The 71,252-nt window shown below is 31.6% G+C and overlaps 6 protein-coding genes across 11 annotated transcripts in view; 1 reads left to right on the top strand and 5 right to left on the bottom strand.

Annotated features, from left to right (window-relative positions):
- The window catches only part of LOC145306555 (uncharacterized), a 12,432-nt gene extending 4,694 nt beyond the window's left edge, over positions 1-7,738 (bottom strand). The window contains exons 1-10 of one of the 2 annotated variants that reach the window (XM_080148738.1): positions 7,627-7,738; positions 7,062-7,101; positions 6,806-6,976; positions 4,291-4,395; positions 4,022-4,126; positions 3,488-3,586; positions 2,217-2,327; positions 1,982-2,080; positions 1,514-1,606; positions 1-1,390 (exon numbers count right to left, since the gene is read on the bottom strand). The exon at positions 1-1,390 is cut by the window's left edge and continues 1,048 nt beyond it. In XM_080148738.1, the coding sequence (XP_080004864.1) occupies positions 1-1,390; positions 1,514-1,606; positions 1,982-2,080; positions 2,217-2,327; positions 3,488-3,586; positions 4,022-4,126; positions 4,291-4,395; positions 6,806-6,976; positions 7,062-7,092 (2,204 nt within the window). In that variant the 5' untranslated portion in view covers positions 7,093-7,101; positions 7,627-7,738. Of the gene's footprint in view, positions 1,391-1,513; positions 1,607-1,981; positions 2,081-2,216; positions 2,328-3,487; positions 3,587-4,021; positions 4,127-4,290; positions 4,396-6,805; positions 6,977-7,061; positions 7,149-7,626 lie in introns of those variants that run through there. The other variant, XM_080148737.1, reaches the window with a different exon arrangement.
- A 5,394-nt stretch (positions 7,739-13,132) lies between these two features.
- On the bottom strand, positions 13,133-31,834 carry LOC145305248 (uncharacterized). Of its 2 annotated transcripts, none has more exons than XM_080146843.1 (24): positions 31,725-31,834; positions 31,088-31,171; positions 30,202-30,288; positions 29,823-29,938; positions 29,336-29,409; positions 28,727-28,806; positions 27,819-27,892; positions 26,647-26,727; positions 25,293-25,370; positions 24,668-24,815; positions 24,358-24,402; positions 23,997-24,083; positions 21,917-21,966; positions 21,726-21,831; positions 20,441-20,556; positions 20,087-20,169; positions 19,480-19,564; positions 16,814-16,913; positions 16,311-16,401; positions 16,012-16,065; positions 15,474-15,550; positions 15,066-15,123; positions 13,600-13,669; positions 13,133-13,487 (listed from the first exon to the last, which is right to left on the bottom strand). In XM_080146843.1, the coding sequence occupies exons 1-24, from the start codon at positions 31,744-31,746 to the stop codon at positions 13,383-13,385; spliced, it is 1,971 nt and encodes a 656-aa protein (XP_080002969.1). In that variant the 5' UTR covers positions 31,747-31,834; the 3' UTR covers positions 13,133-13,382. The 2 variants fall into 2 exon arrangements, with proteins under 2 accessions (XP_080002969.1, XP_080002970.1); XM_080146844.1 differs by having other exon boundaries at positions 24,674-24,815; positions 31,725-31,811.
- Positions 31,835-33,977: 2,143 nt separating this feature from the next.
- LOC145305619 (uncharacterized) lies at positions 33,978-36,645 on the bottom strand. Its single transcript, XM_080147304.1, has 3 exons — positions 36,047-36,645; positions 35,616-35,786; positions 33,978-35,529 (listed from the first exon to the last, which is right to left on the bottom strand). Exons 1-3 carry the CDS (start codon positions 36,624-36,626, stop codon positions 34,994-34,996), a joined length of 1,287 nt encoding a protein of 428 aa, XP_080003430.1. The 5' UTR covers positions 36,627-36,645; the 3' UTR covers positions 33,978-34,993.
- A 5,617-nt stretch (positions 36,646-42,262) lies between these two features.
- Positions 42,263-47,912, bottom strand: wbl (endoplasmic reticulum protein 29-like protein wbl). The gene is made up of 10 exons (XM_080146772.1): positions 47,741-47,912; positions 47,038-47,138; positions 46,678-46,750; positions 46,196-46,279; positions 45,848-45,926; positions 45,330-45,382; positions 44,877-44,922; positions 44,316-44,382; positions 43,695-43,791; positions 42,263-42,793 (listed from the first exon to the last, which is right to left on the bottom strand). Exons 1-10 carry the CDS (start codon positions 47,832-47,834, stop codon positions 42,717-42,719), a joined length of 771 nt encoding a protein of 256 aa, XP_080002898.1. The 5' UTR covers positions 47,835-47,912; the 3' UTR covers positions 42,263-42,716.
- A 206-nt stretch (positions 47,913-48,118) lies between these two features.
- Positions 48,119-59,624, bottom strand: LOC145305206 (condensin-2 complex subunit H2-like). Of its 4 annotated transcripts, none has more exons than XR_013874528.1 (20): positions 59,532-59,624; positions 58,882-59,010; positions 58,084-58,218; positions 57,673-57,809; positions 57,409-57,508; positions 57,013-57,067; positions 56,479-56,550; positions 55,948-56,129; positions 55,461-55,532; positions 53,330-53,396; positions 52,758-52,858; positions 52,495-52,547; positions 51,950-52,097; positions 51,426-51,538; positions 51,030-51,159; positions 50,350-50,501; positions 49,936-50,046; positions 49,441-49,522; positions 48,608-48,807; positions 48,119-48,426 (listed from the first exon to the last, which is right to left on the bottom strand). XR_013874528.1 is itself a non-coding variant. In XM_080146770.1 (19 exons), exons 1-19 carry the CDS (start codon positions 59,602-59,604, stop codon positions 48,713-48,715), a joined length of 2,007 nt encoding a protein of 668 aa, XP_080002896.1. In that variant the 5' UTR covers positions 59,605-59,624; the 3' UTR covers positions 48,434-48,712. The 4 variants fall into 4 exon arrangements, 2 of the variants coding, with proteins under 2 accessions (XP_080002896.1, XP_080002897.1); XR_013874529.1 differs by having other exon boundaries at positions 48,645-48,807; XM_080146770.1 differs by lacking the exon at positions 48,119-48,426 and having other exon boundaries at positions 48,434-48,807.
- A 1,157-nt stretch (positions 59,625-60,781) lies between these two features.
- On the top strand, positions 60,782-68,020 carry LOC145305504 (plasminogen receptor (KT)). Its single transcript, XM_080147132.1, has 8 exons — positions 60,782-60,883; positions 61,305-61,368; positions 61,674-61,756; positions 62,285-62,345; positions 63,603-63,641; positions 66,774-66,828; positions 67,414-67,460; positions 67,876-68,020. The coding sequence occupies exons 1-8, from the start codon at positions 60,810-60,812 to the stop codon at positions 67,912-67,914; spliced, it is 462 nt and encodes a 153-aa protein (XP_080003258.1). The 5' UTR covers positions 60,782-60,809; the 3' UTR covers positions 67,915-68,020.
- Positions 68,021-71,252: the final 3,232 nt, after the last annotated feature.

Raw genomic sequence — 71,252 nt, 5'->3', positions numbered from 1 at the left:
GATATTATCCTTGCATAACAGAGGAAAAAGTAACTTAATGCCAGAACAAGATTTTTCACAGACTGGCCAAAGGGTTCTCCTTCTCTGGTGGCTTGACGAGAAGATAGGCCAATCGACAAAGAAATTGTAGATAAGAGAAGTTTTCCCAATGCTGCTTGGATATTTTGCTGGCTACAAAATACATTTGGTACACTGAAAGTACTGATGAAATTATCCCAGTTCACTAAATCTCTTAATGGTAGTTTATTCAAAGACCTCAGATAGGGTGACAACAAATATAGTTGCAACAATATTTGAAAATAATTTTCAAAACCATTTTCCAAGTTCTTCAGTAGTTTCCAGGATTTTTTACTTTCCTCCAGTTCTTCTGTTTTTTTGAATTCAGTATCCAACCTGTACTTATAAACTTCCCTCGCATAAGATAGTGGCCAGAATAATTTGGAGAGTAACCACCAAATCCTGGTTAACAGAGGGTTTTTCTCAGAAGGAAGTTTATCATCAAAAGGAAGTTTGTCATTAACTTTTGTGATGAAAAGAATGCCAAAATATGATGACCAGGATAGTATGCTGATAATAAGCATGAACACAAAAGCAACAAGGTATTGTAAACCTATAGTTTCAGCACTGTGCTTGATGCATGGTGTCCAGTAATTAGACTCATCACAAGTACCATTGGTAAAAATTCTTGATGCAAAAGATAATTTGTCATCAGTGTCATAACATGAATAGTTTCCATCAACCAGGCAAGATTTACTTTCTAACTGACTCAAACATGCTTGTTCAATCTCCGTGGAATTATCAAAGGCTATGTATCCGTAATTGATGCACGAAATGAAATCTGTGTAAAGGTCAAAGTAAACAAGTATAATTGATGGAATTAGTGTAAATGCCACCTTTAACAAAGTTGAAATCTGGGTGGGCCATCCTACTGAAGGGTGAATAGTTTGATATGACTCAGTCAGCCATGGATCAAGCGGTTTATCATCATCATCATCTCTTATACATAATAGGGCTTCTTTGCGGTTATCATTACCATGAGCTACTTTTTCCAGATGAAGCAGTGCCAGTCCATTCATTAGCTGATGGTTAAGCTTGGCATATTGTAGAGCTCTGTGTTTTTTGTTATCTTTGAAATGAATAATGGCACTCACTACTTCTTTGTATGTTCCCTCTTTTTCAAAAATTTGCATAGCATTTGATTCTTTATCCATTATTACACTACATATTTCAGAAACCAAAGGATATTTTTTGTGTTGGCTTGAGTAAACTAGAACATTTTTCAAAAATTCTTCAAGAAAATCCTCTTTGCCAGGCTTCTTAGCTTTATCCACTTTTTTATTCAGCACTGTAGAAAATCCAACATGAGAAACTCTTGCAATAAAGTATTTACCTAAAACCATGTTTTATTATAACTTAAGTTTATGTAAAATAATATATAATTTGTATTTACATTTACAGGATTTTCAATCTTGCAATAATAGAATATTCACTGAAATTTTATAAAATTACTTACTCCAGTGTTCTTTATCTCCTTTAAGCTTCTCATGAATAAACTTAAATAGTTCAATAGATCCATCATCTACTGCCATTTCTATTGTCTCTTTACCTTAATATTTTCATATAAACAATATATTACTTCCTAAATAATGATAATAAAAGAGAGACAGTCAAAAAATTATCTGAAGCTAAATTTACTTTGTAAACATAAGATAGAATCATAATAGATTAACTAAATCTAAAAGATATTTTATTTCTATGTATATTTATATCACACCTTTTAGAAAAAAAAACTGTCCTATCCTAAAAAGGTAATTATAATAAAAGAAATTAGAGCAAAATACAGCAAATATTAGCTAGGATAAAAAATAGTGGGTACTAAAATAAGCTTGAAAAATAAAGATAAAGTAAATCTAAGATATTTTAGATTTCAACTATTGATGTGTATAATGCCTGAATCTTTACTATAAAATCCAAAAATTACCATGTTTATTTTTTGTATTCAAAGATGCTCCTTTCTCATAAAGAAATTTAACTATATCTAAATTTCCAGACACTGTTGTTCTCTGTAACGCAGTATGACCTAAAAAAATAGCTTTAAATGTTATAAAAATAACCAGAAATAAATTTTGAAAATTCAACAATTTTCCCTTCATATTGATAAACTTTTTGTGAAAGTAAAAAAAATGAGAGTATCTTTTGAAAATGAATTTACTAACCATCTTTGTTTTCTAAGTCAAGATTTTTATCATTGTTTGGAAGGTTCTTGACAATAAATTCGACTATTTCAATATGTTCATGCTGAGCAGCTTCATGCAATGGAGTAATTTCTGAAATATTTTTAAAATTGATATTAATTAAGCTTCATAATAGGCTAGATATGAAAATATTTACTTCAAAAAATTGGAATTATTTTTCCTTACAGTAGGTAATGTAAAAGAAATATTTGTTAGCTGAAAATTTGTAATGTTCTAAAATTATATTGTTTTCATAGATAATTGTATTAAAGCTTCAAAAGTCACTTATGTGGGCCACAATCTACCTAATACCATCTTGAAAAAAAAACAATTAAGGAAGTCTGCTAGAAATTCACCGCTTTAAATGATGTAAGACTGCCACAAGTGGACCAAATACTCCAAATGTGAAGTTTCAATAATTTTTTGGCACAAAGTTTGAGTGCCTGTAACTGATTATATTTTTGCAATTAAAACACAGCTTTTTCTTGGAAAAAAATTATTTAAAAAAATCGGTTTAACCTTGCATTTGTAAGGGTATAATCATAGCAGAAAAAATGAAACTAATTAAAAAACTACCGATTCTCTGCTGTGATTGGTTATTGAACTGGCTCAGCCATCTGATAGGCTGGAAATACTAAAAGCTGGTATTAGCATTATTAAATAATGTTGCCTTGAAACAAAATTATAAGCTTATATTCGGCACAATGTTTGAATGCCTTTAACTGATTACATTTTAACAATAAATCACACCTTTTTAAAGTCAAAAACATTTTTAAAAATTCGGTTTAACTTTGTATTTGTAAGCAGAAAATTATAGCGGAAAAAATAAAACTAATACAAGTCTTTATGGATGCTCAGCTGACTTAGCTTTCTAATTGGCTGGAAATACTAAAAGCTGGAATTCTCACACAACAGTACTCTCAGCACAACACAAAGTTAAACCAAATTTTTAGAATGATTTAGACTTTGAAAATGGATTTTTTTTTGTAAAAATCTTATTTAATAATGAAATTTACATCATGAGCAATGGAAAACTTTAAAAATTTTCATGTATCTAAAATGTCATTTTAAAATGTCTATAACTTTTTTGTTATTGAAGCTAGAGACTTTAAAGTTGTTGTATTGGGTCTTTCAGCAGTTAAAGCAGTGTATTTCCTACAGGCTTCCTATAAGTCAGGTCTTTAAACTATTCCTGGACATTTTAAATGGAAATATTTAGGTGGCACTAAATTAAGGTAATTAGTAAAAAATACCATTTCGATCTTTAACTTGGAGTGAAACTTTGTGGTGATGACAATATTTTACAATGTCTAAACTTCCAGATTTTGCAGCTTCATGAAGGGGAATTTTATCTAAAAAATAAAACAATTTAGTTTACAGAAATCGGGTATGCTAAGAAAATCATCTACAATTACATCAAAAAATGAAGATTTGACTTCTTTTAAAGGCTAAACGTATAAATTATTACATACTGATTCCAAAAATATATAATACTTAAAAATAGCTTTAAAAATAAAGGGTCCACACTGATTTGAAATATAGTTTAGTTGACCTTAAAAATAGTTGTTAACAATGATGAAAAGGAACTTAATTCCATACCTCTTTATTTCCAAAAACTTGTGTATATTACTAAACAATTGTTTAAAAGTTCCTATGCTTTCTAAATTGTACCTAACCATTACAATAATAAAGAGACTAAGTTAGAAATAGATAGGATGAATTAACTACTAGAGCCATTAACTATGGACGGTCTGACCCTATCATAAAAATTGTAAAAAGATTCTCACTATTTTTGTCTGTTTGTAGAAGATTTGCACCCTTAGCATGTTGATGTAAATATTGAAATATTTCAAACTTTTTCAGTCTGGCTGCAACATGTAGAGGAGTTTGACCTAAAATTAACAAGATTAATTTTCATGAAAACTTATACATTTCTGTAATTAAAAAAGATTACTATCCTTTGAGTACAGGCATACAATTTATAACTTTTGTACATTTTCAGTCTGTCTGGGTGTCTAACATCCATTATGAAATTAACCCTTTATCTAAAACTTACCATCCTTCCTCTTGTTTTCTTCATTTTTTTCAAAATATGGAATATATTTCAAAGTATATTTGACTGCAGACAACCCAAAGTTCTCTACAGTTTCATATAAGGTATCTAAATAAAAACAAAAATATTATATATTGAGTCGAAAATTTTTGACAGAGTTATAGCCAAATACTTGTAGTGTTATGATCGAACATGTAAAAAACTTTAAGACTTTATTTATTAGAAACATTGTTATGATTTTTCATCTTCAGATATGGGTTTTTGAATCAAGAATGCCGCGTTTTTTCGACATTTTTTAGACCGGTCGTCTTCGTTCAATCAATAATTATTATGAAAGGGGGGAGAGGGGCGAAAGTAACACTTTTTGAAACTAAAACTAAAAGTCAACAAAGGAACTAAACTAACAAAAGAGTTACAGGTCTGACATTTTGCATGAAAGTTGCTTTATAGGGGAACTGTGAAGAAACGGCGGCGCAACCGCCAAAAACCGCCGTTTCCCGCTGAAATTTTTTTTCCCTTTTCTCTGCGGTTTTCGGTGGTTGCGCCGCCGTTTCTTCAAAGTTCCAAATTGTACGTCTATAAAGCAACTGTCATGCAAAATGTCAGACCTGTAACTCTTTTGTTAGTTGAGTTCCTTTGACTTTTAGTTTTGGTTTCAAAAAGTGTCACTTTCGCCCCCCCCCCCTTTAAACAGAGTATACAACTTAGGAATTTAAAATTTTAAGATTATTATTTCAGCCATTTGTATAATGTGTAATAAAGCTCTAAAAAGATGCATTAATTAATATACAGCAAAAATGGATTTAAGATTATTTATTTTTCTTCTATAACTATAAAAGCCAGACCAACAAAAGCGAAATTATTAAATAAATAATTGTATACTCTGTTTAAAACCTACAGAGATGGGTTTTTATAAAAAATGCCGTGTTTTTTTGACATTTTTTTTGACATGTCAACCAAGCGTGGCATTTGTGAAATTTAAACAGAGTACACTTAGGAATACAAAATTTTAAAATTATTTTTTTTAGCCATTTGTATACTATCTAATACAGTTTTAAAAAGATGTATTAATTAATATGCAGCAAAAGTGGATTTAACCCATTAGTGCCGAATCGGGCATTAAAACCCGGTTCCGAAAAATGGAAAAAAATCGGTTTCCGGCTTCATAATTGCATTATTCTCAGTATGAATCCCCCCTCTACTACCCTGGCTTTCATTTCCCCCTGAAGCAGGCAGTTTAGCTTACTTCCGTTTGCCGGTATAGCTCAACAAAATTTGAAAATCATGAAAATTCAAAATACCCCTTCTAACTTTTTTGTTTTTATAGTAAAGTCGCTGATTTTTTTCATGAAATCTAATATTTATTGACAAGTACATCTATTTGTGAATTTGTTTTATTCAAATTATTATTTTTTATATGATTTTTTTATCGTTTTTTTACGCCCTATTATGACCCGGTTCGGCTTGGCCATAAATACCCGACAGTTTTTAAACCCAGCTCGGTTTCGGTTTTTATTACCCGGTTTTAACTTTTCAACCAATAAAAATAACAGTTTACGTCATTAGTAAGGGTTTGAGCCACCCTAATAACCCTAGTAATCTCTATAGGTGTCACCCAATAGTTTTATTCTCGTTTTCTGATATGTAACACCAAAATTTTATATGTTCTTTTTTTGTAGTGTGTGTCTTTTAAAACTTCGAGCAATGGGTTTTTTTACCCGAAAACGGCAGCACCTATAGCCGAAACACTAAATTTGAAATGAATCGCTTTGTATATTACTTGTAGTTCTATAGATTATATGAGGTTGTGTAGTTTTCAATAACGGATCGTATCAAAGTTCTAAAAAGTGTTCATCTCACTTTGGGCGTTCAAAAATTACATTTTTTGATTTTTGGTCGAAAAAAACGGGTTTTTACTACAAAACCGGGTTTTGATGCTCGGGGAAACCGCCCAAAACGGGTCATAATGCCTGGTTGGTATTTATGGCCAGGCCAAACTGGGTTTTTTTGCAACTTTCCTGTGCACGCCACTAGAGCAAAACAAAAAAATTGGAATTCCGTTTTTACCATTATAAAGCTTCCCTGAGATTTTCAGCTCGATCGGCCCATAAAAGTGGCGCTCAGCACTAATGGGTTAAGATAATTTGTTTTTCTTTTGTGAAGGCTGTACCAACAAAAGCAAATAATTAAATAAATAGTTGTATACTCTGTTTAGATTTTGCAAATGCTGTGCTTGTTCGACATGTCTAAAAAATGTCGAAAAAACGCGGCATTTTTTATAAAAACCCATCTCAGGGCATTTTCATAATAATGATTGATTGAACGAAGATGACAGGTCTAAAAAATGTCGAAAAAACGCGGCATTCTTGATTCAAAAACCCATCTCTGTAGATATAACCAAAAATGTTTTCTTTATGCAATTACTTTTCAATAAATCCTTTCATGTTATGTATTTTATTTTGTTATTTTATCCATACCTAATATTTTACAACATTTGTCTATATAATTAAAAACTTACTTGGAATAACAGTGTAGTCTTCTTCAGTTAGTTTAGGAAAGTGTTGCAAAAGATCTCCTTTAATGCCAAATTTGATCTTTTCTCCATTGACTTCAACTTCTTGGTGAAGTGCAATATGACGTCTTAAATCAGGATCTTTTTTTTCGAGAAATTCATCATCCATGAACTTTCCTAAAGAAAGATTTAAAATTCTAAAGATGTTTATGTACACGTTAGTTAAATATTTTTAAAGGTAGATTTATAAATTATAACTTACCCACAAAAGGGTCAGAGTCTCCTTCACTCATATCCAAAATCTAAATTTTGGATTTATTATCCTGTGGATACTGAAATAGATAAAAAAACATGCTTCAAAGAAGGTTCTTTTATTAGTCTAGCTCTTTAAATTTAGTAGACCTTGATTGGTTGATTCAAACTAGATGTGTCAAATTTTTTACAAAAAAAGTCTAATTGATAATTTTGTTCATAATGATGAAATGGTGTATCAATTAATGTTCCTTAGGTTATCTCTTAATCCCCGCTGTGACGATAATTTAATTTCTTGTATTCATTCGAATCCGGTGGATAGGAACCGGTTCTCATCCATACGAAAAAACTATGTCTAGCATCGTATTATATCCAGCTTTCTACGAATATATAAATGTACTGTCATAAGATTAAAACCAGTTTTTTTTAGCCGGTGACTTCGTCACCTCGGGGCTAAAAAAACTAGTTTTAATCTTATAATTATACATTCTATATCCGCGGAAAGCCGTTTATAATACGATGCGAGGAATAACTATTCTATAATATCCCCTATCTTACATAGAAAGCGTTTTCACCTATTTTTGGGTTACAGAATAATTCAGAAGCATATCACATAAAGAAGCCGTGAGGAACACCACACAATCCAAAAATATCACTTTACTCAATTTTAAAACTTAAAAATAAAAGAGAATTGAAATAAAAAAAAAATAAAAAAACAGTATAAAATTTAACTCTTAGTGACAACAATGTCAACCTCCTACTAAGTAAATTTATTATTATTATTTATAAGTATTACTGGTATTACTCACATATAGTTTTAAACTAATTTTTTAGTGTTTTGTATAACCCGCTAAAAATAAATCTAATAATTACTTTCATTTATATTAGTAGATTCTATTACCATTCTTGTAAGAGTTGATGTTATATTTAATGTGTAAACTGCCTAATAATTAAAGACATGAAAATTTTTACCTACTGCTGCTATATCAGATGCGTGACATGACATTAATAGTGAGAGAAGTGGTTATGTCTTGGTCTCAAACAGGTGCATCTGGCTTCCCTGCACTGTAAGAACTTTAGGACAAAGATTATTCAATCAAATTTTGAAATAGTTGAAATGTTAGTGCCTTTTACAAGGGAGAAAGGTGAAATTGGGAGTTTATTACACTAATCCCCAATATTTTATATGTTTTTGAACTTTTTGCCTAATAGGTGTAAAGGTTAAGTCTTTCCCTGTATCGGTCGTATTTTTCAGCAATCAGAAGAATTATTCATAAAAAGAGGGGGCAATGGCTGTTTATTACACTAGTCCCCAAAGTTTTATTGTAATGTTTTCTTATTCGTCGGCTTTACTACTTTGGGGACTTCAGTTAATCTTGACTGGCTCATTCATTAAGTTGAGTGTCCAAATGTTTTAACAACTAATTTTAAAATACAGAAAGGATAGGTTTGTACATCATCATTTGTTTTTATTTGTTGGCTTCACAACTTTGGGAATTTGAATTTTGATTGAATGGTTCATTAAGTTGGGTTTCCAAACGTTTCAACCCCTAATTTTAATCTAAAGAAGGGGTAAATTTGTGTACAAGCATTGTACAAGGGATGTACATCAATGTATTGGTCATTGTCTTATCCCTTTAGATCCCTGCTTGTATCCTACTACATAAGTATATATATATGTATATATATATTAAACTATGTTGTCATTTAATCGAGTAACTGCATAGTCTCTCCAGAGACTGTATCCTTTACTTTCCTTTGGTTAGAAGAGTGGGACTGAAAATCGGACACTATTACCATAATTATAGAACAGCTTCTCATGTGCTACTAAATTACTTTTTTTTTGCTAAATGGATAGAACGTCAAAGTTTTTGCAATTTGTTGATAAAATTGAATGAGTAAGTAAGACCCAAGCCTTTAAAGTATACTCCCTGATTTATTTTTTTAAGTTAACACTTTTTTTTCTATTGCCTTAATGGGAGGGAGTAGACATTGGTAATTATATTATACTGGTACCCAAAAATTATAAACATATCTCATTTGTTGCTTTAAAGTTATGGATACTTTTTAATCAATTTTGATTGTTTTTGATTCAAACTAGAAATGTCCAAACTTTTCCACAAACAATTTTAATCAACAAAAAGTGGTATTTATATGAAAGTTTATCACTAGGCAGAAAATCTATTCTATTATCCCAATCACAAACATTAAAATCAATTCTACAAAAAATTACGAAACCTTTGGAAGTAAGGTGGGGGTATATCTTGTTTTTATATGTAACTGAAGAGGGGTGGGTAAGAAGGGGAGAAAAAAGGGAAGGGGGTTGTTGGGAAATTTTCTTTTAGAATCACATTCCGGGGGCCGGGGGGGGGGAGTAATATTTTTATCATATATGCTAGTAAGTCCAAACTTTTTTTATTTCTGGGGGGGGGGGTTAATAATTAAAAATATGAATTTTGAGGGTAATTCATTTGTGGGGGGGGGGCGGAGAGTAATCACCCCTTTACCACCACCCCCTTTTTGGACGTCCCTGAGTATAGAGTAAATTATATGACTACAAAAAGATGTCTAATATGACTTCAATTTTCCACTAAAGGCTTTTTTTCAGGACCACCACTGGACTATGAGATATATTCCCTGAAAAACACAACCTGTTCGGTTTAGCAAACAGTGAGATTTTAAGGGTAGAACGGACAGACAGACATTGTTATACTATGTTTTAAGGAAGATTATTTAAAGTAGAATAAGATTAAAACCTGCATTTAAAATTGTAAAAGGGAAATATTAAAATTGAAAATGCTTAGATTCCATTTTGAGATTTTATATTAATTAGATAAATGACAGTCTCTTTAATGATAAGAATATTTTGATATTGTATTATTTTAAAGCGTGTCTATTCTTTAATTACGTTATGTACATTCTATTTTCTATCCATTTTAAATTTAAAGATAGTTTCCTAATTATAAATGGGAAATTTTTATGATTTTGAAATTTTAAAGTACAAAATGACTCGGAATATCAAGCAAAAATATTCACTTACATATCAATGTCTAAATAATTTAAATCAAATTCACTATATTTATGCGTTAACTAAACATTTTAAATTTAAAGATAGTTTCCTAATTATAATTGGGAAATTTTAATGATTTTAAAATTTTTAAGTACAAATGACTTGGAATATCAAGCAAAATAGCAAAAAAAATTCACTTAAATATCAATTTCAAAATAATTTAAATCAAATTCACTAAATTTATGCGTAAACTAAACAGGACTTTATTAGCAGACAACTAAAACATTTTTGCCGACTACATTAGAATATATCTCCCCCCTTGACGTCACGAAAAAAAAACCAGTTATACCCTCTCTCCTTAAAAATGTAAGAGCATTGACGACGTCGTCGCCCGTCTAAAAAAACACAAGTCTGAATCTCCCCCTCCCCTCTTCCGTCCACATACACGTACGTGCGTCACTTACTATGGGAAGTAAGTTGTATAAGGGGTTATTGTGGCTGTGTGCGAGTTAGCGCGCTTTGGTCTCGTTACCATGCACGCACTAGAAACTACCTTACAGGGACACAGGGATTGCGCAATTGACGACAATTTTGTCCTTTCTCTCACGTTTGAAAATTTAGATTGTAAACATATGGATATAAGAAAGAGTTCTGGTTTACTTTTATCTTCCATTGCCCCCTTCCTCCCTGAATAATCTCACTTTTATGATAAATTCGGTAAAATACCAAAATTTTATGAAACAATAACAATTTAAAGTCTGCAACGGTGAATTAAAAATTTTCAATGATAAATGGTTTATAAGAAGATCTAAATGTTGGCTCGGGCCCTCAGCTCCGCGGGATCAACAAAACTGGGATTCTAACCTTTTATTTGACTATCCAAGGAAAGCTGCCAAAAATGGGGTGCGAAAAATAAATATTCGATCCAGTATGGCTTCTAATCCGCCCTTTTCCGCTAGACCAGTTTTGAAAAATCATGTATCGTATTGCAGAGAATTTTCTTCAGCAAACAAAACTGGAATTAATCTTTTTTTGTATTTTAATACTCGAGGAAAGCTGTCAATAATACGATGCGATAAATGACTATTCTAGTATGGCTTCTAATCCCGTTCATTTTTACTGGATCAAAACCGTTTCTTATCAATGATGATTTTTCTCCGCTTTTTTGACCATTTTTAAAATGACAATCCTATTCCCACTCACTTTGTAATGTTGATTCCTTGGACAATTAAGCAAATCAGCTCTTTAAGGAACTCTTATTATGCAGGAATAAGGTATAATTAACATGCGAAATAAATCTAAAATTATATTTGGTGGGCATCAATTTTATATATATATATGCTGCCCCCCAACGACAGTCACAGCTGAAAAACACGTATAAGTTTCGTGATTTTTTTCTGCAATTAATTTAGTTAATGGTGTAATCTGCTTATTATGTCGCAATCTGTAAATTCATAATAGATTTAGACAGATGTTTTGTTATCTTCGAAATAATGTTAAATATTTATTAAGTTGTAATATTTGTTATTATTTCTTTTTGTTTCCGTCTGGTACATGTTTAGCTTTGCTATTGTGGATGTTGTCATCCTTGTTTTTATTGTTTATTGGCAAAATCAAAGTAAGGGGTCTCAATATGGAATTATGACGCATATTTACAGAGAGGGAGGTGATTATTGAAGATAAATTATAATATTACCCAAAGTTTTAAATATATACGTTATTTTATTGTGATTGGATGATTCAAAACTACATATTAGTTTCTTAACTTTTCAATTAATGATTTAATCTACAGCAGGGATAATTTTGTTTATTATAATTGTAGATATGTATCAATTTATCAATCATTGTTTTCAAGTAACTGTCTATTACATAAATGATTTTAAACATATTGTTAAAAATAAAATTTATTTATTAAACAAATATAAATCTTTATGATTAATTAAGTTTGTTTTTGTTATTGGGACTAAATAGTAGACGTTAGAAAAAACTGAATCACGATTTAATACAGCGATGTTAAGTATGGACCAATATATAGACATTTTTGTAACATGATTGAATGGACTAACTTCTTAAAGTCTTTTAACTACAGACAAATTGCTGGATAGATGGACAGATGGATAGATAGATTAGAAGGATGAACACTGAAATGGAGAGATTAAAGCTAACAGATCTGATGGACAAACAGATGAACATATGATGGACATACTGATAGACATTCGATGGACATACTGATAGACATATAATGGACATACTGATAAACATACATTGGACATACTGATAGACATACAATGGACATACTGATAGACATACATTGGTGATACTGATAGACATACAATGGACATACCGAAACAGATACTATGGACATACTGATAGACATACAATGGACATACTGATAGACATTCGATGGACATACTGATAGACATATAATGGACATACTGATAAACATACATTGGACATACTGATAGACATACAATGGACATACTGATAGACATACATTGGTGATACTGATAGACATACAATGGACATACCGATAGAGATACAATTGACATACTGATAAACATACAATGGACAAACTGATAGACATACAATGGACATACTGATAGAGATACAATGGACATACTGAAAGACTTACAAATGTCATACTGATAGACATACAATGGACATACTGATAGACATACATTGGTGATACTGATAGACATACAATGGACATACCGATAGAGATACAATGGACATACTGATAGACATACAATGGATATACTGATAGACATACAATGGACATACTGATAGACATACAATAGACATACTGATAGACATACAATGGAAATACTGATAGACATACAATGGACATACTGATAGACATACAATGGAAATACTGATAGACATACAATGGACATACTGATAGACATACATTGGTGATACTGATAGACATACAATGGACATACTGATAGACACACAATGGACATACTGATAGGCATACAATGGACTTGGACATACTGATTATCTTACTGATGGATTGGATACACAGATGGACATGTAAATAGACATAAAAGTGTACATACTGATGGACATACTGATTGTCTTACTGATGGATAGATTGATGGGCATGTTAATGGACATAAAAGTGTACATACTGATAAACATAAAGATGAACAAACAAATGGCCGTATAGGCATACAAAAACACTATTTGATATTTTTATCTACTGTACGATGGACCAAGAAACTAGATAGACATATGGACAAACTAAGATTTTAAGGTAGATATGCTTCAATAAGCTCTTTTTTGCTATTGGTAGAATTGACATTTAGATAGACAAACAAACTAAGATTTAGATGCACAGATGCTACATACAGGACTGTTATTTCTGCTACATAGCAAAGTTATCATTATTATAACAATCATCCCAATCACTGTAGGAATCGTCACCTAAAATATAGGATTAATTATTCTAAAATTCTGCACTTTTGGCAGGTATTGACAATTAATCACAATTTTGAAATCTAGTTTTGTGAATTTTGTAATCAGGACCACAACTTACCGTCAGAATATGATCATTCTCCTGTATAGTTTTCTCTCCATCTTCCTCTTGGTACTTGATCAGTTTATACCTGGGTACATAGATAGATAGATAGATAGATAGATAGATAGATAGATAGATAGATAGATAGATAGATAGATAGATAGATAGATAGATAGATAGATAGATAGATAGATAGATAGATAGATAGATAGATAGATAGATAGATAGATAGATAGATAGATAGATATATAGATAGATAGATAGATAGATAGATAGATAGATAGATAGATAGATAGATAGATAGATAGATAGATAGATAGATAGATAGATAGATAGATAGATAGATAGATAGATAGATAGATAGATAGATAGATAGATAGATAGATAGATAGATAGATAGATAGATAGATAGATAGATAGATAGATAGATAGATAGATAGATAGATAGATAGATAGATAGATAGATAGATAGATAGATAGATAGATAGATAGATAGATAGATAGATAGATAGATAGATAGATAGATAGATAGATAGATAGATAGATAGATAGATAGATAGATAGATAGATAGATAGATAGATAGATAGATAGATAGATAGATAGATAGATAGATAGATAGATAGATAGATAGATAGATAGATAGATAGATAGATAGATAGATAGATAGATAGATAGATAGATAGATAGATAGATAGATAGATAGATAGATAGATAGATAGATAGATAGATAGATAGATAGATAGATAGATAGATAGATAGATAGATAGATAGATAGATAGATAGATAGATAGATAGATAGATAGATAGATAGATAGATAGATAGATAGATAGATAGATAGATAGATAGATAGATAGATAGATAGATAGATAGATAGATAGATAGATAGATAGATAGATAGATAGATAGATAGATAGATAGATAGATAGATAGATAGATAGATAGATAGATAGATAGATAGATAGATAGATAGATAGATAGATAGATAAACAGACAGACAGTCAGACAGTCAGACAGACAGACAGATAAACAGATAGATAGATAGACAGAAAGACAGGCAGACAGACAGACAGACAGACAGACAGACAGACAGACAGACAGACAGACAGACAGACAGACAGACAGACAGACAGACAGACAGACAGACAGACAGACAGACAGACAGACAGACAGACAGACAGACAGACAGACAGACAGACAGACAGACAGACAGACAGACAGACAGACAGACAGACAGTCAGACAGACAGACAGACAGACAGACAGACAGACAGACAGACAGACAGACAGACAGACAGACTGACAGACAGACAGACGATATCTTAGAGAGGGGGGAAAACCACCAAAATAGTATCCTGAAAATACAAGAAGCTTCACTGTAAAGGAAAATAATATCTGTCCAGAATTTAGCTAGATCCTAAGATAAACACAGCAAGAAATACATCCTCTTACTTTTATATATATATTAAATATTTTGACATTGTACCTGTTTTCAATTCTTTCTGTGTACCTATCCAGCATTATTTCAACAGCTTGCTCGATCACTTTAATAGATATTTAATTATCTTCCTATATATCTTTCTATTTTTTAGGTGACTGTAATTATCTTCTACCTTTCTAACGATATTTCAATATCTTGCCCGATCACTATAATATATAATAATTTTCTATCTTGCTATCTATCTGTATACTATTAGCTGGACTCCTAACCTTTGTGTGTGATATTTGTTGTACTCATTTTGACTTGCATACCTGTCTTACATACATAACCTTGTTGTAAAGAGCTCTGCTAATTTAGGATCTTATAATTATTGTTTGACTTTAACTTTTAGCTTAATACCATGTACTGACAGCCCATCAAATATAAAGCAGCTTCACTATCTAAGAATCTTACTGTAGGACTGTGGACGGCAGACTGGCCAGTTTTGCGGCCCCGCAGCGTCAAAATCAGCCGAATCTGTACAGGAATACCTGAAATATGTCTATTATCAATCTTGATATGCAATTTTGTTCAGTAATAATCTACTATAAAGGGGCTGAATATATTATCTACTAAAACCAAGGAGTACCATGTTGGTTCAGTGGTTAGCAAGATCATTGGCAACAAACAGAAAGACAAAGAGACATCCTGGAACTTTCATGTAAGAATCAATAAATTATATATCTAAATAATCTATCTATAGTAACGGCCTCGCCTCCTTGAGGTGGGGGATGGAAGGGGGAAATTGACCTCTCCGCTTTTCATTGTAGTTTAAAAAGAAGGAAAGGAAGTCCAGTAAGTCATACATTGGCGCCGCCTAGCGGTTTTTAAAACTATTTGCTATTTTTCAGGGATTTCTTTTGAGACGCTGCAGTGGTGGTAACCTCCTCAAAAACAGCTGTAAACCTTCCCAGGACCTATGTAAAGCTGTTACTTTTATACATGAATTTACCTGTCCAGAGTAACATCAGCTCCACCCTCTATACCATAATTTTTCTCTTTACACCTTGCAAAAAAATAAGGTCTTGTTAAGAAAAAATTAATATAATCAATTTGTTTTTATTTGAAGTTAATTGTTTTTCGATCAACCTATTTTTGATGAAAATTAACTTGAAGATTTTAGCAATTATTTTCAATTCATTTTGTGCCTTCAACAAGTAAATCAAGCAATCTGTATATCAATCCATAAATACATTAATCAATTTATCAACAAAAAATCTATCAAATAAGTGTAGGGAAATATTTTCTTACTTGTAGACAATCTTATCTCCACTAAAGATATATTCTCTAGGATCCATATCAATTGATTTCTTCAGCTTAAAAGCACCTGGTCTTGAAATTCCTAAAATAAGAAGACTAGGCTTTATCCTCTTTTTTTTGTTGTTGAAAATTTTAAATTTTTATACCCCCCCCCCCCCCTGACAGAACTATGACCCTGACAGAGAACAACTATTTTAGGTTAGGTTATAGGCAAGGGGGCCGAGCGCCGGCGGCTAGGCAGGCAAGGGTGCCGAGCGCCGCGGCCAGAGTTCATAGTTCTGTCGGCGGGGGGGGGGGGGGGGGGTGAGGTGGTATACAAATTTTTAAAATTCGGCATCTAGAGGCTAAAAAAACTGGTTTAAATCCTATAATTGTACATTTTATATCCGCGGAAAGCAGTTTATAATTCGTTGCGAGAAATAATTAATGATTCACTTGTTTGAAGCCCATTGATTAGAAAAAGATATCTATGTTATCTTATTATGAAATCATACCTTCAAAGACTAGTCCAGATTTAAGGTCAGGAACTGGTATTTTTGCCTGAGAACAGACCACCTTACATACTGCCAATTGAGTCACTCTCACTGAGTAAGCCTACAAATTTGTTTTCCAGTAGTATGGCTTCAAAACCTATCAATATCCGCTGGATTAGAATCGTTTCTAAGCCATACTGAAAAATCACATATCGTATCGTATTATATATATTTTTTTTAATATGTATAAAAATGTTTTTAAACTGTTTTTAATTTCATAATTATACATTTCTATAACCGCGGAAAGCTGTTAATGATACGATGCAATAAATTCCTGTACTACTCTAAAAGGGAATGTGAATGTGCAAATTTAAATGAAACAGTGTTTTACAAAGAAGTTGTATCAACATTTTTGCTTTTTATTTAAGATAGCTAGCCGGTTCTTTCAGTAAGTAGTAGATGTAAAATTTTTCATAGAATTCAGATATGCAATCGGTTTTTTTGTAGACCTCTTATTTTTTAAGTAATTTAAGTTTTTTTTAAAAAATAATTAAGTCGGTTTTAAGGTACTAAAACGCAACAAAATAAAAGAAGAAAATAGCCAGTATGAACAAAAATAGTAAGATCTTTAATTTGACACCTTACTTTTAAAATTCTGTTGAGTAATTGTTGAAAAAATCTATTTTTTTAACCTCGGTTTAATCAAAACATTAAACCTAAATATTTTCTCATACAGACATTAAAAATATGGGTTCATATATACCATTAGAATGAGAAAAATAATATGAATCCATTGTAAGCAAAATTGAAAAAGTTTAAAAAAATTGTAATAAAAAATAGAAAAAATAAAAAGTTTTATTTTAAGAATTGTAACTACTAAACTAGCCAATCACAAATCGCAAAAATTGACGAATCGGGAAGCTTGCCCTATAAAATTAACCTATAGAATTGCCAGAAAAAAAGGAGAACGTTCATACAATATATACAATAGATACTACAATAAATATAGTGATATTAAAGAACATGTAAAGAATAAAAAATTATGAACAAATATGCATCAGTCTGTTTATAAACTTCAAAACAATGCAGTTAAAAATACATTATTGTTTCTTGTGTTTAAAAAATATCTGCTACATTGCATTGTCTTTTGTTTAGGTTTGGTTCAGGTTTAGTTCAAGCTAACCCTTTAAAGCCGAAAATTATGATTCTTAAAATAAACTTATTTTTTTATTATAGTTTTATAAAACTTTTTCAATTTTGCTTAGAATAGATTCGTAATATTTTTCTGATTCTAAAGGTATATATGAACCCATGTTTTTTTGTCTGTTTGAGAAAATATTTAGGTCTAAAGTTTTTATTAAACCGAGGTTAAAAAAGTAGATTTTTTCAACAATTACTCAACAGAATTTTAAAAGTAAGGTGTCAAATTAAAGATCTTACTATTTTTGTTCATACTGGCCATTTTCTTCTTTTATTTTGTTGCGTTTTAGTACCTTAAAACCAACTTAATTATTTTAAAAAAAAAACTTAAATTACTTAAAAAATAAGAGGTCTACAAAAAAACCGATTGCATATCTGAATTCTATGAAAAATTTTACATCTACTACTTACTGAAAGAACCGGCTAGCTATCTTAAATAAAAAGCAAAAAAGTTGATACAACTTCTTTAGGAATGTTTCATAGATTTCTTTTTTTTTCATTTTTTCTGCTCTAGTAAGATAAACTTCAAATATCTATAATAAAAAGTAGCTTGATGTCTGTCCGTCTGTCTGAAGATTGAGATCTTGGTAACCACTGGACCGATTGGTTTCTACTATTCATGGAATATATCTACTGGTCCTGTGGTGGTTTTTAGCTATTTTCTTGTGGAGTACTTAATTTTTTTTATATAAGTATTAAATCTTTTTTTGTAATTATAAATTTTTTTAAGGTAAGTACTAAATTTTTTTTTTAAATTTACTCTTGGGGCAAAGCCCCTACAGGCTAGGGGTGTTTCCGCTTGTATAATATATAACAAAATACTTTAAACATAAGCTATTCTGTAACTCTTGACATATTAAGCCTCAAAACTGTTTTAAACCTATAAACCAATTATTCGAATATCCATCTGTATTTCAATTGATCTATCTAGATATTGTATGTGCCAGTTACATAAGTTTTAATGCTCTATTTATGTTTGCAAAAGTTATGGTTGGAAGAGTTAATGAAATGGGATCACACGAGAAATTAAAGGGGACTATGCACGAACAAGAGCAAGTGATTCTCAGCACCTTTAAGCAGTGATTTTAAATATTTTTTTGGTTTTTGGGTTTCACCATGGTTTTCTAGAAAAAAAACTTTGAAATGTTAAGCATCTTTTGATGAAGCACCTTTTTCTAAATAAACATTTTTCAATGAAAAAGATTACCTTTGTATTACAGCAGTTTGAACTCAACAAAACATTTGATGATACATAGTCAAATAAATGCCTAATATTTCGAAGTTTTTTTTCATATAAAACAAATGGTAAAACTTATTTTTTTAAATTGATATAACGATATTAAGCATAACCCTAGTATATTCACAAAAAAAAACATTTAGGATCACTGCTGGATTGTGCTTAGAATCATTTGCTCTCGTTCGTTCATACTCCTCTTTATTGCATCAGTTCGAGTAACATCTATCTTTTCTTTGAAATACTTATCTACCTCATCAGGTTGACAGACTGCTGTTATAATCCCATCATAAGGATCTAAGTCATATTGATCTGCTGAAGGCTTTGACAGAGGATCTCTAAAACATAACAGTTAAAGATTTTTTTTTAGTAATAGGTGTTAAAGCTAGATTATTATTTTAGTTAGGCTAGACAAACTCTAGACAGACAAACAATACATGCAACAAACGATAGACAGACAAACAATAGATGCGTAAAACACTAGACTATGACAAACAGTAGAATTTTCAATTTCGCGACAAATTTTTAGAACACTAGAAGCGTTATGTGCTAGAAATTATTCATAGATTATTTACGTTCATAAATAGTAAATTTTCCTGGACCTATATGAAGCTTCACTGTAAAGATGTTATTGAGATACTTTGCTACAGGCAAAAAAGCTTACTACTTTATATGGTAGGATTAATTCTAGCATTTGTCATATCTATTGTTTGTTGCATTTATAAAAATCTAGCGTTTTTCATATATTCTACAGTTTTTTGCATTCTAGCATTTGATGTAGCTATGGTATTTTGTTTTGAGGGTTTGTCTGTCTATTGTTTGATGTATCTTGGGTTTGATATAGTACCAAATAAACATACTTGCACTCCAAATTAACATCTTCTCCAACACTCAATCTGATAATATCTTCCTGGGCTATATGAGTCTTGTTCAACCATACATACTAAATATGTATAAGTAATATTGAAATAGGGGTGAAGCGTTTCAAATCTGGGATCTGAAATTTGCGTCACTCTTCCAACCTGAAAGTGGAGAAGAGAAAAAGGAATGGGGTAGAACCGATTATCATAATGTTTTTTTTTTCTTGACTTTAAGTTAAACTCTATCTCTTTTTTGATCAAACTAAAATTGAAAAGAAGGGGTAGGGAGGTAGTCTTCCCCCTCCACTTCATGTGCCCTTAGAGATCATTAGTTCATTTGTTTTTTTTGTGTACCTTAGTATTGCCTTGGTCATCAGTTTTAAGTGTTCCATTGGGATACTTTTGAGTTACGTTTATGAAACTCATCTCCTTGTCATGCTTCATTGACTTCATGTGGGTTGGTAACAGATCTAGAGGAATTTTTAAAAGGGCTGTAGTAGTAATCAAATACACTATCCCATTCCCCACAACTGGACTCAATCCTATAGCTCTTGGTGCATTTGCTCAAATACTTTTAAAGTTTTTCCCCCCTGTATAATTATAAAAGTATATGTACAGTGTGTGTTTTTTTATGAGAACATTTTTGAAAGCAATTTTACCCCACTTATAGTTATCAGAATTTAATGATTAATGGCTTATTTTCTTCGTTTTTTAAGGCATTTAATAGAACAACAAAAAAATATTTCAGTTTTTATTTAAAAAGTACAGTAAAATCTAAATTTCAAAACTTAGGTGTCAACATATAAAAATGGTTTTAGCGCATTTTTCTTTAAAAAATGGATTTTCTGTAATCGACTTTGGGGGGCCAGTTTTCCCTCCCTGGTTGAGATATGACCTTCAAACTTTGATATGTTCAAGTACATGTCCCTAATAGTATCTGTATACATTTTTAGCTCTATATCTCAACTTTGAAGTGTTTAGCAGCCATTCTTGCAAAAGGTTGATTATTTGAGCATAAGAAAAATGCGCTAAAACCATTTTTAGATGTTGACACCTAAGTTTTGAATTTTAGATTTTATTGTACTTTTTAAATAAAAACTGAAATATTTTTTTGTTGTTCTATTAATTGCCTTAAAAAACGAAGAAAATAAGCCATTAATCATTAAATTCTGATAACTATAAGTGGGGTAAAATTGCTTTCAAAAAAGTTCTCATAAAAAAAAACACACTGTATATACCAGCTAATAATTGAATTCTTAATTGATATATCTTATTTGTATGAGATTAGATATCCTAATTTAAACTCTGAATTGTCTATGGATAGCAGCAATTTAGAGTATTGTATGTGCTATCTCCTAAGCTAGAAGGTACATGGTAGCACCTAATAAATATTATTGTTATTATTAGATGAATGTTATTATCGGTTAGGCTGTTTAACTGTTAATTGGTTAACTCTATTTTGTTCTTTAACCTACCCCACTGCAAAATATAGGGTTTAAAAACAAGCATAATTGTAATAATCCTTTTTTGACAAAATTTATTTCAAAAACTGTTTTGATAAATTTGTGATATTCTATGTTCACTTAAATACAAAAATTTCTGGGTAAGTTTTCAACTAAGTGCAATTCCCAATGGTAACCTGTAAGATCTTTGTTTCCACAAGTATTCTTCTCTGGGTAGCTGGCATTCATATGGGTCAAGTTAAATCCCTCAGTTCCTGAATCCAAGATTCCTTCAAACATTGTCTAAAACAAGGCAAAGAATTTCCAATTATATAATTATTGTCATTTGATGTCTGATTTGATAAAGATGATTAATAGATAGGTTTACCTCAAAATAAGCAGCATCTATTTCCTTCATGAATTGAAACTCAAGGAAGGCTGAAAATACGAATACCAATTGTAATTTATTTTTTCATTTGTGGTTTATCTCTCTGATTTTAAATTGCTTGCATTAATTTCTAATTTGCTGTACTTTGATATATAACATTCTAAATCAGTACCTAGATTCAATTTGATAATTACAGAAATAAAAAAAATGTTAAATTTTTTAATAGGTTGGCAATCAACCTGACAGAGATTTTTTGTTTGCAGAAGACTGATACTAGGAATCTCTGATGTCGATAGCTGTTTACAAAATTTTACTGGATTCACACACTCTTAAGGGGGGGGGGGAGCGCAATGTTTTCTCTCTGGACCTTATTCTATAAATTGCATAAGTATAATACACATTTCTTATTAACTTTAGATATAACCCTACAATTTTAGATATTTACAATGTGGAAAAGTGATGGTTTAGGTCTTGATAGTTTCTACTCATAGATATGTATATAAGAAGAATTTTTTTTATAAAGGTAGAGAAATTCCCTTACCTTTAAATATATCTCATTTTAGGGACTTTCAAACAAATTCAATACAAATAAAGAAGTATCTTACTACATATCAAATATTGCAAAGATTCTAATCAGTCTGCTAGTCATAATCATTCATCACATGTATTATACTGGTGTAGTTATATGCTAAGATTCTAGTCAGTCTGCTAGTCATAATCATTCATAACATGTATTATACTGGTGTAGTTATATGCTAAGATTCTAATCAGTCTGCTAGTCATAATCATTCATCACATGTATTATACTGGTGTAGTTATATGCTAAGATTCTAGTCAGTCTGCTAGTCATAATCATTCATAACATGTATTATACTGGTGTAGTTATATGCTAAGATTCTAGTCAGTCTGCTAGTCATAATCATTCATCACATGTATTATACTGGTGTAGTTATATGCTAAGATTCTAGTCAGTCTGCTAGTCATAATCATTCATAACATGTATTATACTGGTGTAGTTATATGCTAAGATTCTAGTCAGTCTGCTAGTCATAATCATTCATCACATGTATTATACTGGTGTAGTTATATGCTAAGATTCTAGTCAGTCTGCTAGTCATAATCATTCATAACATGTATTATACTGGTGTAGTTATATGCTAAGATTCTAATCAGTCTGCTAGTCATAATCATTCATAACATGTATTATACTGGTGTAGTTATATGCTAAGATTCTAGTCAGTCTGCTAGTCATAATCATTCATAACATGTATTATACTGGTGTAGTTATATGCTAAGATTCTAGTCAGTCTGCTAGTCATAATCATTCATCACATGTATTATACTGGTGTAGTTATATGCTAAGATTCTAGTCAGTCTGCTAGTCATAATCATTCATCACATGTATTATACTGGTGTAGTTATATGCTAAGATTCTAGTCAGTCTGCTAGTCATAATCATTCATAACATGTATTATACTGGTGTAGTTATATGCTAAGATTCTAATCAGTCTGCTAGTCATAATCATTCATAACATGTATTATACTGGTGTAGTTATATGCTAAGATTCTAGTCAGTCTGCTAGTCATAATCATTCATAACATGTATTATACTGGTGTAGTTATATGCTAAGATTCTAGTCAGTCTGCTAGTCATAATCATTCATCACATGTATTATACTGGTGTAGTTATATGCTAAGATTCTAGTCAGTCTGCTAGTCATAATCATTCATAACATGTATTATACTAAGATTCTAGTCAGTCTGCTAGTCATAATCATTCATCACATGTATTATACTGGTGTAGTTATATGCTAAGATTCTAGTCAGTCTGCTAGTCATAATCATTCATCACATGTATTATACTGGTGTAGTTATATGCTAAGATTCTAGTCAGTCTGCTAGTCATAATCATTCATAACATGTATTATACTGGTGTAGTTATATGCTAAGATTCTAGTCAGTCTGCTAGTCATAATCATTCATCACATGTATTATACTGGTGTAGTTATATGCTAAGATTCTAGTCAGTCTGCTAGTCATAATCATTCATAACATGTATTATACTAGTGTAGTTACCTACCTTGAACATAATAAGAGTCATAAACAATCTGTGTAGTGGTAGTTGTTGCTACAGTAGTAGTTTCAGCATTACGTCTTTTTCTTGCACCTGCAGCATACAAATATATGAATAAATATCAGGATTTATCAACAAATTTCTGAAGTTATTTCTTATTAAATTACGTATATGAAGATATTACACCAAAATATATCTGTATTACAGTGTACTTATCTTGTGAAAATACAATTAATGACTAGAAATATGCTCAATTGGCAGAGATAATAAACTGCAAAATTTTAAATAATAAATATATGCATTTAAAGAATTCAAAGTTTATTGTTTGATTTTATGTTGGAGGAAAGAGCTATGGAACAAAACTAACCTTCAGCAGCTGTAGTTGCAGCCTCTGTAGTAGCTGCTTCTTCACCTACAAATGAAAACGGATTAGAATTATCTATTTAAAAAATACTTTCTAATAGGAACAAAAAAGTTTCTCTGAGGGTTTCTCCCAACAAAGTTATTTTTGTCAACAAAATATTTTTTTTTGGGTATCCCTGAAATAGCATACAACCATCAATGGACCAGTAGTTATGTTCCCTGAAAACTGGATCCCAATAGGTTCAGTGGTTACCAAGATCTTAAGACAGTCCTACTTTGTAATTATGATTTAATTCGATGTAAGTGATTGAAACCTGCACCACCACCAGAACCTTCAGCGCCACCAGCACCACCACCAGCTGCAGGTGCTGCAGTTGTTTCCATAGTTGTTATATTCTGTGTGGTGGTGGTTGTTGTTGTGGTGGTAGTTGTACTTGTTGGACATTCAATACATCCAGATCCCTAATTTAGAATAATTATCTATAACTTTGTATTATATGCAGCTTTCCGCAGATTTAAAAATGTACCATTATAAGATTAAAACCTGTTTTGTCAGCCTCAAGATACATTATTTTTCAGTGTTGCTTAGAACCGGTTCTAATCCAGCAGATATTAATCGGTTTCAAAGCCATACTGGAAATTAAGTTACAATACCTGCCAACAACTATACAATTATGATAATATGAATACTGCAATGTTATGTTTGAATAATATTAACTGGTGTTACATTAGATTTTTATTAGTATTAATACCTAAAAGAGCTCTAATTTGATTATTTGAAAATTATTAACTTTAAAGCTTTGTATTCAAAAAACAATTTTATTGATTGCTTATATTAGTATTTTAATATTTTGCTGAAAATTAATTCAAAGGATCACACTGAGAATTTTTAAAAATCTTTCCTGTATCTAAAGTAAACAATTATCAATTTTTGGGTACCTTATTAAATCTCATAAGGGCAGTTCTTACAAAACCTTTGTCTCGTGCACCAGCAGTATTAATCATTATGGTGTTAAACTAAAATAAAGTTTGTAAATAATATCCCTTTAAACATATTGAATCACTTAACCCTGCTTTCACTAAAACTTGTATAAAAAAAATATTTACATACATTTAATGCTTATTCTATGGAAGGTCAGGTTATGTAAAAGTTAGGAAAACTTAAACAAAAAAGTTACAGTTAGGGATTTTTTTTATCAAGAATAGACACTTTGTAATGTTAAGGGACTCTACAAAATAAGCTTTTTTTAAAGTGAAGATTTTCTATAATTAGGGTCAGTCCGTACGTCTGTCCGTCCGTACATCCTTACATTCTATTGTTTTCAAACTTTAAATGATGAATCCTGCAGTAGTTAGGTATTTTTGTTAGGATTATCTGATTTTGGAGTACTAATTCCTATTACAATATTGTACAATATTCAAAGCGAAGCATCTCTATGATCAAGTCCCAAAAATGTCAGTATGTCCAAAAACAGAAATCTGTGTTTAAGAAGTCGTGCAACAAATATGTATATGTATAATTTTGTCAAAACTTTTATTTTTTCATTTTGTAAATTTAATTATGACACTCTATAAGAGATTAAGTTCGTCTGTCATACCGTTTCAGAGCTTCATTTTTTAGAATATGAGCAATCTTAGGTTTTTTGGTGTTCCACCAAGCTATTTGGGTAAATAAAAAAAATATTGATATTATGCATATAATTGGTAAAATAATCAAGGTTCGCAAAAATTTGCAAAAAAATAAGGTAAATAAGGTCAGGGTAGGATTTTGAGAAAAGTTATTGCACAGCCGTTAGAGGTTTTCTAGAATTCAACCCACTAGATCTTTCATGTCTCTAAAGTGATCTTTGATATATCTGAACTAATTGAACTAGTTTCTCTGTTTTTTAGCATCTTAGACTTTGTCGGATTTTGGAGCTCCGATAGCTAAAATGCGACTTACTGAACTGATAAATATCTAATCAATCAAAACATGAGAAATGATTTCCAAGGTAATACATAATTTATTTATGCAATAGCCTTTATACCGAAAAACTGCAATCAAAATATAATTATTAGATAAATCATTATAATAGATTAATTAGTTTATGATTGCGTAAACATATTAATTGTAGAGTTACATCGCTCCATAATATTAATAGGCGAGCAACTCAAATGATAAATTCACATTATATACATAAAACAAGCATGAGAAAATCTTTTTTAATTGAATAATCTAGATTTTATAGAAGAATAGTATACTCATATACTGTAATATTACACAAACTATAAACTATAATAAAAGATCACTTACTATTTCTTCAATATCTTCTTTCAGATCAATATAGATTTTAGATTTGGGTTCTTGCAAATAATTGAATGGCAGCCGTTTACTCTAGAAATATAGACGGATGAATAAGATACGTCTTCTTTTAATTTATACACAGAAAATATCATCTAAAGAAAGTAAAAATTGTAACTGTTTAAAGTTAGTATCTTAACGATAGTAAGGAAATGTCGGCTCACATGAAGGAGACTAGCACCAAAATCATAGAATGAAGAAAGCTAGCCCCAAATGTCTTAAAGTGAAAAAAGCTAGCCCCGGAAACCTAATATGAATAAATAAAATAATGGACATATCAAATATTAGTTTATTGATTAAATAAGATAAATCTAATATGAATAAATAAAATAATGAACATATTGAATATTCATTTATTGAATAAATAAGATAAAATCATATTCATATATCAATCAATAATTATATTATAATTACAATGGAAATTGAATAGATATATGATAACATAAATTGTTTAAAGGCATTTAATGCTTTGGCTTTGATCATTCTTAATTGTATTATGTATTACGCCTCTTTCTAATAATCTATAAATTGCTTCTTCCTCTTTTTCACACATTCAATTGCATAAAATTCATTTAAACCTTTTATACCTAATATCCCTCCCAATAAGAAATCTTGTAAATCTTAAGGATAAAGAACCCTAGCCCCCAAATGGTGTAGAATGAAGGAAACTAGCCCCGGCGTTAGTCTCCTTCATGTGAGCCGAAATGTCTTTTACTCAGTTGCTATCTAAGATAAATTACTGATTTTTTGTTTAAAGGTCTCCCTTTCCACAGAACATACAATATTTAACTTGCTTTGTCTGTTGGCCTTCTTGTAATGTTACTATAGATAGATAAATAGATAGACTGATAAATAGTAAATTAAATATAATATACCTATCCTGTAGTTATACTGTACAGGTTTTATTACTATTTTTGGAGAGGGTACCACCTCCCTCCCGAGAGAATTCTCCACAAGAAAAATCCCCCCCCCCCCTATTTTTTTAACTAAAATGAAAATTGGGCTGGGAGGGTGTTCGACCCTCAACAAAATTGGGTAATAGAATTCAATTCCCACTCCTCAAGTGCCCCTAGAGGCCTCTAGGGGGCGTAGCCGCTAGTGTATATATGTAGATAGATACTTACAATATAATCATAAGTATTCCATCTATGTCTTGCATTCATGTCTCTTAACTCCAGCATTACCCAATGGAAATGTTCTATAAAAACAAGGATCAAAACAATGGGTATAGCAAAGCTTTAAAAAATAACAAATTCTAATAAACATAGTGTAACTCTAGGGGTACTCATTTTGAGTAAATATGTCTATATCATAAAAAATTTTGTGTCAAAGGGTAGAAATTCAACTTGCTCATAATGGACATTGAACTATCTGGTAATAATTTTATAATTTAAGGCTATTCCTTAATTTTTGAGGAATGCTTATTAAGATATATAGGTTGGAAAGAATTTTAATGTTAGAAGGAGATTTGAAATCTGCATCAAATTTTAAGAATTTTTTTTACAAAATTCGTTTTTTGTATAATTCTTTATCTAAAAGCGGAAATACAATTTAAGTTAATTAATTTTGACATCTGTGATTGGTGGATTGAAAACTATCTGCGCTATGATTGAAAAAGCTCAAGTGTTGTACACCATTCAGCCAATTAGAGCGCAGGTAGTTTAAAATCCACCTATCCTATTGGTCAAAATTAATTAACTTAAATTGTATTTCCGCTCTTAGATAAAGAATTATATGTACAAAAAACGAATTTTATAAAAGATCCTTAAAATTTGATGCAGATTTCAAATCTCCCTCTAACATTAAAATTCCTTCCAACTTATATATCTCAATGCTCATGCAATTTTTAAAAATCAGTTTGATCCTGGCAATAGATATAACATATCTAGATGATCCATTTGACCCCAAAATTCGTCAAAATTCCAAACTTGTTTATTTTTGCAATAATTGGTATAGTCATGCCTATTTTTCTGCAATACGATTACATACTTAGATTACAGAGTAGCTGCAATGTTTACAAAAAGACACTTACTGACTTTTTCTTCTTTCTCCATACAGAAACAGATAGAATCCTCGTCTTTTGTTGGGTTGTCAGGTGTCCTGGTGCCACATCTAAGCAGGTCCAATAAGATTTAACCCTCGCAACTCAATAAGATTGTTCAGCTACAATTATTCACTTATGCACTATTGATCCGTTATAACTGTTTCAAAATATCATATATGCTCTTTCATGCTAAAGATATCTAAACGATTTCAAACTTAGCACCCTAGTAAGCACAGCACCCCCCCTCTCCTATCTTGAAATATATATTGGGAATTGTGTATAGCTGACACGTGCTGCTGAGCCATTGATCATGATTAATTTGGGAACCAATAAGTGTACAATACCCAAAGAGGGAGGGGACATTAGCCTGCTTATGAAACTAGTCTTCAAAGTTTTGTAATAACGTTTTTATATTCGTTAGCTTAACTACTTTCGGGACTTTAATTGAATTTTGATTGGTTAGTTCACTAAGTTAAGTGTCCAAGCGTTTCAACCACTAGTTGTAATCTTCAGAAGGGGTAATTTTATGTATAATTATTCGGTGTGTACATAAATATATCTGCCATTGTCTTATCCCCCTAGATCCTTGATCAGTACCTGTACTTTTCAGCTATATTGCCCATTCCATCAGAGGTTACTCTTTGCTTGAAATCCAGGCATGTCGTCAAAATCTAAATATACAAGGACTATCATGTCCATAAAAGGCGCACTAAAAACAGTTTCGATAAAAAAATTGACAGTTGCATGAACAGATTTGGCAATTTTTGTAACCATTGATAAAATTGAAAATTAAGTAAATTTTTATATGGATTGACGTAAAAACATTCGGACTGACCAAAGTTTTAATACAGTCGCTTTAATAAAAAAAACTAGTAGCTGCGCCCCTGGCATTTATAGCCTCTGTATTGGAAGATTTTAAAAACCAGGCTAAAATCTGAAATTGAAGTAGCCTAAAACCCTTAAATCTTAAGCTTTGGACAAAATATACCTTACAATCTTCTTTCACCGTTTGCTTTTTATTTACCATGAATATTAAATTTTTTTTTGAATGGCTTAAAATGGTCGGTTAGTCGGTCGCACATACCTTGGTGCTCATATCCACATCCGCTAGAAGTTCATCATCCCCAAGGCATTTGCATACGGCGGGGGGCGGCAGGGTGGTCGTCACCGGCAGTTTTATCACAACCTTAGGCTTCGCGGCTGAAATAACATGATTATGTCAACGATAGACAGAGAGATAGATTAAAAGTCAAAAGATTATATAAATAGATAGATATATGAACGAATAGTTAGATAAATTTATGTATGGATGGATATATCTAGATATATATTCATAAGATAATAGATAGAAAGATAGCTTAATATGCATATACATAGAATGATAGATAGACAGATGAATAAATAAATAAATAATTGGATGATTGACAGATATATTTTAGGTAAGATGGATGGTTAATAATAACCTGCAGTAGTGGCTCCGGCTGCCTCTCCTCCTGAACCTGAACCTTCGGCGGCAGCGGTCGTTGCATCAGCCGCAGTCGTTTCACCCTCTGTAAATAATAACATCAAATTAATTTTTTCTTCAAACTTATTTTATCAGCTCATGGAACAAGGAAGCTTTTGACTTTAAGTGACAAAAGTTTTATAACCACGTTATATTATTAGTTTGCTTGAAAACTTTGAGTACTTTTATTGAAATATGATTGGTTGGTTCTAAACAAGTAGTTTTAAAAAAATACAGCTGGGTAATTTTGCTTATCATCAATAGGTATGTAAATCAATTCATTGTCGATAGTCTTATTCCTCAAGATCCCTCAGTGCAGCTACTTTGATACTTTTAATAAATCATTCATTTTCAACATTTATTATAACAACTTAATGAAAGTAAGCATATAATATATCAACCGTGACAACATTTATTAATACCAAAATTTCGACATTGACAATGTCTTGTCTATAGAATATACGCCGTTTTTTTGAGAACATACAGGACATATAGACATGAACACAAATATGTTACTGCTTTAGTATAAACTAGTGGCTAAGCTCTTAGAGGCCTCAGGCTCTAGGGGCAAGTAAAATGTTTTTCTTTTCAATCTATGTTAAGATTAGTTGTTTATCAAAAAATATCCGCTAGTGATACTTTTTTCATTTTTGGCGATTTCTCTTGGGAAGGTGGTGTTACCCTCCAAATAGCTATATACCTTCTGGGGACCTATGGGAAGCTACACCATAAAGGAGAACCATATCGGTTTTGTCGTTAGCGTGATTCTTCGGTACAGACACACAGACAGAGTTCTTTTTACTTTATTATAAGGATATATAAAGTATTTGTGAAAATGTATGTACCTGCTGCGGCAGTTGTCTCGGCATCTGCGGCGGTTGTTTCCTCGCCAACCGCCGTTGTTAACATCAAACCAAACAGAACAAATGCTGGAATATTAAAAATATATATGTTGGTATACCTTTGCCTATATCTGTCACATAGTATTCCTAATACTCTTTCATAACGAAAACAATAAATCTATAATTATGTATAACCAAACAAGTACCTTGATCCCTCTTGTTGGAGACCTTTTTCGTCTGCTAGCAACTTGGCTGTGTTAATATTCCCGACGCTATTGTTGATTTTCAAAGGCTCAATTGAAAGTCGGCACATGGTCCTCGGAATCGAACATTGAGTTATTTAACCACTTCCCCCCTTTATTGTTTTACTCTAATGAATGGGTGTTTTCTTCCTTTGTCTAACTCTGTTATAAACAAATAAACAAAACATTAATCCCTCTTATTTTTAGTTTATTTTTAAAAAATAAGTGGGGAGGAGAGTATTTTCTAAATAACTTATGCTGAACTTGAATATCAAGATTTATAGAGCAGCTTCTATATTAGTCACCGATCATTAAATCATCCTGAGCTTCGCCTAAAATGGATGTTTCCTTCCTTTATTGTTCAATTCAAAAATCATAATATACAATAAAATACTTGCCTTTAAAAAGTCTCATTCCCATATGAAAATTCACTTTTTATGTATAATTTAAAATGGGCACTGCTCATCAGTTTTTTGACCAATGTTTTAATAGACAAGTACATATAAAAGCGTTTCCATGTTTCAGTCGAAAATTACTTGTAAATTAGCGAACTTTATACGTATGAAATCATAATGAAATTGGTATATTGAAGGGAAAGAAAGGACTTTGGGCTGTTTATTACACTAGTCCCCAAAGTTTTATAGTTTTCTTATTCGTTGGCTTAACATTTTTGGTGACTTTTGTTAAAATGTAAAACGTTTCAAAACTTGTTGAAAGGGGTAAATTTGTGCATCATCATTAGGGATGTACATCAATTTATTGGCCATTGTCTTATCCCTTTAGATTCCTGGGTATATTATAGTGCTAAAATTATGCCATTGACAGACATGACCATTTTTATTTGAGTTCACATGGTTGACATAGCAATTGCAATTTGGCAAAATGAAAAAGAATAATAAATATTAAATCAGTCAAGGATATCTAATCGCCTTATGAATATTATTCCTGCTAATACATATATTTAGGTTTAATGTTTTAATCATTTCAACGAAACAAGAATTTTTTTTCCACAAGTAACAAAGCAAACAATAATTTAAAGGTCACATCGCTATCTAAAATACACACTGACAAACCAATTTATATGTTAGTGGCGTTGTTAAATATTTTTATAGTGGCTGTGCCATTAAAATTTTTGGCTACATTATCCGAACGTTCTTTCCCGTTTCTATGGTCAAAGGAAAGTCTTTAGTCAAAATAAAGCAAAATATAATTAATTATTAACAAATCTTTTTACAAGTGTACTATCACCTCTTCAAAGAATATAATTTCATAAATAATGCAATTATTACCATAGACGTCCAAGGGGGGGGGGGGTAATGGGGTGAGAACCCCCCCCCCCAAATGAATTTTGGATTTTCAATTTTTACCCCCCCCCCAAATAAAAAAATGCCTCTATGAAATAAAGATTACCCCCCCCCCCAAAAATTTTTATTTTCAAAATTTTACCTCCCCCCCCCAAATAAAAAAGCTTGGACGCCCCTGATTATTACTACTGCACATACAGACCTTTTCATTTCTAAAAAAAACAAGGATGATTCATAACAAGCGAAGCACAAAAATTATAAAGTAATTCACGTTTCTTACGGAAGACCTGACAGACATTTAGAATTTAGAGAATCTTTATTGCTGAAGTTTAGTTGTTTATTCTATTATGGCGAATTTCACAATAAAGTGGAAATAAGGGGACATTCTTTTTTCATTGTCAAGGCAATGAATATAGAAAATATGGATATTGTGAGAGTTTCTTGTATACCCTGTTATAATATTCCAGTTGGTAAATAAAACGAACGATGGGAGACACCTTATGACCTTTCCCCATCCTCTCCACTTACCATGGAAGAGTATTGACCAATATCTAAAGACTATATTAGGAACCTAATTGGAAGAAAACAAATCCCTTGTCACAATATCCATGTACTCTATATCCATTGTCACAGCTATTTAAGAAAATACAATATGTTTTATAACAAGGATGACAACATCCATAAAAGCGAAGCTCTGAAATGGAAGGACAAACGAACATTAACACTTGTATATTGTCAGAACTGAATTAGCAGAATATTAATGCATCAGTACAAACAATATTGTAAGTAAATTTGTTGCAAAACTGCATAAATAGATGATACTGTTTAAGGACATAAATTTTTGGGACTTGCTTATAACATTGTACCTTGCTGTAATAGGAATCAGTTTTCAAAAAATCAGAAGAATCGGAAAATTTTAACATACAAAAATTTGTTGTCAAAAAGTTAAAAATCGACATTTTTAAAATGGACATTGATTATATTGATTATAGAGTTGATACGCTTTCTAAATTGTACCTAACTACTCCAGGAATCAATATGCAAAGTTTGAAATCGATAGGACAATTCTAACCTGTTTTAATTAACGAAAAGAGCTAACTGTGACGTACGGACGGACGGACCAAACCTAATTATAGAAAAGCTTCGCTTTTAAAAAATAAGAAAGAGTAGAACGGGTTAGATAGAGACTTAAAATCTGCACTACGTATTAACAAGATTAATTTTTTACACAGACAAAGTTTTAGGAGAAAGACTATTTTTAATTTGTGGAAATTATATGCCTTAATGTCAGAAAGGTATAGCAAACATCCAATTATTTTGAAAATAAAATAAAATAAATTCATAAATGTGCAGAAAATTTTATTAAAAGTGTGAAATTAAATGAGTATAAAACAAGAAATAACAATATTTTACAATGTGCAAAGAAAATTACAAATATAAAGTGCAAAAACATTAGAAATAAACATAGTAAGAAGCTAAGATACAACTATAAAATGTGCAGGACGCAGGTTAATCTATATCCACATAGGAGTAACTTTAATATAAATAGTAATGTTTATAAATAGCATAAGTCAACCTATCTTGTAATATAGAAAATATAGTTAAATAAAAAGTAAATTCATTATGATTATGGAAATCATCTGTAGAAAAAGAACTACAGACTATTAAAACAAAATATAGTTTAATACAAAATACAAAAGATAACAAACTTTCAAATTGTGGATAGGATGGTTAAACCAGAAATTGTTATGCTATTAGAAGGACAATTATGCCTGAAAGCAAAAGTATAATTTGCAAAAAAAAATTTGATAAGTTTAAAGAATTTTAGTTGTAAAATTGAACATTATGCTATTGTTTAAATTAAGAACAGACTTTTAATAAAAATTACTTTAGATTATTTCATGTAAAAGATTTACAAAATACTATTTAAGTTGTGCATAGATCTCAATGTGTCATAACCTCGAAAATTTCTAAGTCTAGACTAAGAATTAGAGTTTCCCTAGCCTTAAATAAAAACAAAGTACTATACAAGACTAAGAAAACACTAACATCTAGGCTAGGCTAAGATACTTTAGAAGATTTGGCCTTATATTTTAAATGATAACTGTAGGGTGACAAGCATTACAGATATTATACCCAAGCAAGATTAAACAATGCTTTTTACTACACTTTTTAATTAAAATGAGGGGTCAAAACACTTTAATATAAAATTACATTTGAGTTTTTACAATAGTAAAGGTTGCCAAGGTGTTAATTATATGTAAATTACTTAATTTTCTTAAATTGAAACCACCATATAGAAAACAAAAAATACTAATAAATATGGTAGAAGTAAAGCATTTGTTTAATCCTAATAAGGTTCTTTATTTTTTACATTTCAACAGAGATACAAATGCAGGCTTGGTAACACCATTGGGGTTGTTGGTTTCAGCACCCTCCTTGTAGATGATGTGCTTGAACTCCATGACTCTTGTCAGAGTTATTACATTACCATCATAGATGGCAGATGATTGCTTATCCTGCACCCTCCGAGTACTCTCCTTGCGAATTTGAAACAGCTCACTGTCACAGTCACGTCTAATTCCAGCATATGAGCGCCCGGGGCAAGTTTTGGTGTCAAATTCATTTATTGCAAGACCTCGTATACGACTTACCCAATAGCCCTTATTGCCCTTGTTGCTGTACTTGACATGAACCTCTGTGTTGTGATAAATTGTAGGAGAATCTGCATAGATCCAGAACTGTTCTCCACGGCAATGGTAGTCATACTGGAACTGATCACCGTTCTCGAAAATATCATCAATATTGGCAGGACAGGTACGATAATGACAATGATTTCCAGATCCCCAGCAACTAAACCATTCATCTTTTCCCAAAAATTGCATCATGATATGAGATCCTAAACATTAAAGTATTTTTTTTAATTAATCAATTGCCAATCCAACAAAAAATCAAAGCATAAATTATGTCTTTACTAAAGCTTACCTCTTTTCACTTTACAAGAATCCAGTAACTTTTGTACATTTTTCTTGGATCTGCTACTAATTGCTAGATTGGGCCAGTCTTTCAATGCATATTCAGCTGGTGACGTCAAAACTGAAGGCTTTTTCCAATTATTATACAAACTATTTTGGGCTCCATTCCAAAACGTTGCTCCTTTAAAAAAATGTATTTATCATTAGTCCATAACACTAGTCAGAAAAGTTTAGAACTTATTATTTCATGGAACAAGTTTGAAGTATTCATTTTCCAGAAATCAATACGAAAAGAACATAATATTTAATTGATCTGGGTTAAGTTAATATTGAACCTGGATGTATCATTGTAAAATGTATATTAAATGAAAATTACTCATATATCAAAATAATTTTTTATAATAATTGTAAAAGTAGACAGAAGGCTAATAAGTTTGTTACCTCTTATAGAATCTTGCAGAACTTCATCTCTGTAATATCTCCAATACCTCAGGATAAGTTTGACATAGAATTCCACATATTCATCATTCTTGGCAGCATATTTGTTTCCCTCCTTTGCCACCAATTTCTTATACAATTTCAAATGTATGCCTGCCCAGGTAGAGAGTATTGGATAAACAGCTGCTTTAATAGATTTGTCATTGCTCAATAATTCTCCCATTGTAGAGGCACTTTCAATGTCTTGTCTAATATTTTCAAGCTGACAAGATGTTTTGGCATTGTCAATTTCATTCTCAATTGTACTTATAATACCTAAAAGCCGAGTAAAATGGTAGTTCTGAAGGTGACATTGTATAATATCAAACATATCACGTCCATCATCATCAATGATATTTTTCAATTCAAGGACATAGTTAAAAGTGTCTCCAGCAACGGGTACAAAGGCTAGCGCAGCATTACTTAACTTTAGAGTAGCATCATAGACAGCTTTATCTCCTCCACTAAAGTTACAATCTCTTCCAAGAGCATTTTGCAAAGTCATCAACACAACGAACAATATCTTGTATCTCATCATTAACATTTGAATACACAATTTTCAATGTCCTAAACATAATTAGATGATTATCAGTGGCCAATAACCTAATTAAATAAACAATAATACCTTGATTTTTTTAGCTGTCTAAAATATTCAACTGTTTTTAAAGCATTTTTCATCATAATATGATGAAAACATAATGATAGTAAAAATTTAGCTCTTCTGATTTTATTCAAAAAATTTATTAAGTAATTATCTAGGATATATCTGTGAATTATCATACAAAGAAGGTGTCTAAAATTTTCTGCTTTTTATTTAAAAAAGCTAGTTGGTGTTTTTAGTATGTAGATGTAAAATTGTCCATAGAATTTAGATATGCAATCAGTTTTTTTTGTAGACCTCTTGTTTTTGAAGTAATTTAAGTCTAAAAAAAATTAAGGCGGTTTTAAGGTACTAAAACGCAACAAAAAAAAAAGAAGAAAATTGCCATTATGAACAAAAATAGTATGATCTTTAATTCAGTATTTACCAATAACAAAGCTATAATTCTTTAAATTTTAAGAAGAATGTTTTTCTTAAAGTGAGTTTTTCCCCATATAATTAAGTTCCACACTTTTTGAAAACAGTAAAAAAAAGTATGAATAATCTTATTTTTTAGCATATTTGTGTATTGTATATCATAATACATTTATTTTCATTTTACAAATTTAATCCTCTGCAGTCTATTTTTTATGTGTTTTAAAAAGGTACTTCATAACTTAACATTTATGTTAATTCAATGATATATTCTGAATTATTAATTTTTAGTTTTTAATCTAAAATGTAAGATTATTAAATATTTAACAAGAAAATGTCCTTTTATGATAGTCTTATGCCAAAGATTATTTAAATATCTTCTCAACATTCTACTGTTGATTAGGACAAATTTTGATTTTAAAAAATAAAATCTTTTTGATAGAAAATAATTATTACAAAATCTTAATAATTGTAGAGACCTTTATGGAACTAGTTAGTATAACTTTAGAGGAATTTATTTTATTTTGAGAACCAGAAATGCTTTTGTCCAATATTAATCTATATTTTTGGTTCAGAAATTTATGTTTATATTATTGCTTTGATGTTGGAAACATTTGAAACAGAAAATAACAGAAAAATTAAGGTTTCTGGATCAAAGAAATTTTTTTATTTGTTCTCGATTTGAAACCCAATTAACATGTGATTGTCTTGAAAGACTGTTCTATAAAATAGAAAAGTACAACTAGAGATACCCAATTGGGGGTGAATCTCAGAATCAGGCTCCTTTTAGCATTTGGGAAATCAATCTTTTTAAAAGCGAAGCTTTTCTATAATTAGGGTCGGTCCGTCACAGATGGATAGCTTTTTTCATTAATTTAGGCGTGTTAGAATTGTCCTATCAATTTCAAACTTTGCATGGTGATTCCTTTAGTAGTTAGGTACGATTTAGAAAGCATAGCAACTCTATAATCATCACAGAATGTCCGTACGTCAATTTTAAACATGTTGATTTCTATACTTTTTTAACAACAAATTTTATGTGATCTAATCATCCGATTGATCTGATTTTTGATATGTTGATTCCTTGGACAACAAAGTATAATGTTATAAGCGAAGCAAATCAAGTCCTAAAAATGTAAGTACAAATTTACTTACAATTTTGCTTCGACTCTTATACATTTATATTCTGATCATTCAGTTCTGACACTATATAAGTGTTAATGTCCGTTTTTCCTACCGTTTCAGTGCTTCGCTTTTATGGATGTTGTCATCCTGGTACAATTTAAAAATCAACTGGAAGTCTTAACCTAACCCAAATCTAGCAAAGCTAAAATCTAAAGTATGAATATTCTAAAATTATTTTTGTCAGGGAAATATACATGAGGAAAACATCAGACAAAGATGGTTATAGAGTAGCTTTGATACAAATACCAAATCCAATTCTTACCAACAACCTTCCTTAAGTTGTTAAAACTAGCACAAATGAGAGACTTGATCTTTCTTTTATAGGGGATTTATTTTGTGTGTAAATTACGGAAAAAATTAGTCGCAGACAAAATATCAATCATCCATGTGGGTAATTTTTTTCATATTAATCAAACAAATTTGAAGTAATAGAGATATTAACATATTATTATACATATATAAAAGTAGCAGGTAGTCTATGTGCGTATCTAAAGATCTCGCTAACAGCTGAACCGATATGGTTATCCTTTACGGTGGAGATTCTTTTAAGTTCCAGGGAAGGTTTTTAAAACTTAATAGTTATGCCACCAAAGCTAACAAAAATTGCTGTTCTAAATTAGTTAAATTTTTTGGGGAAGCTATATAAGTATCTTGGGATGGTTTTAGGCTATTTTCCTGACCAAACCTCTCCCCTAGAGGCTAAGTGTAAAAAAACTAGTATGTTTAATTCTAAACAAATTATGTTTATTAATTCTGTTGCATAAAATATTAGCGGTTTTCATTTTCAGTCAACTTTATGACTAGTCATAACAGTTTCAAAATAACTTTTAAAAAAAGAAAACAAATTCAGGGATGAAAAGGAATAAGACAATGGTCAATAAATATATGTAAACCACCAATGATGGTACACAAAATCACATCTTCTGTAGATTACAATTAATGGCTGAAATCGTTGGACACTCAACTTACTGAGCCAACCAATCAAATTTCCTTAAAAGTCCACAAAGTTGTTATAAGCCAAAGAAATAAGAAAACGTTAGATGAAAACTTTGGGGACTAGTGTAATAAACAGCCCAATGCCCCCTCCCTCCCTGAAACAAAATCCATTGTTCAAATAGGTTTGTGCACATGCCAAGGCAATAATACTTCTAGTAAATGACAAGACAATCACAAAAATAGACGCTTTCTGTCAGAGTTTATACAATTAACGAATACATTAAAATTATAGTTAATAATCTGGGTAAGAGTCAATATTTAGCACCTTAACCGCTTTTATATCACCCTAAGTAAATTAAGGATGTCCAATAAAAGAGGGGGGGGGGGGGTGGATATTGTATCCCCCTCCATAAAAAAACCAAGACCCGCAAAATTATATTTTATTTTTGTCCAGATCAGTTGAATTTTTTTACATTTCAAAAAGGTTTCTAGAACAAGGAGTTACTAACCCCCTCTTCCTTGTAATTTTTTCTTCTCTAATTCTAATTCTGAGCAAACTGAAAACCTCTAATACACGAACCCACAAAATTGTCCACGTCGGAGTTCAGAGACCAGACCAAAATAATATGATAGCATAAAGATAGAAAATTTTAAAATTTAAGAAGTCTTTAAATTAGTTTCATGGCTGTTCTAAAAATGAATTTGTCTGCCCGTCATGTAGTCTCTAATGCTAGCTAAGCTAAGGAAAATTTTTAGGTATAGTCCCTTTCGTGGCAACGCCCCTTAAGGGGCGGTTCGTCGTATTTTTAAAATGGCTTTTAATATGTTATATTGGGATAGGTGATTGCCCCGTTGGGTTAGGCAATTGGCCCCGCACGCAGGGTTAGAGCCACCGCATGGGCTAGAATTGGGAGAATAGCTACTATGAAAATACATAGAATCGCCCCTTAAGGGGCGTTGCCACGAAAGGGACTATACCCAAATTGTTGTATTCTCGGCTGCTTTTTAATATACCTACGCCTTTGAACTTTCCTGTTTGGATAAAAATGACTAATAAATACTCTATAACTAGCTTTTCGACAGCTGTCTGTTCAGTGTTCAAAATACTATTCTAAAATTAAATTTTTCTGATTTAAATGTGATAAGGATGGAGTTTTGACAAATAGCACAAAACCATCCAAAGAATCAAATTAGCCCGTGACATATAAGAAGCTGGAATGAATCGCTGCAGAGTGGTTATCAAGAACTTAACGGACAAACAAAAAACATACTACTTTACATAAATGGATAATATCAAATATGGTTAGTTATCTGTGCTCCAACAAGTAAAAATCCGCGGGTCCTAAATCTTGTCCAGTACATATGCAATGACGTCAATATGACGTATGAATCATCACATACATGGAAATTTATTTTATATCCTATTATATAAAGTACCAAGCTTTTTTTGTATGTAGCGAAGTATCTCGCTAATCGCTTAATCGAAATGATTTTCCTTTACAGTGAAGCTTCTTATAAGTCCAGGGAAGGTTTTAACTACTTAGGGGGAGGGTGACTCCACCCTCTTAATGAAAAATACCACACCCCACCAAAAAAAAAGATTTTAACACATTTTCTTTCAACTTTTATTGAAAATTATTGGTGGGGTTCAATTAACCCCCCCCCCTTCCACCTTGACTGCCCCTAGATTATTCTAGGAGCGTAGCCGCTAGTAATAGATATAATATATCTAGATAAGCCACCTGACCCCAGTTTGTCAATCCTAAGTAATGCATCAATTTATAGCTGAGTGCGAAATGAAAATATTATGATCTTACGTACTCAAATCTGTAAAATGTTTAAACTAATGAGTCAATGACAGATCTGGGATGTAAACTATTCTCCTATTGGCTGATTTAGACAATATGTCTCTAGAATATCTCTATTGTTAAAATAATATATTTGTATTTAGACAAATAGACAAAAACTTAATAAATTGGTTACGCATGTGAACACACGTTTTCACTCTTACATTATAAAAATAAGTACAAGCAAGAGCATTCTCCTCTTAGTATATTTTTTTCAATTTTGGAAATTTTTATTTGGAGGGGGAGGGTATAAAATCAAATATGAATCTTTTTTCGGGGGGGGGGGGGGGGAGTATTCACCTTGGACATCCATGACGACAAGCATTTTTTGAAAGGCATAATAGAAAAGATGCATCCATGAAAAGCGAAGCTTATGAAATATTTTGGGCATTAAATATTTACAAATCTTTAGATTCAACTGAGAAAATTACCTAAGACGTGCGTACTGCGTATGAACAAGCTTTTTATATTTATTTTATGTGAATTTTTACTTCTATTTTTAAGTTATGTCTTACAGTATGTAACTTTAATATATCATATGTACTTCATGATTTTAAATAAGATTCACTGAAGCGGAAAAACTTATGGAAAGTTCGAATTTAACTACAATATTTTCCAAAGCTTGACAAAATTTCCTTCTTTCATTGCATGGTGAAATTTAGAATTGGCATATCTGAATAAAACAATAGAGGAGGAAGGGGTCAAATGTCTCCATCCCGAGGAACCTGTGTCGACTTTCAAATGGGTCTTTGAAAATCATCCAATTGCGTCGGGAATATCAACATAGCCAGGTCGCAGAAAACAATTTGGTAGCAGGTAGATGTCTGGTTATACATCTATATTTATAGATTTGTTATTGGCATACCTATTACCTATTGACTTTTTAGTTTAAACGCATGTCCAATTGTTGAAGGCACCAAAATGTCAAAAATTAAACCAAAACTCAGAATGACCGATACCTTTTTAAAAATCTTAAATGAGGAAGCGGCATAGTTTTTTGCCTAACCCCTAGAGCTGGTCCTTAACGCTGCGGGCTTAAACCTTAGTTGCCGTGTCCTAACCCTGCGGAGCAACCTTGAACCCAATATAATCTAACCTAACTTGACAGAAAATAAAGTGGGGTTCCATGCTCAACAAGGCACTTTGAGGGAAAACACCAAAGTCTTAAACTTTTAAATTTACAATTAGAGCCATCAATTAACTGTAGAAAATTTCTATTTATTTTCATTTCACAAAAGTGCAAAAGTAACAAAAATCACAATTTGAGTTAAATTATGTTTACAAATTTATTACAATAATTGAGAGAAGGGGGAGGGGGGATTTCCCCTCACCCCCCCCCCCCCTATAAAAATTGGTATCAAAATTTAATACTTTACATAAATTATAATTGCTGTTTAAATGCATTCGACATTTTGGAGGGATAGGTAATTGGCAGTTGTTTTTGTTTATACAAATATAAAAATAGCGAAATTTATTATTCAGATTCAGGGAAAGCAGATATTATTTAACAGCATAAGAATAATCATTATTAAAACAAAAGATATGAATTTTCGTTGCATGATCATCTTTGATACTACAAAATTTTGAGGCAAAATATATTTTTAGCTGCATTAAATATCCTTGATAGGATTTCTTTGTTGGTTAATGGTTATTAAAGTTCATCTTTGTTATTAGCTGCAGCCACCATGAATGAGGTCAGTATGTTCAATCTGATTTCCATTTCTTCCTGTACAATGTATCAGCTTATTTTCAGGGATTGATTGATTGATTGATTGATTAGCCATAGTTTCTTAGGGTTTGGGCCTAAGTAGTCATGGAGTAGGCTGAGACACTTTTGTCTAGCCACTAGGGCTATCAAGCTCCACGTTCAAGCACATTATGACTTGACCCGCTGTCTCATGAGAGCTACTTATTATTAACTCACCCTCGCCGAGTGTGGCAGGTGTCCCAAAATAAGTCACCGTAATGAATGACGCTTTCCGCAGAGGAGCTTGGGATAAGGGTAGTACTGATATTATGTACTTGACTATTGAGTATCCAAACTTACTCAATAATCCCCTTCTAACACAACCAGGGGAAGTTGCGTGATTATTATTGCGAATGAGAAATTCAAGTCAACACATGGAGAATTGAACTCGAACTCTCACCACCGTAGCTCAGTGTGTTACCACTGAGCCACGTTGCCCCTATTTTCTGGGATCATTATGGATAGCGGACAATAAATTGTTGGACTGACAAGACAGTCAAAGTGGGGCTTAGATTAGATGCTAATAGATCATAGGAATGTCCCAAGCTATTTAAGAGCCATTTTCATGTAGTAGCTACCAGAGTAAAGCACATTTTCTCTAATAGCACTATGGGGTGGAACACTGGAAACAATAGCATGCAAGGGGTTTTGCACCCACCTTAAACCAAAATGGAGGGGGGGGGGGGGAAGCTTTAAAGGGATTAACAAAGACACAAAGAGGAGTGTTATATTACTGTCAGGGGAGGGGGGTTGTATATAACCCACCTAGGTGTCGTCCAACCCTACTAAAAACATTAACTCAAACAAATCTTAAAAGGAGTCTTTTGATAAATCAACGAGCGAAGCGTGCAAATCATCTATAAATAAGCTGATAAATTTCCTTTTTATTAGCAGTTAGCTTAGTGGTCAATAATTTTTTAATCCTTGTTTCTTCTGTGCTTAAAAATCCTGCACCATCCGATGTTAATTTCTTCATCACCTAAAACATTAATGGTTGTCTGTCTGTAAGGCTTCTTTAGGAAATTAAATTTTTCTGTCCAAATTTTAAAATGTTCTTAATATTTTTGATGAGTGTTAAAATAGGCTTTAGGTACTGTAGTTAATGTAAACTTAAAGTTTGATTTTTTGATCACATGAATTTTTATAAAAGTTGTGAACATATAAAAAAAGAAATACAAACAAGGACAACAACATTCAAAAGTAAAGAATCATATTAATATACATAAATTTCAATTTAACTATTAAGATGCTGCTTACGAGAAATCTTCACAATAACCTGCTATTTTCTACACGGAGAATTACAAATTTTCCCATATTGTTTTGAAATGATATGAAACAATGCTTTATTTTTAAATGTAGTAGACATTTTATGTGAAAGGCGTTTTTTGAGATGGCCCACTGATTAGTCTATTAGTAAGTCTAGTAAATCACATTTTTATTATTTAGAATAGATTTTGATGGTTTAGAGTTACGTAGCTCCGTTACAAAACAATAAATACAAACCTTTGTGTACATTTGCCCATTCTTTTTCTGGTCCTCGGACAAACCTTTCAATTCTCTCTCTGCTTCCCTGAAAATTAAGCAATTTTAAACAATTTTAAAGGATTTTTGTAAAATTATCCTTAGATTTTGGTGCGGCTCCGGATTTGGCTCCGGCTCCGACCTAAAATCAAGAAAAACTCAACATATTGTTTTGCCAAGTCTATTTTTGACTTTTGAAGGTTTTAAAAGTTTAATTTTTGATAAAAATGGACTTGAAAATCTTATAAGGGGCTTTTGCACGACATAACAGAGTTGCCAAATTATAATTAATAAAAAATCTTTGTTTTTAGCTAACCCGGAGCCGGAGTTGTTTTTACCGAAAATCACGGCTCCAGCTCCGGCAAAACATGGCGGCTCCACAACGCTGCCGATATGGTTCTCCGTTACAATGTAGCAGCTCATTGATTCTTGGAAGGTTTATAATTTTTGAGAGGGTATTACCACCCTCCCAAGATAAATCATCCCTAGGAGAAAAATCCCACCCTTGGCTGTTATTTAAAAATAATGCTTTTTAAAACTTACTTTTGTAATTTCTTTCTTTCTTCTTCACTTGATGATGTAAATTTTTCTAAAAATAAATTAGGTACGTTAATATAATTTTTTCACCAGAGCAAAAATGTTCTGTTTTTTGGGAGGAGAGGGGGGGGGGGGGTTGATTGAGATTATATCCTTCTGCTTCTGCCCCATAAAAAGATCTTCGATGTATTTGTAATGATCATAAAAACTTGTAATCTAATTACGAGCACTGACAAACTGACAATCACCAGACATAGGGAACATAGACGTCCAAGGGGGGGGGGGTAAAGGGTTGATTCCCCCCCCCCAAATGAATTTGGATTTTCAATTTTTACCCCCCCCCCCAAATAAAAAAAATGCCTCTATAAAATAAAGATTACCCCCCCAAAAATGAGCTTGGGGGTGCCAAATAAAAAAGCTTGGACGCCCCTGATAGGGAACTTAAAAATATAAAGGTACCTGCTATGTTGTCTAGCTGTTCAATGCAGCCTTTTAGGGGTATTCTCAGGCCTTCACAATTCCATGTTTGCATTTTTTAAAAAGTATTTTATATAATGAAAAATAGACATAATTCAAAGGCATAAGGTCATAAATAAGCCCGTAATTTCCCCATACCGCATATGGACCACAATCCAACTTTTTGAAGTAAATAGCTAACATTTGTTTTCATGAAAACAGATGCCCTTTTCCAATAAAAAGACATACAAATATAGATTTTATATTCTGAAAATTACAGGCTAAACAATATCAATATGATAGCACCCTTGCTCTCTAAAACGACAACAAAATTAATAAAAACAAGGAACCATTTTTTTAGCACTTTTATAGCTAAAATACTTTTAAAAGCAAAAATGGATTTTTTTGGTTACACTTTGAGTAAGAAAGTGAAAACAGTTAAAAATGAAAGTGTCATAATTTCGAAAAAGTTCCATACATTAATAACTTAAAAATGAAAGTAAGTAAATGCAAAATTCCCTGATTTTTGTTTGATAAAATTCTTTAAGTTTCCAGCAGTGAATCCTTTATCATTGTCAAACTTAAAGTGTTCAATGCTTCCTGAAATAAAAAGTTAGGTAAGGTAACAGGATGTAAGTGTGCTTCTGTAAAGTTTTGCTAATCGCTGAACCGAAATGGTTATCCTTTACTGTGAAGGTTTATTACTATTTTACCCCAACCCTCACAAAAGAAATCGCCCCCCAAAAAATGCGCCCCTCAATTTATTTCAATTTTTCTTTTTAAAACTAAAATGTAAAGTGGAGAGTTGACTTTGACCCCAGAGTAATATAATGTTTGCCGGCTATTAGTGTTAAATAATATTAATTTACCTTTTAGGTTATTCTTAACAAAAACTACGACTGCGGGGAAATCATCTCTTTCTATTTTGAACCTTTTTCCAAGCTCTGAATTCTCTAAAAATTAAATTGGTAGAATATTTATAATATTATTGTTGGTAAGTATTTTAAAACATTCATCTCAAAGAAATAAATAAGAAAGGAGTGTTAGAAATAAATACAATGTTCCTTGTCAGTTGCTATATGTGGTAAAATTTGAACTGCGAGAAAATGGTGTAAGAACTATTTACAAATATTTAGATAATTTTCAATTGAAGGTTTTACGTGGTGGTCAATCTTCACGGTTTCAATATTTACTATTTATTCAACTGCAAGGCTCATTGCTGTATGTCTTTGATACTGAGTTTCTTTTGAGTTGGCTTCAAAAAGTAATTGTAATTTTTCAAAATAAGGGTTAGTTTAATTCTTAATTTGACTTTTACATGTGAAAATGTCTTGATTGTGTGTAAATATACCTTTCTCTCCATAATCTTTGATACCAACCTCTCCAACAAACAAATCTGGAATATTGGCGGCGTCCTTCGCTACCTAAAACATTGATTATTCTTGTTTATTAAATCCAGATAGTTTAATTCAGTTCTTCCTTTCTTTCACTGATAATAAATTGCAAAACAAAATAGATATATTTTATGTATGGATAAGACGAAGATAAAAAGATATGTAGTGGGGCCTTATACCCGCGGGCATCAATAAAACCAAAGTCAACTAAAGTAATAAACATAAAAACTATCTTCCAATTTATTTCAAAATAAGGGATGGTGCACTGAGCTCGAAAAGGCTTTTTGAGCGAAATGACCTTCCTACCTATTTTTTACCTGTGCAAATTGATCATGTCTGTCACCATATGGATAGGCTATATCAAATTTTATCAAAGATACAGGAAACTTGCTTAATACTTTGTCAAAACTCAGCTCATCTAAAAAAATAACACATTTATTTTCTGCTAAAATTCCCTCCCAAGCAAACAGTCGTACAAAAAGAGTAAAAAGTAAGATGTGGCATTGTAGAATAGTTAACTTTTCCGAGGGAGGGCATTATATTTTACAGTAAAAATATACTACAAATTAATGTACATACACCCCAAATAATGATACACAAAATAAAGATTAAATCATTGCATTGATTGAAAAGTTTGGACACTTCTAGTTTGAACCAACCAATCAAAAGTGCCTAAAGTTTAAAAGCCAATGAGAGAAGGTGTTTACAAAATCCAGTATCCCCTTCATCCCTGGGATAATGTATAGAGTAGATGATATATGAAAAATCCACCATTAAAAAATATGTCCTAAAATACATGTATAAAAGAAACATGATCTGTGTATGTGTGTCTGTCTATATGTACTGAAGGATCTCACTGACATATTTTTACTTTTTCTCTTTAAAACTTAAATTGAAGTGCGACTCTCCACCCCCCCCCCCCCCTCCCCACCACTACTATTACCTAAAGTGCCCCTTAGGGGCGACGCCGCTAGTAGAATACTTAGATAAGAAAGCAAAAATAAACCAAAGAAAAATTACCTAAAGCAACACATCCTTCGCAGTTTAAAGCCTCACATTTTTGGTCAATAAAAACACCAAGTATCAAAAACAAGCTAGTTAATATCTGTTTCATGTCTGAAATTATGGCTATTATTATATGTAGTACCTAGAGAGGTGTATATTCTGCATGGTATCCCCGGCTATGGGGGGGGGGGGGGTGAAAAATAAAGTCTACTGAAAACACCAGCTTATATATTATCCAGAAACATTTCTAAAATCAGACTAAAGATATATATTTGAAAAATCAGCAAAAAGCTTCTTGTACTCTCAACTCCAAACATAAAAATCCCATAAAATGATGAAAAGTTTAAGTTTAACTTTAGGGTGGGGGGGGGGGGGGGGCCGGGGGGTTGGGAGGGCTGAATCTTGTGCAGAATATACAATATAGGTACTTGTTATAATTTTATACAAAAGGATTTAATCACATACAACTATCATAATTTTATCATATCCTTAAGGTTTTTTAAGCGTAATTTTCTTTAAAATCACATTTCTTTCAAAAGCGTAAAAGTTGGTTTAATTCAGGTACTGTTAAATCTATGAACAATCATACTAGACATGTTTTTTCATCACGAATCAGAACAGATTTGTTTTTGTTAAAACTAAATATAGATTGTGATATTATTGTAGAGTATTTTTCATGGTCAGGATTTCTATTTCAGTGTCTTAATGGATGTAGAATATGTGGATATTGTAACACGAGAATTTTGTCGTACGTTGCTCATATAGATTTTAGATATTGATCCAATACGTTCCTCCAGGCCATGGTCAGAGGAGGGTATGTAGGTGTTGTTATATTAGCCAACTTGTAGAAACATTTTATCAGAGTATGCGAGAATCTCTCACAATATCCACGAATTCTATATCGATGTGTGTCTTATACATCAATTTATTATAATTTAAAACTTTATTTCCCTTTCTTGCGAGAGCAGATAGGAATCTGGAATATTTCTAAATCTGTTGTGAAGCTGCTTGGAATTCATGTAATTCTTCATGGTGTCGTTTAGTTGAGATGAATCTCATTGTCATATCGTTTATGTCACCCTATACCACGTAGGATTCAGTTTATATTTAAAGTCGTCATTAACCCAAAAACCTTATACCTACCTCATGAAATTAAAAATAATTAATCTTTCAGCAGTTTTCAAGATCTTAAGCTACAGACAAAAAAAACTTCAAGTTTAGATAAAAGACTAGCCTCTGGGGTACTTTTAAGTTTTAGTTTATCAAAAAAAAGAATTTTTTTTTTGGGGGGGGCACATTTTTTAAAGGTTGGTGATGGTGGTACCCTCCTTTTAAATAGGTATACCTTCCCTGGACCTATGAGAAGCTATTTATAAGGACCATATCAAATCATTGGTTAGCGAAATCATTTGTTACAGACAGACAGACATCCTGTTACTAATTTATAATGATTGTTTTCTAGTGTATAAGGATAAGATAAGGTTATCCTAGGTAAAAGGGAATGTGATTCTGACAAACAACTCTAAATGAAAATTTCCCCTCAACCCCATTACCTTTTTTCTCCCATTCTTACCCACTTCCCCTTCAGTTACACTAAAAACCAAGGTTTACTCCAGATATACTCCAAAAAAATATTTAATTTTCGGCACTTTCAAATGGAATTAATTGTCTGAATAGCAGCCCCTGGGTTATCCATATAATATGAATCCTTTCCTTAGATCCAATTTCAACATTATGACAGTTGGCAAGCATCAGTGAGGCCAAGAACAACCTACTCACCTCCTCTTTACGCTTATTCTAAAAAAAACAAGGATGACAACATCAATAAAAGCGAAGCTTTACTATTAAAAGGTCATACAAGCGACGATAATAAGAATTAGAAAGCTGAATTAAGTAAACATCTTGTCTTTCCTAAAAACTATTCAAGTGAGTACAAGATACTTAATAATATAAATATTAAATATTCATACATTCTAGGACTTAATTATAGAGATTCTTCATTTATAACATTGTTTCTAAATTATATTCCAAAAATCAAGTGAATTGCATGATTATATCGTATGATATATATTGCTTAAAAACAGGATACAGGAATCATCATACTAAGATAGAAATCGATAGGATAATTCTAACATGCCTAGATAAACGACAAGAGATATTTTCTTTTCTTAGACAATTGAATTTATAGAAAAAAATTGGGCTTCTCTTACCTTTCCAACTTTACTAAAAGGAATGACAACATTTTCTTCTTGTTTTGGAAATGATTGTAGAATTTGTGATCCATACTCGTGAATGTCAAAAGCTGATCTTGTCTCTACAGCCTAAAAAATAAGATATCACAGAAATATTTTCCAAGTTTTAATGTAAAATATTTTAAGATAAATATGGAAACTTACTTTTAAAATTTTCATCTAGTTATTTATGATATTTTGATAATTTAGCTCAGCAGAATTCAGTATATTTTGATACCCCCCCCCCCTTCCATCACTAGATAAATGTCAGAAGAAATAAAATTTTAGCACCCCCCCTCCCCCCCAATGTGATTGTTTAACCCACTACACTTCTCTCCTCTTGAGGGACCACGCACTAAATTCTAGGGGAAAATACACAAGAAAATTCCCTACCTGTAATCTTGGAGCTATCATCTCATGCCATGACTGGACCTTTCTGGCCATTTCTGTGGAGGCTAGCCAGGCCTGGCTACGCTGCACAAACTCGGCCACCATTTTGGCAACCAATTCCTCATAGGAATGGCCTCCTTGACTAGCTAGGGTTCCTAAAAAATTTTAATTATAAGCAAGTGGATATTTAACTAAAACTTAATGACAACATCATCAATCTCAAGTCAAAGATTGCGTTTTGTAGGAAGGAACGTAAAAAACAAGCAATATTAAAAAAATGCTTTTCATTCCTATAACATTCATTAGAATGGTGGCTTAAAATGGAACACATGCCATACTTAATAAGTCCAGAGAAATCCGATAATTGTCAGAAAAGTTAAAGGTTCGAGTCTCGGCTCAATAGCGCGTTATAATTAAACTAAAGCCCAAAACAGGCGCAACGCATAACTTCGTTAGAGCTTCCAGACAAAGGTCGTGTAATCAAAGGGTTGGTTTTCTGAAGGGCATTTGACCATATAAGCAAGATTTGTTTCAAAGATCCACCAAAATAAGATCTAGTGGATCTCCGCACTTATAGGATATCCGAATCTAGTATGAGCTAAAGGATTCTCACAACCAATCTTCATGTGTATCTGAATCCTAACTTATGCGAACCAATGGTCCTACAACAACAAAATAGGTACCTGCATTATCAAACTCAACATCCTGATCATTATCTGAGGTAGTGGTGTGTCCTCCCAGGTTCATACCAGCATGTGGATCTGGACACTCAAAAGCTGGCAAAGGTTCGAAGTCCGGTTCATCGTCATCATCCTAGAGTAAAAGGATTAGTCGGCGTTTACCCTCTAAGTGCCTTGTTGGGCATAAAAACTCCCCCGCCTCCCCTCCTTAATTTTGAAATAAATTTAAAATTAAGTGGGTGGTAGTATTTAGTTTGTATGTTTTTTTTGTTTAGATCAGGTTAAATAGTTAATATTGGGTACTGGGTAGCCCCGCAGTGTTAAAGCTCCCACAGGGGTTAGGTTTAGAAAAAATCTATCTCCTCCGCCGCCCTCCTATTTTTCAATATAAACATAAACCTGATGATCAGGCCCATCAAATAGATCCCCAGCATCTGCCCCATTATTAACATCTTCATCAAAGTCAATATCTTCCTGATTTGGTTCATCAACAACTCCATCAACGCGACCTGCTAATATTATAGGTATATATTATAATTAAACAAGATTTGTTTTCATAAAACTTTTAAACAACCTTATATTAATTTTTTATGATTTTAGCCAAATTACCAAAATTTTATGTAGACAGACACAAACTTTCTACTTCTTAAGCAGTTTGACATCAAAAAGGCATAAAAACATTGTTTTTAACTGATTGGCTGAATACCTATTAAGATCATACTTGGATTAAAGTATATTATTTGTCATCTTCGGCGAGACTTGGCAAAAGAATGAAACTATTAATTCAAACGGTCAGTCTTGAAAAAAAAAGTTACCTAAAGTTATTTTACGTAATTTACTTTGACAAGTGTACGGACGGACGTAACCCCACTCAAAGTAGAGAACCTGGGCTACTAAAAGATAACCTAACAAGTTTAAAATACCTGGAGGTTGCCTATTGCCAGGTGGTGCAGGCAATCCATTCTGGCTCACTTCAGCATTCTTCTTCAGCTGTTTCAAGAACAGTTTCTGTTTCTGCTGCTGTGCAAATATTTGTGTGGACAGGTACGGAAATTTCTTGTTCTGATATCTGCACAAAATTAAAGGTTGCAACGGGGAATATAGGTTTCTTAACGAAAAAAAATTTAAACTTTCTTGTAAGGAGATACAAATCACATGGAACGGGTACTTTCAAGCCAAAAATAAATGAAAATCCAATAAAAATTATAAGTTTCTTATGAAAATTTACATATTTTGAAAGAAAAAACAATCATACTGCATAGAATGACTGGAAATAATTTTCTTATATTTTTGCCTATAAGTTTTAAAATCTAATAAAAATTGACAAAGTAAAACTTCAAAATGTGGGACTGACAGATACAAAGACTTTTTGGAGGAGATTATTTATTTTTGAGGCCCTTGGGGCAATATTGCTACATAAAAAACACTTAATGGTGAAAATACTGAATTATGTTAGCAACCCTTTCCTTCCATGAGAGTTAGCATCTACGATAAACTTGGATATACTAACTGTTGCCTCCTTCATTTTTAATTTTTGACCATGATTGATGATATGAAAACATAATTACCCCCTCTGTAAATTAAAAATTTGGAATGTTTGGACATTTCTAAACAAATCCAGAGTTTAAAAAGTTTCTAAAGTTTTTAAGCCAACAAATAAAAGAACGTGTTTACAAAATTTTGGGTACCCTTCTTCCTCCCTTATAATACTTTGGTCATAAAATTATTCCTGTTTGGTAGTGGCGGATTTTTTGGCAGATTTGTCTGACTTTTGTTTTTTCAAACTTGGAGGAATACGATAGGTTTTGGTTCTCTTTACAGGAATGTGAACTGCGGACAAAATTATCCATCTTATTAAGATATAGATAATAGGACAATGGAATATAAACTGATCTTCCTCCATGTTTTTTTTTATTTTTAATAATCTGCTTTTAGTAACATGATTGGGTGGATATGGCATGCAAATTTTGCACCGGTTAAAGTTTTTTTCTTCTTATAAACGGATAAGACAATGGACGATAAATTAAGTTCTTCCCCAATGATGATAATCAAATTATCCCTTCAATAGATTACAATTAATGGTTGTAAAGTTTGGGCACAGCTAGTTTAAGCTTGTAAATCAAGATTAAATAAAGTAAGTATCCAAAGTTTTTTGGCCTACGAATTCTTAAATTGAGTTAGCATGTTTTTAAAACTTTGGGTACCAAATAGTATAAAGTTCAAACTCCATTATATCACAGGCTAAAATTGTAAAAAATGCAGATATCAAAAAGTTTTGTATTAATGATAATGAATAATTTCCTTCATTATTGTTGAAAATATCTTCTGGTTCCCAGGGATTTTCTTCCGGTACTTCAGGTTCCCACGGATCTGCAATTTAAAGAAAAAATAATGGTTTTCTTAAGATTCTCTAGGCTGGAGAGGAAAATCCAGGCAGAGTTATCTAAAACATCATTATAATAGCTAATAAAGCTGAAGTTAGATACAAATCACTTACAAAAACCTCTTTTAACCATAAAATAATGAATAAGCAAGTTTTTAATAGGGTTGGGCCGGATATCCGGTGTGGCCGGATATCCGGCCATTTTCAATATCCGGCCGGATACCGGATATTGAAACTATCCGGCCGGATATCCGGCAGTATAATCTTTTATATTTTACAATAAAAATCTCTGTTTTTTAAAATCTTAAATGGGTGTAATTTTCTTATTATTGAAGCTAGAAGAACAATTTTTTTTGAATATGTTTATCTTTATATAAATTTTATATTAGAAATCTCAAAACATAAATTTTGGTGGTGGCAGCAGTACTTGGCAGCTGCCAGCCGCAAACCGACGGTTGGCAGGTAAACGGCAACGGATTTTATTAAATTGTAATATGTCATGAAGATATATAAAAAAGCCTTAGTTTAAAATTTGAAATCTTCAAGTAAAAATTTAAAGATTTCTGGAGACCTGGAGGTTCAGGACTTGCAGGATTATACCTGGAACCTGAAATTGACTTGAACACATATATTACATATGAGGATGTACGACTATAGAATATTTTAGTTTTAAATAACATGAAACGCTTTGTTTAAGTAAAAAAATATTTTTACTTTTTACCTGAATGACCTTACCAGATTTGCTGGCATCATGTGCCTGCCAGGAAGGAGGTATTAAAAAAATTTCAACTCAGAGTTATATGTCATACCCATATTTCGAAAGTCACTCAGTTATAGCCCTCTACCTTTATACACAGAAAATAGAAAAGAAAAAAAACAAGGGGGGGGGGGGGGCAGGCATTCAACGCCACCTCCCCACCCATCCTCCAACCATTAGGGGTTGATATTACAGATTGAGGGTAGTAATAGTAAATTAGATTTATTTGCTAAGAAAAAAGATCATTAAATAGTTACTTAATTTAAGTTTTAACCTTAATTTTATCCTATTATATAAAGAAGTAAGCTTTTTTCGTCTGTAGCGAAGAATCTCGCTAACCGCTGAACCGATATGGTTCTCCTTTAGAGTGAAGCTTCTTATAGGTCCCAGGGTGGTTTTAGGCTGTTTAATTTTTATAAAAAAATCGTTGTAAGGTTTTAAGTTATTTTTCTGCACTTTCATGTCCCTTTTAATATCCCTAGATACTAGGGACGCAGCCGCTAGTATAATATAAAACACCAGTTTATGAAGAAATTTTTTTTGCGGGTATAGTCCCTTTCATGGTAACGCCCCTTAAGGAGCGATTATTCGTATTTTCACAGTAGCTTTCCCCCTATTTCTAGCCCCTTGCGGGGGACTCTAACCTTGCGGGGCCAATTGCCTAACCCTGCAGGGCAATCACCTAACCAAATATAACCTAACCTAACCTAAAATAACCTTTTAAAAGCAATTTTAAAAAGTCATCGAATCGCCCCGGTGCGTTGCCACAAAAGGGACTATATCCTATTTTGATATTTTGATATGTAGTAATTTGGCCGGTTATCCGGCCGGATATCCGGTAATTTGGCCGGATAACCGGATATTTGCCGGATATCCGGCCAACGACGGATATCCGGCCGGATACCGGATATCCGGCATTTTAAATCAGCCGGATATCCGGTATCCGGCCAAAAAAATATCCGGCCCAACCCTAGTTTTTAACAGTGTTGTTTATAAGACAAAGAAGCTTTGAATTCTACAAACGAACATAAATACTTGTAAAGTGTCAAAACTTAATAAGCAGAATATTAATTTAATGAAAAGGTATGAAAAAAATAGTATAGAAACTTCTTGCATCTTACATTCTTAGGTATAACTTTATTCTGTGCTTATATTGTACCATGTTGTCCTCGAAATCATTGCTCCAAAAGTCCGATGAATAGAATAATTAATAATTATATCATACAAATAGGGTTGTCAATAATAACACAAGTTATAGAGAAGCTTCACTACAAAAAAGGAAAATAAACCTAACCTTCTGGCCCTTTATCATAATCCTGTTGCATTGTAGCTATACAATCTCTTAGTTCTCTGTTGGCATGTTGTCCTAAAAACAATTAGAATCAAAATGACAGCATAGTTACCTTAAAAGTCTTGCACGAAGTTATAAAATTTTGGGCCCGAAACTTGTTTTTTTATAATGTGTATTTGTAATCATCTTAATAATAAAAGTAATAGAATCGGAGTCTGTCTGTCAGCGTGTACCTAACTGCTAAACCGATATGGTTCTCAATTGCATTGTAGCTCTTCATAGGCCCAAGAAAGGTTTATACTTATTTTAAGAGAAGGTTACACCATATTCCCTAGAGAAATCGACCTAGGAATACATAACTTTTACAAATGTTAAAAAAAATTTCTAAGATAATAAAAACGCCATCCTTTTAAAATGTTTAGTTAATAATTCACATTCTACATCAAAAATATTTTAATAGCAATAAGCCCTTTCTATCAGTTAATCTAACCTGCAGCCGGGGCCATTTCTATTTCCTCTTCTTGAAAACAATCCTCCCCTCCTCCACCATCTTGGTCATGGTTATCATAACTATGGTCAGCATTGATATCCATAGGTTCATCACCCACAGTATTATTAGTATTGTTTAGTGCATTATTCACTGGCGGGGCGAGTATGCTGGTTTCTCCTTCTGTTATATCATAGAATTTGTTTTAATTAATTGATTAAAACATGCATACCTACTTTTTTTCTTAGCTTTTTAGTTCCCAAGACATTTTTACGATATCTGTATAAGCAGCCTATGAAATCAAGTTTTACATTCTTTAGACAGACAGACAAAGTGAGTTACAAAATAATTCTCAGTTAAATTAAAATTAATGCAAAATAATCTGAAGCCGATCTTTACTAGCTGCCAAGAAAAAACATATCTACCATAGAAAAGACAGGAAAATTAAACGAAAAAGGGAATAAAGGAAAAGCTTTTATTACTAAAAAGGTAAAAATTAGCTTGATGATAATCATATACAATTTCTAAGTTCCTATATAATTCTCATTGACAATAGTTTCATCAAGGCCTCTCTGTATGGGCTCTGCTCCGGGCTCCAGAACCAACCTGAACACAGTGACAGGTATTATCATGAATAGTGATTAGATACTGACACACACAGGCCTCTCTGTAGTACAGGCTCTGCTCCAGAACCAACCTGAACACAATGACAGGTATTCTTATGAATAATGATGATATACTGACACAGTGCTGGCCTTACTGTATGTATAGGTAGGCCCTGCTCCTAGCTCCAGAACGAACCTGAACACAATGACAGGTATTCTCATGAATAGTGATGATATACACACACACACACAAAGACATCCTTTTATGATATACAAAGACATACCCACGGCCACACACTCACACAAAGATATCCTTTATTGATATACACAAACTGACACAAACACACACCTAGACATCCTGTTACTTTTATATTCAGACTATGGTTGACTAAATGAAGACACCTTTACAAATGTGGAAGAATTCCAGTCAGATTATAAAAAAAACATTGGATAAATATCTTACCTGTCACCGAAAGTTGCAGTGGCCATTGAAAACTGACTGTTCATTTTAAAATCCTAATTTTTTTATAAGCGTTTTAAAAAACGTCAATGTAATTCTTCTATTGCATTGTAGGTACTAAGTAGGTATAGCACAATATTCTTTTTTTTTATATGTTTAAGCCTACAATACTAAAAAGCACTACCTAGAGACTATAGTCTTTTGCCTCTAAGGGCTTTTTAATGAAAAGTAAAATGACTAAAACCGACCCCTTAAGATATCTATAACACTTAAAAGGTTAACATAGTCGTTCGTGTTTATAATAAAGCTATTCTTAGTTCAATTACCTTTCCCATTTTAAATAACCAATTTTTGCTTAAGTTTGAACATAACAATTGACGCTGTTTATGCACGCTTCCTGTTTGTATCCAAGTAAATCACAGTTAGGCCCGTAGAATAGTTCAATCTTAGAAGTTCCACAGTCTAAACCCTCTTTCTCGATGAATTCTCGTGGTGTTATCTAAAAACAAAAAAGTACATAAATTGCGAAGCACAAAAATATTATTTGAAATAGAATGACCAAAGGCTAAGGCCAACAAAGATTTTTTTATGGGTAATTTCTAGAAAACAAAGATACTTCATCGAAAGATTAGAATAGGTTTTTTAAATCAAAAGTTTAATTACCTGAATAAATCCCAATTTCTTGGCCATTTCAGCTAGACTAAGTTCTGACTCTTTCTTCTGTGTGTGTTTGTCAATATTAATATCCAGAAATACAAAATCGCCCTCGCCTAATCGTCCTCCACGCCTTCTTTTGGTTCCTTAAAAATTTAAAATATAGATAACTTAATTTCAAGGGGCTTTAAATTATTAGGGCATACATTCCATTGAATATTACAATCAGAAAATATCAGAAAAAATTGTGAAACTTCCGAAAAATATCGTGGCATTAGTAGGTAGGTACATTACCTATCCATAAAAAAAATAGAATCCAAATTGGTCCAGTGCAGTAAGATGAACTTTTTCTTTAATGCATAGCTTTTTAGGTACATTTTTTTTGGCAAGTTTAAGAAAACTATTTAAATCAAGTTTTACCTCCACTCTCCGGGTCATTGGGATCACCATCTCCCTGTCCATTATCACCTACTCCGTCTTTACCAATCATGTTTAGGGTCTTCATAGAGTACTGGTGCAGATAATCCACCTTCTTGCTGTAACAACCCACAGAACCTAAAACACATCAAAGTTAGAATTACCTACTAAGTGACGAGAACAGAAAAAAAACAAATAATAAGGATTATATACCAAAATTAATAACTTAATTTTCATATACCCAATAATGACAAAAATTATAACCCCTTTTGAACCTTTGTTAAAGTATTTAGTTAACAGTTTGTACATTGCTAGTCTGAACCAACTAATAAAGATTAAATAAAGGTACCTAAAGTTTTTAAGCCAGTAAAGGAGAGATAGTGCTTTAAAAACTTTAGAGTTTAGGTACCTAACAATATAATTTTCAGTCCAATTTTCCCTCCCTTCTGTTTATAATGTAGGTATCTTTTTTAAATATTAAAATAATTTATGAAATATAGAAATGCAGGTTAAAAAAGAAAGAAAAGAATAAGGTGCGGGGAAGTTTAAAGAAATTAAAGTGACTAGTTGAACCAAACATGAATGGCAACACAAGTTTATTCTCATTGTTTCGGGATATCTTGATCGATAACATGTTTCTCATGTAACCTTCAAGAAATTTTACTTTAGATTTAAGGACTGACAGACAAAATTAGCGACTTTGTGAGTTATAGAGTAGCTTTTATTCAACCAAATCTTATATCTATCTAAATCTTTGTCAATGAAGACTTTTTCATTCTGATCGTTTGTAAAAAAACCTACCTTGAATCATCATAGCTGCCTGACTGAAGTTCATCTTTACTCCATTAATGTCCACCATGGAGTGGATCTCTTCAATATATCTCTCCAAATAATCAGCTATATTAACTTTAAAGTTCTCGCGTAAATCCTATAATTCATGTTTGTTTAAAGCTTGATTTGCAAATGTAAATGAATTTCAGTTATGGTGAGTATGTATTTTCTGCCTTGTTTGAGTTGAAACTAAGGGGTAGTGGGAAGGAAGCATGAAATTTGGTTTTCAGATACCTCCCAGCAAAGTGTTAAAACTTTGGCCCTTTACATACTCAATCAACAAGGATTAACACATCCATAAACAAAACAGATGGACAAACGCAGGACCATTGACAAAGTAACAATGCATTAAATGACCAAAAGTCAACATTATTCAGAAATCTAAATAAAATTCCCTAAATTTATTAAAGCCTGCAGGGAGCTTAATACGGAAATGCAAGGCTAAAAAATTCTACTCAAACATTACAGGAATCACCATGCTTAGTTTGAATTTTATAGTACAATTATAAAATGCATGAATAAAAAGTTGGTGCTATCCGCTAGCTACGACCGGACAAGTGACGGACAGACCAACTACAAGCTTCTCTAGAAAAAAATTAATTTAAGTCTTTAACAATCCTTGATGGGTTTACAAAGATCTTCAATGATGGGGTCCAGGACACTTTCATGGTCCCCTCCTCCTTGGGAAGCCATTTTAAAGGATATTCTACACTTCTCTGAAATTGTAAAAAATATTGTTTTAGCTAGACATTTTCAAAATACCGCCTTACCTATCCTAACCTAAAATATGATTTTTTTGTGTATTTCATACGAAAGCAGCATATCTCTGTAAATATATTAGATATTTTGGTTAGTGCACTTTCAAGCAATTTGCATTAACTTAAACAGGCTTGGCAAGTGTCACTTATGTAAACAAGCCGATTTCTCTTCTTCAACAAACTGTAATATTTCATATTTGTCTGTTTGTTTACAAATACACGTTAACTTTTTAAATGTAAAGACGACATTCTTGAAAATTCAAATATTAAAAAATCAGAAAAAATACCTTACTTCACTTTTGGCGTAGTTTGTAGATAATAACTGAAAAATTATACAAAAATAGCTTTATAAAGAACAAAAAATGTTAAAAGAACAAAAATCTTCTAAATTTTAATTCAAATATCGTTCGAAATTTTCGTGGATTTTTTTGGTGGGCTTTCTGTTTACATTATCAGCTGATCCAAAGAAGTGTGTTGCCAACACAAAAGTATATGATACCAAATGTTTACGATTTTGGCATAAAACATAGAAGCGCTTTTTAAGATTCATAGGTTCGAATCTTGGCCAAATAATACCGACTTCAAATTAACAAAAAGGGCAAATTTAATCCATTTCAGATACGTTTTTGTACCAAAAATTGTATATTAATATTTTTGGCGATGGGACGTTTTAAAGTCTGGCAACTGTTTCTATTTTGTCTGCTAATCTTTACATCTTAATATTTTGGGCAAACACGAAATATCATAACAACATGAAATCTAAATATTAAATTAGGCAATGCATTTTTTTAGCTTTGACTTCATTTTTAAACCTTGTATCAAGGCATATATTTTTGATTAATTGAAAACATTTTTATTGTTTGTTTTATGAAACGATAATAATGTATAGACAGAGGTCAAAGTAAACAAAAAATATAAAATCACATGATTTTTTTATGGTAGATATTATTTTTAAGCTTTTGGGGACCTATTTCTTATTAGATAATTTTATCTATGCTATTGTTTTGTCTTTTAAGAGGGAATTATAAAAAAACTACAAGTTTTGGTATAAGGAAGAATAATATACAACAAATTATTTTACCAAAATTCAACTTGGATTTATTTTCAGATAAATATATTTATTTAAATAGAATTATAAAAATGGGTAGCTACTTAGGAAAACAGATGGAAGAAAACTTTGATAAACAGCAAAAATTCATGATGGAAATGAATAGGTAAAAACTTTTATTTAAGCTGGAGGGATCATCGATATATTATATTTCTAGGGGTATTTTTGGATGTACACTTTGTGCCACGTACCATTGTATACAATTCTCCCTCCCAGAATTTATTAAAATCGTTCTATTATTCATAATGAGCTCAACTTCAAATGAAAGTCATATCGGTCCAGCTGTTGGCTAGATGGTTCGTACAATCACATAGAAAGACATCCTGTTACTTTTATTTTAGAATCGTCTAATCTTCTTACAGCCTAAATATTCCTTAAGTATTTGATTTAAGATAAAGTGGTCTAGCTGATAAGAGTAAATTTGCAAATAACATAAAGGAAATTAAAATTCTCCATCAAAGCCAAGTCTAATCGATCCAAATGTTTAGATATAAAGTAAATTAGACAAACATTTAGATTTTTTGTAGGGTTACCATGGAACGTCAGATCCAAATGCAAAATCAGATGAGAGAACGAATGATGGCAGCACAGGTATTGTCAACAAATATAAGTCTTTCAAATAATACCCAACCATCTTCAAAGTGTGTTTGTTGACTAAGTATTTGATGAAAATCAATGTTTTTAAAGTACCATTTGAATAAAGAATTATATCAAGATATTTTTTCTCAATTACACTTGATAATACTACCTGTTTTATACTTTTGATTGGTTGATGTATTAATTTGAGTGTCCTAACGTTTCAACCACTAATTGTATTCTACAGAAGGGGTTATTCTGTGTTTCATCATTTGGGATGTACATCAATTTATTTGCAATTGTCTCATCGTTATATTTAGATTGCAAAGGCTCGTGAGATGTTTCTTTGGCTTGGAACATTTTACCTGGTGTCTGGAACTGGAATGATGATGGCATTTGCAAAGTAAGTTATTGATACTGCCAATTTAGGCAATTTTACATGTTAACCAACATGGGAATTGATAATGAAGCATTGGTACTTATTTTAAATTAATAATTAGCCTTAGTAAATACGGCATGGTTATTGATGTGCCTTAACCTTGCACCTGTATTGTCAGATGCATGACACGAGGCTTGATCTACGGATTTGATTTCTAAAAAAAAAGATACCTGATTTCTAAAAATATACCTACAGCAATAATTAAGATAATTTTGCAAAAAACCTTGTGATTTTTTATGGTTTGAATATATGGACATAGACAACTAAAAATTCAGCCCTGTAAACAAAAAGTTTTAGGAACAAATAACGATAATTGCGTTTTTTTAACAATCAAAACTAGGATTTTGATACCTATTATTTTTTATCTTTTTCAATCTTGAGTAAAAAACTTAAAAGTTACATATAGCTATGTAGTATATATAAATTGTTAGCTTTCAATGTTTCTTAATGTACGAAACACTGTGTTTTACATTAATCCTATTACCCCTTCAGGACAAAGAAGCCAGCTACTGTTGTTCCTCTTTTACCCCTCACCTTTATTGTAGGTTATCAGGTATCTATAGTTTTTTTATTTTTCATGTAGTGGTCACAAAAATATACGTATTTTGTAGTTCTATAAGTGGGATATGAACTGCATCTTATTGTCAAATGAATGATTCTTCATAAATTATCAAATGCTATTAAAGATCTGCCCCATTGAACCTTAATACATAATTTATCAAACCCCATCCTTATAATGGCCATGACAGGTGTCATACTTTAATCCAAAACAAAGTTTGGACCAAGGAACATAGACGTCCAAGGGGGGGGGGTAATGTGGCGATTACCCCCCCCCCCAAACGGCACCCCCAAATTTTTTTTCATTTTACCCCCTCCATTTAAAATTTACCCCTACACTGGGGGTGCCGTAGGCACCCCCAACCATTTAGGAGGGGGTAATTACCCCCCCCAAACAATTTTGGGGGGGTAAATACCAGGGAGTAAGGGAGGGGACAATGGGCAATTAATTCAATTTAAGAGGGTTCGCTGAAAAGCAATGGAAACCAGATTTATCAAGAAAATTTTACCAAAATAGTAAAGGGATCATGGTAGCCTAATTTAGAACAAAATTAGTTCTTTGAAAAAAATCATTTACTTGAAAATTAAATTATCAACACATCACAATGTAGTAAACATTCTGTAATTAATCACTAGAAAAATCTTGTTTAGAACTACCTCAACCCTTCTGATATATTTATAACTGACCCCTAATTCAAGTGGTTCTTAGATTATTTAATACACAAATATCACAGTAGAGTTTTTATACATGAAAAGACATTTTCTTGGGAAAAAATATTTGTTAAAACCAGCGATAAATAACAAACTTTTCTGTCTGCATATTCAAAACTAGCTCAGCTAGTTAGCGGGGCATTGATGCGCAAGTCCCCAAAATCAGTAAGAATCTGCTGTATTCGTGCACATTCCCTTTAAGCCAGTCCCCAAAGTCTGAGTCTCCTTAAAAATTGAATATTCGATCCATTGTCCCCTCCCTTACTCCCTGGGTAAATACCCCCCCCCCAAAAAAAAAAAAAAAATCTCTAACAAAAAATTAAATATTATAAATATTTATATTTTGTAGGTATATTTATCTTGTTTTGATATGATACCTAATGAAAGAAATATTTCAAGTGGTGGTCAAAATATTTTTTAAGGACTATTTCTCTCGAAAAGACTTTTCTTAACGAATGTTTATAATTTTTTTTTCAAAGGTATTTATCCAAATTCTTTGAAATAAGTGTAACACTCAATTATAAAATTATATTTATTTTAGGCTGATTTAGCTTACGGAGACAAGATGAACAGAATAAAGGTAGCTATTGAGTACGAGACACCAAGAAGGAAGGTGGTCTGACCACCTCTCCTCTCTTTGTGTAGTACACAATGTGTACTCTCGTACAAAACTGGTTTTAACTCTGTTGGATCACCAACACTCATTTGATTAGCGGACACGGTTGCGATAGGTTATAATATATTTTTTCTGTGTGTGTGATTTAAAACTTCTAAATTGTCATTAAAAAAGTTTTGCATCCTTATTTTTTTATGGTATTTCGAACAAATCTCATTAAGTTTTTATTGCTCCTGTTCTTTTTTTTGTTTTGTCCGCTGGATAGATTTAGTAATGGAGTTAGTTTTATATGGATTTATGAAACAACTCCTTAAGCTGTTTTTAGAATTTTTGATTCCAACATGTAAATAGGGTATTATCGTGCTTTTTGTTAAATTATAGATTGTACTTGTTCCCAAAAATTTACATTTTATTCACCCCCCCCCCCTTACTTTTTTTTAAAGTTGGATAACCAGCTGTATATATACTCCCTCGTTTGATTTGATAACCAGGAGTTGTATAGGTCATCATGATTATTATTAGGTTTTTTTTCTGTAATTTTGGGTAAATCTTGTTTTCATTTGAAAAAGAAGCTGTAAAATTGAATGAATTTTAGTGGATTACCACGTGTTCATTATAAGATCAATCATGGTTCGTTTTCATCTATTGCATATTATTTATCTAATTTGTTAAGCTTGCGTTCATTAAATACTTTATGCATAACTATTTTTTATAAAATTGGCAGTATTTTTTGTATGAATTGAGATCGTAAAATATTTTTGTTAGTGCTACGAATTAAACTAAAGTTAAAATCAGCTACAGTGAAATTGTGGTCAACAAAATGATACTTGTAAAGAACTTTTTAGGTCTTAATACTATTTAAAGGAACAGAAAAGTAACGTTTCATTGTTTAAGTATTTGTTAGCGTGAGTAATCCAGTGAATTTTGTGTCTTTAAATAGTATTTTGGAATCATAAATTCAATTGATTTTTCTTTCAAAGAATGTCTCATATAATTAAGGCAATATAAGTTTTCTTTTGTTATTTTGTAGCACTTTTGTACTACTTAAATGAGTCGTATGTGTGTGTACGGGTGTCGTTGTATTTGTTCGTTTCATTTGTATAAAGTGTTTTTACTATCTATTGAATTTTCTTTCTAAAAATCTTTTTTCTCAAATTCACACATTTCATTACTTAATTTTCATTTAGCCTTGTTTGGTAGAATTGTTTTGAGTCGGATAATTACGTTTGATAATTTATAAGGACTTAAATTATGGATTACGTCTGAAGCCCTCTTTTATTTCATCTTAGCTATTAATAAAATTAAACAAATTGACTTGTTAATTTGGCTTTTTTTAAAGAGTTGAAAATGTGTTTTCCACGTGGGAGTGCTATAAAACAGACAAAAGTAGTTAATTTCGATCTCTAATAATTTATATGGTTTGATGCTCTGAGCAGTTTCATGGTGTTAATTACTTGTTGTATTATATGTGTTGCTTTTAGTGTAGTTTTTACCGTGAACTTGCTAATTTGAACTAATTTAAGAAGCAAAAAAGTTAAATTTGCAATTGTCCTTTTTGTAGCACTCTTTTGTACTTTTGTTTTCTGTTAGTTATTTTGTATGTGTGTGTGTGTCTGTGTCTGTGTGTGAAGAAGCAGTTTTAAAATATAAATTTTCTACAATTATAACATGTATAGTGTATACCCATACTTTTATCTTAAGGCCTATTATGAAACACATATATGTCGGTTCTGTGGATATTTATATGAGATTACTCATGGGTTACAAATCCGTTTTGGTTTTCTTTTTAAAACTAGATAAAACTAATGGGTTGATATCCGTACTTTTTACGTAATCGTTCTTGTTTTTAAGAAGGTTTAGTTTGTAAAAATAGAACTCTATATTTTACTTTGTCCTGTCTGGAATAAAGTTTAATACCAATTTACGTTATTGTTTAAAATCACTAGGTACTAGAATTTAAGACACTTAGGGAAAATAAAAGAAAATGATGATAGTGGTCGCATAGGCCTTTTTCTAATATTTATATAGACAGGTTTCTTAGGAAAATATTGGTCAATATGGCCTAAAATAATGGACTGATTTTTGGCAATTCTGATGATGTTTACTTGATGTGCTTTATATTTATTGATTATTATGTTATTGATTATTGTATTTTTGGAGGACGCTATTTAGTTTTCTTAACTGCTGGCTTTTGAAAATTATTTTTGATTTGAAAACTTCAGAGTGTCCTTTATCGATAAAATTTACAACTCTACCATGAAGATTGAAGCTCTTTCAACACCCTGATATCAAGATTCGAAGAAATTAGCTTTAGAAGATAACTCTAGTAATATTAAAATGATGAAATCCACTTTTACAAAAGTTTGAATGCAATCTTCCTTATTTAAAGATGTTTTTAATACATGCTATTTTTTTCCAAAATCGATGAAAGTTTAATTATCCCCCCCCCCCCCCTCACATTACCATATTATGGTCGATTATATTTATGTATAAAGATAGCTTCGGATTGTTATTTTTAAAAATGAAATTATAATATATAATCTATCTTGTTATTAATTAATACCTATTGTTACTATTGCATTTTTTCTTATGCTTTTTAGACGGTATTTGTAAGGTATTTTTGGAAATTAATATTGTATTTTCTTGTGATTTGTTGCTCTTTTCAATATTGTTTTTAAATTGTACCTGCTTCATTTATAAAATCTAAAAAATCAAATAAATAATTAATCTATTAATTACAAATATCCATAAAAAAAAACATTATTTTTTTCATTTCGTATTAGAGTTTACAAATAGTTTATATCTTATTCAAATAATCCAATTCCAATTTTAAATGCTTAAAATGTGTTTTAGATTTTTGTGTCCTTAATGGAAATAAGTTTTGTCTATAAGTAGTCCAAGAAAACAAAAAAAATTTAAGACCTTACAGAGTAGCTGCGCTAATAAAACTAAAATGAAGTAATATTTTGCTTTCTGAATAAGATCTCAAAAACAGATGAACCACTATAAGTCTTTCATAAAGTAGAGTTTATTTTATGCTTGTAAAATTTTGACTTAAAATTTTCTCAGAGATTTTTAATTGATTTTTTTCCCCAGGCGGAAGCAGAGAATATTATGCAGTATGAAAAAGACATCATTGAAATACCAGGAGGTAAAGTTTTCAGTATATTTTTCTAAATAAATTTTAATTAAATTTTCTTAACTAGGTATGTTTGATTGTTTTAATTTCAATTGCCCTAGGCCAAGTTTAGTTTCCCTTTTTACAAAAGGACTTGGGTTTTATAGGCATTTGAAATCAGAAAATAACCTGACTAGCAAAAAATATTGAATCTGCCTGGGATCAAAATTCGAACTACTCTCAATAGGTATTTTTTGTCGGTTTCTCTCAAATCGCTGTCAAGCCTAGAACACCCCCGTCCCCTTATTTTGAAACAAAATGAACATAGTGAGAAGTTTTCTGTTTGGTACTTTAGTTCCGATAAGGATAGGGAGGTTATATTGGGTACTATGTAGCCTCGCAAATGTAGGCCCCACAGGGTTATAACACCCCTGCATTGGTTTTGGCATGGAAAAAACTAGGTACCTCTTCTCTTCCCCAGCCGTATTTTCAATTTATTTCAAAATGATGGATAGTGGTTTAAATTCACTTAGGCACTTAAAGGGAAAGCAACGTACGTGTGTTTAGTTTAGGTGCCTACTTACCCAACACATTTTTCATATTTTTTTTATAATTCAGGCCTTCCAACTTTATCAACGATTGACACTGCCAGGTTTAGATTACAGGTAACTTTATTATAAGCTATATCTATTCAAAATATTTTGGGATAATGCCTGCCCAACCTGCGAATCCTCAAGAGCGGCACCTATTTATTTTATTTCCAATGCCTGGATTTTAAAAAGTTTTGGATCTTGGAAAGAAACCTAGCGGGTTCGTCGTAATTTCACAGTAGGTAGCTTTTGATAGATTATTTTTGGTTAAGTTAGGTTAGGTAAATAGTATCGATTGCCCCTCAGGGTTATAGCCCCCCGCAGTGGCTAGAAATAGGAGAAAAGCTACTTTGAAAATACGACGAAACCTGTCGTGAATTTTTCAGAACCGTATTCCTATTCAGAGCGTGCCTAAACCTGGTCTTAATATGGCAGATGTCTCCTTTAAAAAACTATACCTATTTAATATTTATATTATTTTATTCTATAGGATGAGCAGAAATATCATGCAGCCCCGAAGATTATCTAAATAGAAAAGTCAGGGAAAATTGGAATCCTATCAATCACATCGCGATAATATTTTACACTAGCTTTCTGTCAGGGAAAATTGGAATCCTATCAATCACATCGCGATAATATTTTACACTAGCTTTCTGTTATTCGTTGGTTTTAAAACTTTGGGGAAATTTGTTGGTTGGTTTATTAAGCTGAAGTAAATCTTTAAGTGTCTAAATTTTTCAACTAATAATTTTTATCCACATAAGGGATTATTTTAATTATTAACAACGTGGATTTATCGTCCATTGTGTCATCCCTGAATAACTTAGATAGATTAATTAACTTATTTTAAGAATTATATTGCTAAGCAATCGCAAAAGCAAATAAAAAATCATAAATATGTATTTAGACATGAACCGGTGAATTTGTATTTTTCTTTTAAAACCCTAAAAACAAATTAAATCTGAAATCTAATTTAAAAAGTAACTTTCATGTATTATTAACACAGTTTTTCTAAAACAAAAAAAAATAAAAAAAAAACGAATGAATTTGATAATTATAGAATTGAATTTGAATCTTTTATTATTAAAATTCTTACATTAGATTTTATCATTCTTTAACATTAGGTATCTTAATCTAAATATCTAAATTTATATTGTTAATGCATAGTTGAAAATATGTGTCATATATGTATTGTAAAAATGTTAGTGTATAGTCCCTTTCGTGGCAACGCACCTTAAGGGGCGATTCTTCATTTTTTTCACAGTAGCTTATCTCCTATTTTTTGCCCCTTCTGGGCCAATTGCCTAACCCTGTGGGGCAATCACCTAATCCAATATAACCTAACCTAACCTAAAAGAACCTGTTAAAAACCATTTTAAAAATACGACGAATCGCCCCGTAAGGGGCGTTGCCACGAAAGGGACTATATCCAAATGTTAAATAGATCTTTAGAACAAAATCTTTCCCTCTAGTAGAGATTTTGTTATTAATTTAAAGACTGCAAAAATGTAAATCACTGAAACCAAATTTTTAATAAAACAAAGATAGAGATATGTCACCTAAAGATAATCTATATTTCCTACAATTTTTCTACTAGTTTAAAGTAATAGTTCTGTGCAGTAATGAGATGATGTGATATGATAGTTTCAGTTTGTGGAAAAGTTGTAGGCAAAATATTATTCTTCAGGTGCTATATCCTTGTCTTTATCCAGAATGTGCAATATCGATGTTAAAAATAAGGGCTTGGCAGCCGTGCGCAATAAAAAAAATAAACTTTAGGATGTTTTTAAAATTTTACATACCGGACGAATTATCATATTTGAAACAAGTTTAGAAAATAGATTTTTGAAGATATAAACGACACGTTGGTCTTCTATCTGGCTTTATGTTACACACAGCTGCCGAGCACTAAAAAAAAGTTCCTATCTTTTTCTAAGTTGGCTTTCTTATGTAAGTGCTAAATAATTTTGATAGTATAAACACACTTTACTTGAGCTGACGTTAGGTTTGTCATATTAAAGGGGAATAGTAGCGGAAAATACAAAAAGATTTATCATTTCTTCAACCTTCAGCTAAAACGTTACTACAGATATTTGTCCTAAATTAAGCTCAAGCAAGGTGTGAGCCATTCTCACAACTTTTCTGAATTACCACTACTACTAATAATAGATCTTAAACACGCCTATCTTAAATAAAGATTAGTCAATAGAAAATCTCCCAATTTGGCTAGGCCGATTTTAGAGGATTTTTTGGCTTAATTTTTATTTAAGAGTTTTCAAACCAAATTACAATCTGTTCGGTCCTATGACAAACACAGGAGTCCCAAACGTCGAAGAGACAAACACAGGAGTAAACACTAAACCTAACCTAACCTATTTTAGACCATTTTATAGGTTTTTTAAATGCCTAACCCCTGCGGGGGGCTTATTTGTACAATTATATCTTAACCTAACCTAATCTGTATAGAAATACTTAATTCAATTGATATTTAAACACCTGCGTTTGTCCACTCCGACGTTTGGGACACCTGCGTTTGTCCTGGAACCATCTGTTCAAGTACAATAAATGGATTATTTTTAATTTTATTACTACTTAATCAAAAAAAAACCTTACGCTATTTTTAAAATGTACTTATTGATTTTTTAAAACACCATGATGATAAACTAGTCGTTTTACACACATGTACAAAATATACGTATAATGTTTTATTTTTCATTGCAAAGAGACCATCAAAAAAGATTATATAGTTAATTTTACACATTTTTTAACAACATGGCTTTCTATGTTGGAGCTTCTTAGAATCTTCACAAACTTTCAATTATTGTAATTGGATAGTTGCATCAAGTACATTTCAGAAAAATTATTTCAAGCATAAGTTACAAGTAGGTATATCATCAAACATATATGATTGTGTAATATAATAAACTAGCGGCTTCGCTTTAGCCTCTAGGGGCTTTGCCCCAAGAGATTAATCAAACCAATTTTTCGTATCTTAGATTTAAAAGAAAAATTTTATAAAAAAAAAAATTTTTTGGGGGGGGGGGTGGGGTAGTCGACCCCACTTTTTTAATTTTATTTTTAAAAAGAATTTTTTTTTCTTTTGGGGGGGGGTAATTTTCATTTTTTTGGGGGGGAGGGGAGGTTATGGGTGTCCCATAGGATAACAAACAAATATACATCACTAAATTAGTCGTCATGATATTTTTGTGAAAATAAGCCAGCCATATAAATTGCATATATCACAAGAATACGAGTTTCAAGTCCTGATTTTATCTAAACTACATGGTAGAGAATTTAAATTCTTACAAATAATATTTAAATCTATTTTATACCATTGAACAGGAAAAATATTAAGCAGTGAACTACTTAATTAAAGTTTAAATGCATTTCGTGCAACTATCCCCATAGTGAGCTAAAATAAAGGTGACTAACATAAACGAGACCCCCCCCCCCCCCCCACCTCGGGTGAATGTAAAACTCTTGGCAGGGATGGGGTGAAACCATCTACCAAAAAATATTGAATTATAAAATGTGATCCGAATTGAAAGCAAATATTGGTATATCTCCTAAAAGGTTCAAAACTTGTTTATGTTAAGCTCCCTTCAAATAGCCAGTTTTAATTTACACCACAACTTTTAAGATTTGTTATGTTTTATGCCTATGTAATATTTTAAAAACTTGTACTGTATCATATACTCTTCAATTATATATATTTATTTAATGTACTTAGACTGTTTAGAAAGCTTACCAAAATATTTGTGAATTTTTCTAAGCTGACTATTAAATTATTATATTTATTCTAATGTTAAAATTTTATTGTTTGATTGTTAGTCAATAAATAGTTTATAGTTCAAACCTCTCATTTTT

This window comes from Acartia tonsa, chromosome 14, assembly GCF_053477335.1.
Source record: "Acartia tonsa isolate MP-2025a chromosome 14, ASM5347733v1, whole genome shotgun sequence".
NCBI lineage: Eukaryota > Metazoa > Arthropoda > Copepoda > Calanoida > Acartiidae > Acartia > Acartia tonsa.
The sequence above is the reverse complement of the archived record's forward strand: the minus strand, read 5'-3'. Positions and strand labels throughout refer to the sequence as shown.

Bases quoted from the DNA above. Each gene is read 5' to 3' on its own strand.
- LOC145305248 (XM_080146843.1), bottom strand. From the start codon at position 31,746: ATGGGAATGAGACTTTTTAAAG. The intron at 20,557-21,725 runs GTTACCATTGGG...AAATTCCTCTAG, and splicing joins TGGAAACAAAGATCTTACAG to ATCTGTTACCAACCCACATG. The intron at 20,170-20,440 runs GTACACAAAAAA...ATACATATTTAG, and splicing joins ATGACCAAGGCAATACTAAG to TATGTATGGTTGAACAAGAC.
- LOC145305206 (XM_080146770.1), bottom strand. From the start codon at position 59,604: ATGGCTTCCCAAGGAGGAGGGGACCATGAAAGTGTCCTGGACCCCATC. The intron at 57,068-57,408 runs AGGAAGCGTGCA...TATAAAAAAATT, and splicing joins TGATTTACTTGGATACAAAC to AGGATTTTAAAATGAACAGT. The intron at 55,533-55,947 runs GTTAGATTAACT...AATTGTTTTTAG, and splicing joins AGAAATGGCCCCGGCTGCAG to GACAACATGCCAACAGAGAA.
- LOC145305619 (XM_080147304.1), bottom strand. From the start codon at position 36,626: ATGTTAATGATGAGATACAAGATATTGTTCGTTGTGTTGATGACTTTG. The intron at 35,787-36,046 runs GTAACAAACTTA...ATTTTTTTAAAG, and splicing joins TCTGCAAGATTCTATAAGAG to GAGCAACGTTTTGGAATGGA. The intron at 35,530-35,615 runs GTAAGCTTTAGT...TTTAATGTTTAG, and splicing joins TTCTTGTAAAGTGAAAAGAG to GATCTCATATCATGATGCAA.
- LOC145305504 (XM_080147132.1), top strand. From the start codon at position 60,810: ATGGGTAGCTACTTAGGAAAACAGATGGAAGAAAACTTTGATAAACAG. The intron at 62,346-63,602 runs GTATCTATAGTT...TATTTATTTTAG, and splicing joins CCTTTATTGTAGGTTATCAG to GCTGATTTAGCTTACGGAGA. The intron at 67,461-67,875 runs GTAACTTTATTA...TTTATTCTATAG, and splicing joins CTGCCAGGTTTAGATTACAG to GATGAGCAGAAATATCATGC.
- wbl (XM_080146772.1), bottom strand. From the start codon at position 47,834: ATGAAACAGATATTAACTAGCTTGTTTTTGATACTTGGTGTTTTTATT. The intron at 45,383-45,847 runs AGGGAATTTTGC...ATGGAATTGTGA, and splicing joins AATTTTATCAAACAAAAATC to AGGCCTGAGAATACCCCTAA. The intron at 42,794-43,694 runs AGGAAATTTATC...GATACATTGTAC, and splicing joins TAAGCTAACTGCTAATAAAA to AGGAAGAAATGGAAATCAGA.